Consider the following 71,650-nt stretch of genomic DNA (forward strand, 5'->3'; position numbering starts at 1 on the left):
AGTGGGTGTCTGATGATGAACTCACCCATCACAGTTATTGCTACCTTTCATAGTCTTTGAGTTATTTTGCAACTCTGTTAAGTCAGAGGAAACGGATAGTAATGCAATAATTATTGTATAATTATTGCTAATAGAAATGCAAATATTGTATCTGATGAAATGTAGCTGATTTTGCCCTGAGGATATTGACCAGTTTTGTCAGGTTCGTATCTGTTTGTAAATTTCAACATCCTCCTCCCAACTATCACTGGTAGCACGTCCAACTTTCCAAAGTTCTATTCCCACCCCATAGTATCTGAGTGGTTCCCTCCTTACTTAATGAGTTCAATAAAGTCTTTGATGATGTTCACTTTATCTGTCCTAGAGTGAGGATTTTACCATTTTGGAAAATGATCCTATAATGTTCCATCAAGACACCCTAGGGATCCACCTGCCAGCTGGGTGGACCTCGCTTACAGAAGAGTGCCTCGTGGCTGGTCTAAGTGCAGACACATCTCTTCGTGGCACCTGGAAATAGATCCGAACTAGCGAGAGAACCTTGACTTTCCTAACTCTCTGTTTCTCTCTTCTCTCTCTCCACTAAGTTTTGTGTTTTGTTTCTTGTTTTGGCTCATGTGCAGCCAATGAATTATTCCCCTTTAGTGGCAGCAGTAATGGGGAATTTGATTTTTATGGTCAGAACATTTAGCAATCTCTCTAAGTGGATTAATGGATTGTAAGAGATCTATTCTCTGCTGAGAGAGGCAGAGAATCCAGCTCGTTAGTCTTTTTGTTTGTCTGTTTGAGCTCAAATCAATTAAGACTTTTATGCCTGCCAGGAAGGAAAAGAGCTCTTTGATATCCGGACCAGTGAGTTTTATGTGTTTTTCAGTTTATTCTTGACCCTTGGCTACAGTTGGAGGGCTGAAGTTGGAGGCTTCGTATGTTTGTGTATCTGTAATACAGAAAGACCCTTATCTCTTTTGTAAGTATGTAAAGTTTTCCTATCTTTAGAGGATATTAGTAAATCAGATTATGAAGTCTTCTAAAGTAAAGGAGCTCTTTTCTGAATCTCATAGAGATTTTTAAAAAGTGATTATAGTTCTGAAATATGCATAAAATGAGGAAATTGAATTTCTAACACTTCAATATGTGATAAGAGAAATCTATTATTCTTATAGAAACTCAGAAATCTTTTCAGGATTCAAGTCCATGGATGAAGTAGGGAGGCTGAAGGGGCTCCGTTTTAGAAAGGTTTTGTCTCTGCCGTTTTTCTGCTAGGCCCCATTGACTCACGTTTTGCCTCTAAATAAGCCAAAGAAGCTTTGTTCCCTCTGCAAGTGGGAAGTAAGAAAGTTCATCGTTCTCTGAGTTTTGTCCTAGGCCCCAAACACCTGATAACATCTAAAATGAGCCAGATCCCAAATATGTTCCAGGACATAAACTTCGAACAAACCTCGGCTGACGCTGGCCTCAATACCCCCTACCTTCAGTCATTTATGGAGTAACACCTGTTGTTCACCTCTCACTTGCCTTTGATTGGACCCTACCATGGATTCCTGGAGGACACGTACCTAGACCCATTTCTTATATAAACTCCCAGCCCCAAGCAACGAAGAGACTCATTTTCCTTTCCTTTCTGAGTCTCCCAGACGCTCTGTCTACTATTCTCTACCTGTCACTTACACTAGTCAGTAAACTTCCCACTTTCTCTGGCTTGCCTTTGATTTCTCCCTTCAGGAAGCCAAAGACCCTCTTGGCTGGTCTGGGACCCTCCCCTGGGTTCTTGGACTCAGCCTGCCTGCATCACATATGCAAGATAAACCTTTGGCAAAAAAGGTTAGGGGGCGCCTGGGTGGCTCAGTCGTTAAGCGTCTGCCTTCAGCTCAGGTCATGATCCCAGGGTCCTGGGATCGAGCCCTGCATCGGGCTCTCTGCTCAGCGGGAAGCCTGCTTCTCCCTCTCCCGCTCCCCCTGCTTGTGTTCCCTCTCTCGCTGTGTCTCTCTGTCAAATAAATAAATAAAATCTTAAAAATAAATAAATAAATAAATAAATAAAATCTTTAAAAAAAAAGGTTAGCTTAACAATTTTGCTTTAATAAAAACTATATCTGATTTATCAGTGTGAGTGTAATAGCGTACATTTTTCTACTTGGGTTTGTTTATCCTGAATTTATTCAGGCTTATTGATCAAATAAGCTAACTCATTCATGCATAACATTTACAAAATGAAGAAATGTAAATTTGTATTCAACTAAATTGAATCACTCCGACACACTTTAACGGTGATCATGTCTTACAGTCTGTCACCTACTAGATAATTTCCAAGGTCTTCAGATGACGGAAAACCTTGAACTGATAGTTATTGAGTTAATGGATTGAGTTATTTAATGGATAATCATTGATAGCCAAATAATTTCTTTTTTTTTTTTTAAAGATTTTATTTATTTATTTGAGACAGAGAGAATGAGAGACAGAGAGCATGAGAGGGAGGAGGGTCAGAGGGAGAAGCAGACTCCCTGCCGAGCAGGGAACCTGATGCGGACTCGATCCCGGGACTCCAGGATCATGACCTGAGCCGAAGGCAGTCGCTTAACCAACTGAGCCACCCAGGCGCCCAATAGCCAAATAATTTCTAAGGTACCATAGTGAAACATTGTTTACTAGGCATAATTTTAAATTTATATACTCTTCTTATATGTTTGTTATATAAAGGCTATATTGTGTAATTTTTAAAAATATTATTTATTTTATTTGAGAGAAAGAGAAAGAGAGAATGAGATAGGCAGAGGGAGAGGGAGAAGCAGGCTTCCCGCTGAGCAGGGAGCCCGATGTGGGGCTCGATCCCAGGACCCTGGGATCACGACCTGAGCCAAAGGCAGACGCTTAACGACTGAGCCACCCAGGCGCCCCTGTTTATGTGAATTTTAACTATCAATCTTTACCGTATTGGAATTTGAAACTGGGAAAAATAAAATACTAGGGGTGCTTGGCTAGCTCAGTTGGAAGAGCATGCAACTCTTGATCTTGGGGTCATGAGTTCAAGCCCCATGTGGGATGTAGAGATTACTTAAATAAATAAAGTTTAAAGAAAATAATTAGAAAAATACTTACTGATTCATTCGAAGATAAAACTGATGCACTCATTGCACATTAACATAACATCTTAGTATTAATATGAAAATGGTGGGGCACCTGGGTGGCTCAGTTGTTAAGCGTCTGCCTTTGGCTCAGGTCATGATCCAAGGGTCCTGGGATCAAGCCCCGCATCGGGCTCCTTGCTCAGCGGGGAGCCTGCTTCTCCCTCTCCCACTCCGCCTGCTTGTGTTCCCTCTCGCTGTGTCCGCTGTGTCTCTCTCTGTCAAATAAATAAATAAGATCTTTAAAAAAAAAAAAAAAAAGAAAATGGTTTTGGCCTCATGGACCCCCTGAAAGAGAAATGCTATGCTCAAGTAAAGTTTCAGTATGGTCCAGAATATAAAAGAGGATTTTTTTTTTTAAACATTTTATTTATTTGCCAGCGAGATAGCCAGAGCAGGAACACAAGCAGGGGGAGTTGGAGAGGGAGAAGCAGGCCTCCTGCTGAGCAGGGAGCCTGTTGTAGGGCTCGATCCCAGGACCCTGGGATCATGACCCCAGCCGAAGGTAGACGCCCAACGACTGAGCCACCCAGGTGCCCCCAAAAGAGGATTTATGTAAACATAAATTTTATTTGCTTTGGTTTGTGATACCTGAGTCTGAAAAGAAGCTATGAAATATGTTAAAATCAGGGGCCCCTGGGTGGCTCAGTTGGTGGAGCGTCCAACGCTTGATTTCTGCTCAGGTCATGATCTCAGGGTGGTGAGGTCCAGCCCCAGGTTGGGCTCCGTGCTCAGCAGGGAGTCTGCTTGAGATTCTCTCTCTCCCTCTGTCCCTCCCTGCTCTGCTTGTGCACATGCGCGTGCGCGCGCTCTCTCTCTCCTTCTCTCAAATAAATAAATGTTAAAATTGTAGCAGAGTTCATTCGATTGTGATGGGCTTGCTTCCTTGGTTTACCAATTCATGTTTTCACCTGCCCTATGCAAGGTTATTCTTTACTTTCTGCACAATTGCCTAGTTTGCAAAGACTCCATGTCTTAATCATTTTCTATGATTTACTTTGATTTTATTATATTGTTGATTATTTAACGGGGAGAAAAAAGAACAAAGATTCCTCATTCATGAAAGAGTTAATGTTCTTTGCCATCCTGTTTTCGTCTATGTTTATTTGCAAATGCTTTATTACCACAATTACATGTACTCAGGATCCTAGCTTAACTCAGTGTCCAGTTTCTGATAATGTTTCTAAATTTTTGCCTCCCAGACTGGATCCTAAATATAGAAAAAAGTAAAAGAAAAATTTCAAGATATCCACTACACCTAAAACTATCTTTTTTATATTTCCCATTGGATCCCTGGAAAACCACAGAGATTTGTTCTTTCCGTTTCCAAAAAGCATTCTAAAAATAATTAGATTTGCTTGAAGAGTTGCATGGGAAGAGGTGTCAAATCAGGAAAGATGCTCAGCTTCCTGTATATTAAATTTGTATAGGTAAAGTGTTATTTATATAACTATTTTTAGGGGTGCCTGGGTGGCTCAGTCAGTTGAGCATCTGACTCTTGAACTCAGGGTCATGAGTTCAAGCCCCACCTTGGGCTCTACACTGGCCACGGAGCCTACCAAAAAAAAAGAAAGTATATAAAGATTTTTAAATTGTATGCCTTATGGGAAGTCCCTGGGACAACATCCTTGCTCTCCATAGTAGGAAATCACTCTTATTTTTTTGTTTAAGATTTTATTTATTTATTTGACAGAGAGAGACACAGTGAGAGAGGGACCACAAGCAGGGGGAGTGGGAGAGGGAGAAGCAGGCTTCCCGCTGAGCAGGGAGCCCGATGTGGGGCTCAATTCCAGGACCCTAGGATCATGACCCTGAGCCGAAGGCAGATGCTTAATGACTGAGACGTCCTACTTTTATGGAAATCAGTCTTATTAACTGGTTCTCTTAAGAACTAGAACAATTATGAAATAGCTCTGTTGAGTTTTCCTACATCAGAGTCTTGTCAGTGCTTTGCCTGATGATAAACAGCACAGTGTATCATGAGCTAGGATATTCTTTAAAATGTTTACTTGCTGTAGTCTTCCTTCTTCAGTTTGGATCTAGCATGGTCTAGATCCAGTGGGATGCACCTCAGACTTATCGTGGACTAGAGATCTGTAGACATCTATAAGATTTCTTTCTTTTCTTTTTTTTAAGATTTTTTATTTATTTATTTGACAGAGAGAGACAGAGCGAGAAAGGGAACACAAGCAGGGGGAGTGGGAGAGGGAGAAGCAGGCTTCCCGCGGAGCAGGGACCCCAAGGTGGCGCTCCATCCCAGGACCCTGGGATCATGACCTGAGCTGAAGGCAGACACTTAACCGACTGAGCCACCCAGGCATGGGACATCTATAAGATTTCTAGGCCCTACTCTGGACTTACTGAATCTCTTTAGTTGATATTCTTGGTATAAAAAAAAATTATGTCTCAGGATTATTGTATGTTATCTCTCAAGATGTTTTCCTCTGTACCAATTACATTAATCAATTTTTGTGAATCAGATGTAACATTAGCGGAATTCTTTGAAAATAGACTTAATCATTACCTTCAGAGTATTTTGCCTAAATTTAATTCTTTTTGGGAACGGTTTGATTATCTTTGTTTAGCTTGCCAGAAACAACTCAGTTTCCTTGTCCGTTTCATGGTTCTTATTATGAACCCTCATCAGACCTTTCACATTGAGAAATTATCAGCAGTAAGTTAACCAGAGCCATTTTAAGTCATTGCCATCTACAGTGTCTCTGAGGCTTGCCCAAAGACCCTGCTATAAGCCACAGGGTTTGTGTTTCTATCAAAGAACCCAGTCTTAGAGCTTCGTGGAAAAGGACTATACCAAATTCTTCAAACTATTGGCACTCAAACCTGAGTTGACTCAGCTTAGACAACTTTTAGACAGTACCAGTGGAGTGAGTCAGGATTTCCAGGACTCTATAGTTGAGTAGATGGCTTCATGAGACTCTAACTCAAGAGCCAGCTGAAGAAGAATTAATTTACATAGGACTGAATGAACTGACCAGGGAAATTTTATGGTAGTTATTTGTTTGGAAAATTGTTGATCTTGTAATGTTCTGTTTTCCAGATTCATAAGGAAGCCCTTTGTCTCTCTACTCAAGCCATGTTATCCATAACAACTTAGTTGATTTTGCTTATGTAAACTGAACTAAACCACTTAAAATATCTGATTTTCACTGACCTTACAGAATCCAGAGACTCTTAATGTGTTGTTACTTTTCATAATAGTTATTTGCATAGCTTCAATAAGAACGTGTCCCACTTCTTACCAAGATAAATGGATTGTACATCAAGGCATCAGGTGTCATGTTTGAGAATGATCCTCATCAAATCAGGTATGACAAGACATTTTAAGGAATGAAATTTGGCTCTACTTATGGAGCTGATACCTACAAAACCAGGTCAGGAAAACTGACCTGGTACCTGGTTTACAGGTGCTAAGGTATGATATTTGGAATATTTGGGGGACCCCAAAAAGAGAAGAACTCACCCAAATTTATCTATGACAGGTCAAAGAAATCTGGGTTGGGTTTCTTAACCTAGGAATTACAAATAATAGAGCCTTTTTAAATTCCAGTTGGAGATTCCTTATGAAAATTTCCAGACAAAAGTTAATTGTGTAATTATTTAAAACCGTATGGCTTTAAATTTTGCAAATTTAGGGGGTCCATATGACAAATTAATACACTCACTGCACCTATGTAAACAATCAGACCGAATTTCATGAGACCAGCTTTATTTGGCTATCAAGAATAATTTTTCTTTGAGATTATTATGATCATAAGGGGTTGGTGGAGACCATAAGGACAAGTTGGAAGGACCTTGAGATTCAATGGGCATCCTGACTGGCTTCACCTAACCTCTGTCTTTCATTATCACTGAGCTACTTTACAGCTCAAAGCTGTAGAAAATTGACAGTAATATAATGCAGATGATGCTTATCTATTGAAATGCAAATTGCGTCTGGTGGAGTACAGTTGTCTTGGGGATACTGACCAACCTCGCAAGTTTTGTATTCGTTTATAGATTAATTTTATTGCTCCTTATCTCCCTATAATGGTGGAATACTTTGATTACTAGTTACTAGTCATAATGTCTAACTGGTTCCCTCATTATTTCATAGGTTCCATAAAATCTTTGATACAGGTTCATTTCATATCCTTAGGAGAGTCAAAATTTGAACTTTTTTTTTTAAGTTTTTACTTATTTATTTGACAGAGAGATAGACAGAAGAGCACAAGCAAAGGGAATGGCAGAGGGAGAGGGAGAAGCAGGCTCTGCACTGAGCAGGGAGCCTGATGCGGCACTCGATACCAGGACCCTGGGATGGTGACCTGAGCTGAAGGCAGACGCTTAACCATCTGAGCCACCCAGGTGCCCCAAATTTTAACTTTTTTGAAAATTACCCTTTGAGTTAATGTATGTAGGATGCATAGAACAGTGCCTGGCATCCAGTAGAGGCTCAATAAATGTCAGCTTTTTAAATTTTTTTATTTTATTTTTTTTTAAGATTTTATTTATTTATTTATTTGAGAGAGAGAGAGAGCACAAGAGGGGGGAGCAGGAGAGGGAGAAGCAGACTCCCTGCTGAGCAAGGAGCCCAATGCGGGACTCGATCCCGGGACTCCAGGATCATGACCTGAGCCGAAGGCAGTTGCTTAACCAACTGAGCCACCCAGGCGCCCTGTCAGCTTTTTTTAAGTAAAGGATTCAGATTATCCCTACCTCACAGATGAGGAGAATCAGGTGCAGAGAAGGTAAGCAAACTTGCTTCAATGACACAGCTTGACAGAGGTGGAACAGAACTAGAAGTCAAACCCGTCTGCCTTCAAGCCCCTGTTTTTTGTCCCTGGACCCCCTCCGTCCCCCTGCCCTACCCACAGTCCTCTTTGGCTGTGCTCTGCTGACTCCCACTCATTCTTCAGGTTTCAGAGTTGGAGTCTTTCTGGATCCCTCTGGGCTAGCAGCTCTACCTCCAACCTTGTGTCTTCCCCTCTCAAGCCCATGTCGTAAATATGTTGCAACCATCCATTTCTTCATCCGAAGGATGAGCCCATATGACCAGGGACCGAGACTGTTGCCATCACCATCCAGCCCAGAGCGGGCATGCAGCCAGTGCCCACATGTGAGTGCTAGAAGTGAGCCGTCACGTGGGCATGGCTTTTTCTCCCCCTGACACGGAGAGCTGGGATGCTTTCTGGAAGTGCCTGGAACCCCTCAGCATCTCTGCTCTGCCAACCCAACCCTCCCTAGGCTCCTGTCGGTTGGAGGGAGTATCAAACCTCCTAAAGAGGATGCCCGGAGCCACTAGCCTCTCAGGACTTGAGTTTCTGGTTTGTTTGTTTGTTTTAATGTTGTTGTTGTTTCTCCTTCCAAATCAAATTCCAGAAATCCAGATTTAAAAATAACCAAGAAATGCAACCTTCTCCACCAAGCTTGGCAAAAACAAATCCTCGACAAAGACCAATGTGCAGTCTCACTTCACACTTACTCATTTTCAGACGCCAGCTCAGCTCTGTGTTGGGTGGGGAGGAGGAGGGGAAGCAGGACTCCTTGGGGCTGGAGGGCAAGGGCACAGGAACCAGGCACCAGCTGGGCTGGGTGGTGGGGCGAGCTGGCGGGGCAGGCACATGCCCTTGCCGGAAGACAGCTGCCTGGGCCCACTGTGAAGTCCCGTTTTCCTTGGAGTCCCAGCTTGCTGGTCCCCAGCCCTGGATCGGGCAGAAGATCAAAGCAACCCTGGGAAACGGTCTCCATTAGGGATCCAGAAGTCATTCTCCTTCCCTGGGGAGACATCAGCTTCTGCTCCAGCCTGCCTTTCCCCTCATTACTTAGGGAACTGGCTGGTGGTAATAGGGAGTAGCATTTATACTCCTGTTAACAACAACCTCAAGCTCCCTCCTCTTTTCTACATGGTCTATTTTCTGACCTGTCCTCTTTCTTAATGCCTATTTTGTGGGCGAGAAAAATGTGTGATGGAAGAGAGGAAATTCGGGACCAGGGAAGGCCTGGAAAACTGTCAAATTTCATATTTCCTCCTCCTTTGAATCAGCATTTATGTCCCTCAATGGGGTTTTCCTGCATATGCTTGTATAACTCCCTTTTAAAACAATTTTTGCTGTTTTTTCCTTTCCCTGCCCCTGAGTAAGTTATTCCAACAACTACTTTCCACCTCAAAAGAAAGTAGTGGACAGGAAAAAAGAGGTCGTGTGGTCTGTTGGCTACCACTCCAAGTGGAGCCGGGAGACTTTGGTTCTATTCTGAGCCTTTTTGGGAACAGGATGAAGGAGGAGGACGCGAGCCTTGCCCTCCTACGGGACTTCCCGGCACGCGGTGTCAACAGGAGGAAGTTGCTTACTCCGGATCAGAAGGGGGCCGGAACCAGCATTTATGAAACCTGCAAAGTGCCGGGCTCACTTAGTCCTCGCAAGTGGGTGAGAGAGGTTTTGTGACTTCCATATTGCAGCTGAGGAAGCTGAGGCTCAGAGAGATGCAGTGAGTTGCCCCAGGGGAGCACAGCTTGTCAGCAGGGAACGCAGCTTGGCTCTGATTCTTTGGTTTGAGCTGTTTCACTACAGCGTGCAATCCGCTAACCAGGCTTTAGTCATTGATTTACTCAATTTATTGAGCACCTATTATGTGCCACTCCCCATTCTAGTTGGGAGCAAAGATCCATTTTTTTTATGGAGCTTCTATTCTCGTTGCGGGTGGGGCGGAGGAAGGAGGTAGACAGGAAATAAACACAATAAATAAGTAAATTATGTAACACGCGATGTCTTCCAGGCTGAGGACAAAAGAAAAAATAGAGCAGGTTAAGGGTATTGGGAAGGCTGGAGACACAGTTGTACATTTACACAGGGTAATCAAGAGAGGCCTCCTGGAGGAGGTGACATTTGTATGAAGACTTAAAAGAGAAATGAGAGTTGGGGGTGGTGTTTGAGGGAAATTATTACTGTTGGAAGGAACAGTCAAGGCAGTGCCAAGACCCTGAGCTGGGAGTGTGCCTAGCGCGTTTGACCGACAGCAAGAAGGTGAGGGTGAGCAGAGGGAGCAAGGAGTCCTTACACAGAAAAGGGCCACTCTGCTAGGTTGTGAATAGACCGCAGAGGGGTGGGGAAGGAGCAGGGAGAGCGGGGAAGGGCTGTTGCAGTCCCAGGCGAGAGACCGGGTCGGGAGCCGTGGAGTGGTGGTTGGATTCTGGATTTATTCCGAAAGCAGAGTCAGCGGGATTTCCTGACAGATTAGATGTGCGGTGTGAGAGGGAGAGGCGTCCGGGCACTTTCCAAGGTTTCTGCTGGCAGGAGAAAGGTTTTGAGTGGGGCAGATGTAGGCAGGGAAGGAAGATCAGGACTTTGGTTTTGGACATAATGAGTTCGAGATGTGTAACTTCTCTCCATATGGGGCCAAATCAATATCATCCAAAAGCAAGACCCAAGAGGCCCATTTATGAGGAGCCTCCAAACTAACCAGCCAATTTCAGAGTTTCCCCAACATCATCTTCCTCTTTTTTTTTCAAAAGATTTTATTTATTTACCTGAGAGAGAGAGGGAGAAAGAGCGGGGGGGAAGGGCAGAGGGGGAGGGACAGAGAATCTCAAGCAGACTCTGGGATAACCCGAGCCTGACCTGGGGCTCGAGCCCTGGACCCCAAGATCATGACCTAAGCTGAAGTCAAGAGTTGGACACTTAACCGACTGAGCCACCTGGGAGCCCCGACATCACCTTCCTCTTAACCATCTGTTTTTACCTTGGGGGTCCATGAACTTGGATGGGAAAAAAATTACATCTTTTTTTCCCCCACTAACCTCTTACTAGAATTTTGCATTTCCTTCAATTATGAATCTAGGCAACAAACCCTAGAAGCCTTAGCAAGACCAGCGACTGTTACCAGTAATAATCATAGATATTTTCATTTTACATAATTGGTGCCACAGATTATCCTCCAGTGTCTTTTCATCACTTCTTTGAACTTAATGGTAATTATTAGACGCCACTACATTTTATGATTTCATGCATTAGCAAGCACATATATTACTCTACCATAAATTTGAATTTTTTGATAATGGTATTTTGTCATACTTAGTTTCCGTGGTAATCCTATGCATTTTATTGTTTGTATCTGAAATTATTATTTTGAGGGGCGCCTGGGTGGCTCAGTCGGTTAAGCGACTGCCTTCGGCTCAGGTCATGATCCTGGAGTCCTGGGATCGAGTCCCGCATCGGGCTCCCTGCTCGGCGGGGAGTCTGCTTCTCCCTCCGACCCTCCCCCTTCTCATGCTCTCTCTCTCATTCTTTCTCTCTCAAATAAATAAATAAAATCTTAAAAAAAAAAATCAATAAGCCACTAACATTTCTTGAGCTTTGGTGGGAACCGTGCCAGGAACTTTATAGACATTACCTCATGTAATCCTTCCAGTTGCAAGGTGGATATTCTTATTATTCCCCCTTTACAGTTGAGGAAATTGGGGCTCAGAGACATTAACATCACCCAGCCACTCAGTGAAACACTGGGCATTCAAACTCAGGGCTATTTCTAAAGCCTGTGTTTATGTTACTAAAACAAACTGGATCCTATGCGGAGCCCTACCTGGCCCTCTGAATCAGCACAGGGTCCTAGCGCAATGGCGGGGTGGTATCAGTTAAGAATTGAAGACTGGAGGGGTGCCTGGGGGGTGTGGTCGGTTGTGTCCGACTCTTGATTTTGGCTCGGGTCATGATCTTGGGGTCATGAGATGGAGCCCTGCCTTGGGCTCCATGCTCAGCACGGAGTCTGCTTGAGATTCTCCCTTTCCCTCTTCTCCCTCTCTTTCTCTCTCAAATTAAAAAAAAGAAAGAAAGGAAGAAAGAAAGAATTCGGGACACCTGTGTGCCTCAGTTTGTTAAGCATCTGCCTTCGGCTCAGGTCATGATCCCAGGCTCCTGGGGTTGAGTCCTGCCCTGGGCTCCCTGCTCAGCAGGGAGCCTGCTTCTACCTCTGCCTGCCACTCCCCCTGCTTGTGTACTCTCTCTCTCTCTCTCTCTCACTCTCACTCTCTCTCTGGCAAATTAATAAATAAAATCTAAAAAAATTTTTTTTGAAGACTGGGGCTAGTCTGCCTGGGCTCAAATCCAGCCTGTGCGAATTGTTTATCTGTGACTTTGGCTAAATTACTCAACCTGTCTATGCTTTCTTTCCTGTGTCTATAACATAGGCATGAGGGTGATAAGAACACCACCAGCAGAAATGTGTTGTGTGGGAGTAAGGGGGTGACACCTAGAACAGTGCCCAGCATGTAGAAGGTGCTTGCTTTATAAGGATTTATTTTTATTAAGAGCTTTGGCTCTAGACAGGAACAGATTGGGTTTGAATGTCAGCACAACTTCTTACAAGCTGTGTGACCTTGGGCAACTCACTTAACCTCTCTGAGCTTCGCTTTCCTCATCTGTGAGTGCGGACCTTATGCCTTGTCTCTGAGGTGGCATTCATCCATTCCAGCAAAGATCTCACATCTGGTACAGCCCCTGCGGTTGGTGCTGTTAGTTGGTGGAGTTTACCCTAGTCCACTGTCATCTTCCAAGACCACAATGGCGAGTTCACCCTCCATTGGTGATAAGCACCTTTGGTCTTTTATCATCTTTCTCCAGGGCATGGGTAGCCTCCAGGAATACCATCTGATTCCAGTCTTTGAAACTGTCAAACACCTGATATATTGCACCCATCAGTTCATTCTCTTCCTCTCCTACCCCATTCCAGTTCACCATCAGTGAGAATTTGAACAATGGTGCCATCATTGCATGCGGGAGGCTGCTGGAACTCCACAAACCACTGATGATAGCAACAGGCCAGTGATCCGGCTCTAAAATCCCAATTTAGTTTGCTTCCTAAAACCACTTTCTGTAGCAACTGATATAGGTTGGGCTCTCCGTGAAACAGATGTGGAGTGTGAAATCTGTACGTAAGAAGTTTTAGCGGGGGTGGGATGGGGATGCTCTCAGGAACAAACCGGTGAGCGAGTGAGGGAAGCAGAATCGGGCAGAGGGAGAAGCTGAACAGCGACCAAGTTGCTCCCAAGCCTCAGATAGAACCCTGGGGAGCTCTGGAGCTGAGATGGGTTTTCAGAGTTGTCTTGCCTGCAGCGAGGGGGCTAGGCATTGACTCTCCCTCCTGGACCAGTCATTAGATACAAGGTGCCTTTAGGGAGGGGGCCTGATCTTGGGCAAGGCACCACTCTGTGGCTAAGCTGGGGGAGTGGGTGGCTCAGTTCTGAAATATGGGATCTGAGAGAACACCACAGCATCCTCTACGGAGACTGCCTTTTTCATATCCGAGCACAAGGATTCCATGCACATTTTAAATATTAGATAGTCTGAATATCTTTTTTCAATATGTCATCTGTCTGTTAAGTCTTAGTGTCATTTGTTGAGCAGAATTCCTTCATTATGATGTAACCAAATTAATAGATTTCTCTCCTTAATGATTTGTCCTCATTCCCGAGATCACAAAAAGATTCCCCGACATTATGGTTTTTTTTTTCATTAAGTATATTTTTACCTTTCTTTTTCTTTTTTTTTTTTTAAAGATTTTATTTCTTTATTTGACAGAGAGAGAGAGAGCGAGAGCAGGAACACAAGCAGGGGGAGTGGGAGAGGGAGAAGCAGGCTTCCCACGGAGCAGGGAGCCCGATGCGGGGCTCGATGCGGGGCTCGATGCGGGGCTCGATCCCAGGACCCTGGGATCATGACCTGAGCCGAAGGCAGACGCTTAACGACTGAGCCACCCAGGCGCCCCTATTTTTACCTTTCAAATTTAGGTCTTCAGTCCTCCCAGAGCCCACTTTGAATGTGGGTATTATGGGGGGTATCTCTTTCTTTTTCCTCTGTAATGAACCAGCTTTCCCTATGTGTCTTTGTCTCTCTGCTCTCTGGTTTCTGCTCTCATCACTCTCTTAAGATGCCACGTCTGCAGAGAATCATGAACCTCTCAATACTCTTACTTCAGGGCTTTTAAAAAAATCTCCATTCATCTTGCCCTCTATACAGCACTGGGTGCTTTGGACCATTTCCACTTCTTGCAGCTCTGTGCGCACGACCTTTCTAGACTCATTATTCTTGTTTGCCTTTTCCTCCTTCATCCTTTCCTCCTCTTTCATCCCTAGGGCTTTGTGGATTGACTTTCTCTTGCAGCTCCTAACAATTGGTGTAATTTAAGGCTCGATCCTTGTCTTTATTTTTATCCTATGTAATTCTACCTTCTTTGAGAAATCCCTTCATTTTCAAGGTTTCAATACTTCCAGGTGTGTGACTTCCTGACGGGCAGGTCCAGCCCTGACCTCTCTCGTGAATGCCAAATTTCAAACGGAAAACTGGGCATTTTTTGTATGTGTAGATTTAAATCAATCTTCACCATGCAAGTAATGTTATATGATTCACCTATATTTTATACATTTCCAGATCCTCCAACAATCTGGCACGGTATCTTCTAAAAAGTAGGTGTTCAACATGTATTTATTCAAAGGATGAGAGGATCTCTTATGTTTAGCCATAATAAAAGTCAGAGTCAAATATTTTTATTCATGGTTCAAAAGATCAGAGTCACAAATTTCAGAGGGAAGTTCAGCCATGAGTCAGCTTAGCTTCTTCTTTTTTTAAAAGATTTATTTATTTATTTTCCAGAAAGAGAGAGAGAGAGCATGAGCAGGGGGAGTGGCAGGCAGAGGCAGAGGAAGAAGCAGGCTCCCTGCTGAGCAGGGAACCCGATGCAGGACTCGATCCCAGGACCCTGGGATAATGACCTGAGCTGAAGGCAGACGCTTAACCGACGGAACCACCCAGGCACCCCAGCTTATCTTCCTCCTTTGGGAAGAGAGTGGTCCTCTCCTGGTTGGTCACCTCCTCCAGTCTTGCAGGGTCGCTCTCTCTGAGATAGAGTAGGGCGTGAGGAGAAGAGTTGGCGGCGGCCAGAGCCAAAGTCACTGTGTGGTAGTGGAAAGATCGTAGTTCTGGAGTCAGAGTGACCGGCTTTGAAATTCCACGCCCTCCACTTACAAGGGCCTGCTTTCCTTATCTATCAGAGTGGGTAAGAAGGCTCAGGCCAGATGGCTATTACAGACTAAAACAACACATGGAGAGTGCTTTGCACCCAAAGGATGCTAAAGAGAATTCTGAGGTCCCTTTCCTTCTCTCTCCTTGCATCCCTCTCCTGCATTCAGCTTCCAGATGAAGACAGAAGCATCTGAGCTCTCAGGATAAATGGTCTCTATGTGAGCCTCCTGCAGAGCCAAAGGGGAAAGTCGGACTGCAACTCTCAGTAATCTACACAACCTTCCCCAGGGTAAAGTAGGTTGAGGGAACTTCAACTGTCCCCCATTTACAGATTAAGAATTCGAAGGATCAGGTACCATCCCAAGAGCATCCAAGGAGCACTTTACAGTTTATGACAGCTCAGAATTCAGACTCTCAGGAAGTGAGCTCGCTCTTAACAATGGAGGAGATCATGTCAAAGCGTCCATCCACCCTGATCCTTTCCAGTGACGTACGTGGGCAGCATGTTCAAGCCGGTGCAGGGACGAGATGTAGAGTCACCACAAGCATCCCCAGTTTGTCTCTGGAATCCTTCCAGACCACCTCCTTGTTTTTCCACCCTGCGACTCCTCGTTCATAAGTTTCTTAGTCCTCAACTCGCTTTGTTTTGGCTTCATACTATGAGGTTCCTATCCTCCACCCACCTCTGTGCTGGATGGTCCTCTGGGCTTGACTCACGCTCCTGGCTCTCAACAACCACACTGATCCAAGCCATTGCTTGGTCTTTGTGCTTCGATCTCCCACATTGCTCCCACGGGTAAGAAGCAGCCCATCAGTCAGATCTGCTGGAGGCGCCCCACCCCTCAGCAGGACCACAGGGGGTCATCGTCAGTTTCAAGATGGCAGAATCAGGACATTTCTGCCCCCCCCTCATTAAAAAGCACCCCAAAACAAAGTGCAGGATATGAAAACAAAAGTATTGTTCATTAAACCAGGAGAAAACAGCAGACCCCGATCACACAGGGATCAGGAATGTGGGAAGACAAAGGGCCGAGCACCCCATGTAGACATCGGAGCTTCCTCAGAGAAACACCAGATTAGACTCTGTAAACAGACGGTGTGTCTTATGCATTTCTTTATCCTCAAGGCTTAGCATAGGACTAATCAAGCGTTCAACTAATACTCATTCAACACTTGTTGAATGAATTACATCATTTTATATATATATATCTCATATAATAGTTATCTGCAGATGAAGGCATATTTTACTCAAGGGGAACCGTTAGAAATGTTTCCTACGCTGCTAAGTGAAGCTGCCATTATTTCTCTCAGAGAGAGGGCCCTTCCAAACCCATATGCTGAGGAAGAGAACTCTGAGCAATATCCTTGCCTTGATATTTAGCATTTTATTGCTTCAAATATTTTTAAAAACTCACCAAATCAGCTCTTTCATTAGCTCGGTCTTCGTCTTTCATTATTTCAACGTGAACTTGGTTCCTATGGCAGTCAGGACTTGATAATTACACGCAGCCCTTTGCAATTATTAGTAAGGAACCAGGTAACGGCACTGACATTTAATATTTAATTGTTTTTGATCAGCATTAATTAGTCACAGATGCACACCAGATTCCCATTGAATTAAATTCTCTCGGGAACATATTGCGGGCTCAGGGATTCTAACCACATCAAAAAGTAAATGTTCAACTTTAAAAGTTGGGCCCTAGAGACCCAGGCATCCATGGAGAGGAAATTCCAGATGTCTCGCATTCTCCCTCTTTCGTCAGAAGTCAACCTCCTACTTGCAGCCCCATGGAATCTAAAACCTCAGGGTTCTGCAGGGGACCTTGCAGGCTGCAGTCTCTCCCTTACTCCACCAGTTTAACCCTCTTCCCGGAATCATTCCCATCTGCCTACACACACGAGTAATTTCTCTGACCCTAAAACCCTGCTATGGACTCCACTGCTTCTCAAGCTCCTGCCCCTTCTCTTTGTTCCTCTTTAGAGAAATGCTCCTTGAATGCGCCTTCTGGTCTTTCTCAGACCCACTGTCTTCAGTCTTTGGCTCTGACCCCTCCAAGGAAAATGTCCCTGTCAATGTAACCGAAAGAACCACCTTGGTGAGAAATCCAACGTCCGGGTCTTCATCTCCCTTCGACCAAGTCGGTCATATTCTCTTTCTTGAAACAGTTTTTCATCATTTGGCTTCCAGGAAACCAGTTGTGTTGGATTTCCTCCCACCCACGGTCGTTCCTTCTGATTCTCGGGTGCTGATTTACCCTCTGCTCCCCAGCTGACAGTGCCGTCGGCTCAGCATTTGCTCTTCCTTTTTCCTCTGTCCATACTCATTCATTGCTTAGGTGACCTTAGAGAAGCACCATCTATGCAGTGAACTCCCTATTTTTATCTCCAGCTCTGACCTCTCCTCTGCTTACTCTGCGTGTCCACTTGAATGTTGACTTAGCCTGGGTGCCTTAGACATCAGAGCCTGAGGCCAAGCTCACACTTGGGCATGCTCTATTGGAGGAGTGCAATCCCGGTGGGGTATGGGGGGACAAGGCAGGGAAGGAGGGAAAGCAAACACCAGGGGGTGCATTATCTAGTTAGCCATGTGCTAGGGCTCGGTCACACGGGAACATCTCCAGAGAGAGGCCGTGTGTGTGTGTGTGTCAGGAGGGACCACAGCACCTCAGTGCTGCCTCTCAGGAAGGAGAAGGTTTATTTCTGGCCTGCAGAAGGAAAGAGAATTCGTCTGTTGGCTCCTTCTTATCTCTTATCTCTCAATGATCAAAGTTGAGCCCTGCCCTTCAGGGTTGTGGTCCCTAGCCTTTTTGGACTCCTTAGGATGCCAGTGCTTCCCAGCTCTGGTTTAGAACTTAATCTGGGCTCAGACGAGTTTGAGGAGCCAGAGCCTCAGTGTCTGGACATGTGGGCCTTGTGCAGGGAGCTGGTGAGGGTCCTGGTGCAGTAGGCCAGAGGGAGCTCCCACTAGGAGAGACTGAGGCAGCCAATCTTAGCAGGAGGCCATTCGCTGGGGTGGCTGGACCCTTCTTGGAGTTCACGGTCAAGAGTGGGTGGGGAGGATGGGGGTTGGGGAAATGTGGGGCAGCATATTTCCCAGGCAGCCCCAAACTTAAGCTAGCCAGAACCGAATTCTTGCCTCTGTTCCCCCACACAAACTCCTTTCTCCTATTTTCTTCTTCTTCTTCTTTTTTTAACTCTTTTATTTATCTGTCGGGGAGAGAGAGAGAGATAGTGCGAAAGCACGAGCAGGGAGGAGGGGTAGAGAGAGAGAGGGAGAAGCAGGCTCCCCGCTGAGCAAGGAGTCCGACATGGGACTAGATCCCAGGACCCCGGGATCATGACCTGAGCTGAAGGCAGACGCTTAACCGACTGAGCCACCCAGGTGTCCCTCTTCTGTTTTCTTGTCTCAGCTTCAACTCCTACCTTTCCGTTTGCTCACACCCCAAATCTTAGAACTGTCCTTAAGTCCTCTTTTTTCCTCAAACCCACATCCCAACCAATCAGCAAATCCTATCAGCTCCAAAATATAGCCGGCAGCCAACCTCCTCTCACTGCCTCCTTTCCCATAATTCTCAGATGATTGTAAGGGTCTTTCTGTCGGCTCTCGGCTTCTGCCCTTGCCCCCACATTTTGTTCTCAGCACAAGGGTCAGAGCGATGCTTTTCAAACACAAGTGAGATGGTCACGCCTCCCCTCAGACCTCTAATGTCTTCCTGTCTCACGCAGAGTAAAATCAGGCTTTGCTATAGCCTGCAAGGTTCTGTACCATCTGTTTCTCCCATCCCTCTGATTTGATCTCCTGTTTGCACACTCTGTTCCTGCCACATGGTGCCTATGTAGGGTCAAGCAGACTCCTACCCCAGGGCCTTTGTACTTGCTCTTCTCTGTGCCTACAAGACTCTCTCCCCAATATCTATGTGGTTTGCTTCCTTGTTCCTTCAGAGCCCTTAACCCTGTGTTCCACTGCTTCTCAGCTGGAGACGGCTCCATGGAGAATGGGGCTGAAGGATGGGAAAAACAGGAAATCAGGAGGGAAGAAATGATCCCTTCAGGAGCTTGTTGGAAAGCCCAAAGCAATTGCAGAGATAGTTTGGCCAACAAGGAGACCTTCTGTGTGGGAGAAAGTCCCATGAAAAGAAAGAGTTGAAGGGGGAGTGGAACCTCTTCAAATGGCTTTGAATGCTAAGTAAAGGAGAGAGTTGTTTATTCTATGGACAAAGGCCTCCAACTGGGAATCAAAGTCAGTTCACTTAAGTTTCCATTGAAAAATGTCTTCCAACCGGGAACTCTGAGTCAGAGTTTGCTCTGGTGGTCTAAACATATCCATGAAGGAAGCAAGAGAAACCAGCATTGAGAAGGGAGCAACAAAGCTGAGAAAAATATATGTTCCTGGGAAGAATTTTCCAGGCCCTTTCAGGAAGTTGATAGGAGAAGGTAGTCTTCCCCAGAGCCACTGTTCGAGAGTTTACACATCCCATGATGTGGCAACTGGGGCTTGGAAGTGGGATTTCAAAACCAACCCAACAGAAGAACAGGGAAAGCTTGGTGTTCTCTTCTGGCCTACCAGGCTCCACCACTAGGATCTCTTGACCCCAGTGTTGTTAAGGTCAAGGAGGTCAGCGACTGTGGGCGCCACTGCCCTCTGCTGGAGGGACTGCAGTCCTCCCCAAGGCCTGTATTTGGATCCAGGTCAATGGTTAACCTTCTTTGGATCATGGCTCCCTTTGAGAAGAATATGAAGCAAGCTATGGACCCAAAGAAAAAAGATATGCACTCATACATAAAGACTTGCACAGAGTTTCAAGGATTTGTGGAAAGATCCTCTGAAACCCATCCATCAACCTTCCAGATAAAGGTATAACTTTACTTTTCCTTATTTATGTATTTATTTATTTAGATTTCTTTTAAACTGAAGTATAGTTGAGGCTCACTGTGACATTAGTTTCAGGTGTACAACATAGTGATTTGACAAGTCTATACGTCATGCTGTCTATGCTCCCGGTAAGGGTAGCCGCCATCTGTTGCCACACAATGCTTTTACAACAAACACAGCAACCCTATGCTTGCTTTTTTTATCCCGGTGATTTACTCGTTGCGTAACTGGAAGTCTGCATCTCCTACTCTCCTTTATCCATTTTGCCCATCCCTCCACCAGTTTGTTTTCTGCGTTTATGGGTCTGTTTCTGCTTTTTTCTTTGTTCGTTCATTCGTTTTGGTTTTTCTCGATTCCACCCATAAATGAAATCATATGGTATTTGTCTTTCTCTGACTTATTTCACTTAGTGTAACACCCTCTAGTTCCATCTACGTTGTTGCAAATGACAAGATCGCATTCTTTTTTATGGCTCAGTTAATATTCCATTGTATATAGACACCACATCTTCTTTATCCATTCATCTATGGATGGACACTTGGGCTGCTTCCATGTCTTGGCTATTGTAACTAATGCTGCAATAAACCTGGGGGGTGTATATATATTTTCCAATTAGTGTTTTCATTATCTTTGGGTAAATACCCAGTAGTGAAATTACTGGATCATATGGTAATTCTCTCTTTAATTTTTTGTTTTTCATACTGTTTTCCCTAGTGGCTACACTAACTTACTCCCCTAAAGGTGTAATTTGCAAAGCAGGCAGACCTAAGTGCCAGTTCAGGGCTGAGACACCCACCTATTTGGCTGTGAGACAGAAGAGAAATAAAAATGAGGTTACCCAACCTATTTTCTGCCAAGAATGCCTTTTCGCTTCTTTGGATCCCATATTCAGAAAGAGTTTCCCTACCAAATGAATTGCATTGACTAAGAAATCCCCAATTTTTTGTTAACCAAAAAATTTTGTTAACCCAGCCTGAGTTCATACAATCCAGGCAAAAATCAAACATTAAGTTGGCCAGGGGAGCTGACCTGTGGACAAATACATGGCTTTGGTTGACCTTTGAAATATCAACACTCAAGCTATAATGATTACATGTGCACCAACTCTTACTCTCAAGCTCATATATTTATTTATTTATTTATTTATTTTTAAATATTTTATTTATTTATTTGAGAGAGTGAGAATGAGAGAGAGAGAGAGCATATGAGAGGGAGGAGGGTCAGAGGGAGAAGCAGACTCCCTGCTGAGCAGGAAGCCTGATGCGGGACTCGATCCCGGGACTCCAGGATCATGACCTGAGCCGAAGGCAGTCGCTTAACCAACTGAGCCACCCAGGCGCCCCTCAAGCTCATATATTTATTTATTTTTTTTTAAAGATTTTATTTATTTATTTGACAGAGAGACACAGCGAGAGAGGGAACACAAGCAGGGGGAGTGGGAGAGGGAGAAGCAGGCTCCCCGCAGAGCAGGGAGCCCAATGCGGGACTCGATCCCAGGACCCCGGGATCATGACCTGAGCCAAAGGCAGTCGCTTAACCGACTGAGCCACCCAGGCGCCCTCAAGCTCATATATTTAAATCCAAAGCAGTTCAGTGATGGTATTTGTCTGAAACTCACACTCTCTCACAAATCCGTTTGCATGCCCCTTCAAGGTAGCTTCCAATGCAGGTAAATGCACCTTCCAGTGCATCTTTCCCAGCATTCCCTTAGACTCAAACTCTCTCTGAGGTCAATTCAAACACATAACTGACCCCTGAGCTACACTCAAGTCGGCTCTGGTTTTACTCCTGAGCTGTGTCCCACCCTGGCCTCTGGCCTCCAAGGCAGGGCCAGGTGAGAACATAGAAAAGCAACAGAGCAGCACTTAGTACCTGGCGCGGCCACTGCTAGAGATGTAAAAATGAAGAAAAAAAAACAAGAACAACCCGTCATTCCTGCTCCTCATTCATTCTTTCAAGAAATATTAGTTAGGGGCGCCTGGGTGGCTCAGTTGGTTAAGCGACTGCCTTCGGCTCAGGTCATGATCCTGGAGTCCCTGGATCGAGTCCCGCATCGGGCTCCCCGCTCAGCGAGGAGCCTGCTTCTCCCTCTGACCCTCCCCCCGTCATGTACTCTCTCTCTCTCATTCTCACTCTCTCAAATAAATAATCTTTAAAAAAAAAAAAAAGAAATATTAGTTAAATGCCTTCAATATTCTCAGACACTGTGTGAAGCACTAGGGATATAATGACAGTCAGACACGTGAAGTCCCTGCTTTCGTGGAACTTGAGTTCTGACGGGAGAAACAGGGCATGGGAGGGGTGGGGAGGAGAGGAGAGGAGTAAATAAACTGAGAACGTGATTGCGATTTTTGATACGCACTAGGAAGGAAACAAAGAGGGTGGTGGGCCATAGAGAACAGGGGCAGAGCGAGGATCTGTCGTGGGTTTAGAAGTCAGGGTCCCGGCAGGAAACACGGGGTACACTCAAAGGGGGACATGGGGAGTTGAACACGTTGGACTTAGTAACAGCGGGAGCCATTGCCAGCATCATGTGCACAGTAGAAGGGGAAGAAGCAAACAGGAGAATCTGGAGAGCGGATGTGGGGCCCCATTTGATGGGAGCTGCTACATGTATGTACACAACCACCAATCCGTGGTAGTGTAAACTGAGATCCAGCTCAGGATTTCCGCTCTGGCGTGTTCCCTGTTAGCTGGCTTTCCCAGGGTTGCTGTAACAAAGTACCCCAACCTGGGTGGCTTAAAGCAACAGAGCATTATTCTCAGTGCTGGAGGCTGCTAGAAGTCCAAAATCAAGGTGTCTGCAGGGTTGGTTTCTTCTTGGAGGCTCAGAGGGAGAATGTGTTCCATGCTTCTCTCCTAGTTTCTGGTGATCGCCAGGAGTCCTTGGCATCCCTTGGCTTGTCACCACGTATCTCTGGCCTCTGCCTTCATTATCCCCCAGCCACCTTCCCCTGCATCTGCCTGCCTCCGTATTTCTTCTTCTCTTACAAGGACACCGGTCATTTTGGATTTAGGGTTCCCCTTATTCCAGTATGATCTAATCTTAACTAATACCATCTGCCATGACCCTCTTTCCAAATAAGGTCACATGCTGAGGTTCCATTTGAATCCCCTACTCCTGCTGTATAATGGATTCAGAACATATGATTGAGTAGTATAAACACTTGAAGAAGCGAGGATTATCTTAATGAGATGCCATGACACATCGATCAGATTGGCAACAATTTTAGAGTGTAATTAAAAATCAACTGTTGGGGAGGATGTGGAGTAACAAGAATGTATGAACACTGCTGGTGAGGATGTAAACTGGTACAATCACTTTAGGATAAAGTTGTCAGTATCTAGTGAAGCTGAAGGTGAGCATGTCCTGTTGCCCTTCTTGGTTACATATGCTATAAAAATGTATGCCAACATGCATCAGGATACGTGTAAAAGAATGAGAAGCCTTGTTGGTAATAATCCCCAAATGGAAACAACTCAAATATCCATGGACAGTAGAATAAGTAAACACATTATGGGTAGAATATAATGGAGTACTGTATAGCAATGAAACCAGGATGAATTATACATACAACGCGAGTGACTCTTAAAGCATAATAATGAACAAAAGAAGCCAAATACCATAAATAGAAACTGTACGATTCCATTTATATAAAGTTCAAAACTAGGCAAAATTTTTTTTTATTCTTATGTTAATCCCCATACATTACATTATTAGTTTTAGATGTAGTGTTCCATGATTCATTGTTTGTGCATAACACCCAGTGCTCCATGCAGAATGTGCCCTCCTCAATACCCACCACCAGGCTAACCCAACCTCCCACCCCCCTCCCCTCTAGAACCCTCAGTTTGTTTTTCAGAGTCCACCGTCTCTCATGGTTCGTCTACCCCTCCGATTCCCCAAAACTAGGCAAAATTAAACCATGTTATTTAAGGATGTGTGATCAGGTAACAATGCTTAAAGAAAAGCAAGGAAATGAGTAACACGAAGCTCAGGATAGTGGTTATACTTGCAGGGAGGGAAAGGATGTGATTGGGCAAAGGACTCACCCAGGCGTGGGCTTCTGAGACGCTAGTAATGCTCATTTCATAACAATTTATTTGTTACGCTGTACTTAGACTTTTAGCACTTTTCTGTGGGCTTATTACATTTCACATATACACATGTAAAATATGGGGGGAGGAGCACCTGGGCTTTAGAACCAGACAAAGAAGCTACTTAGTAGCTGTTTGACTCTGGACTCACTGCTAAAGGGGTGAAACCAGCTAAGACCCTCTGGGGAAAGGAGATATGAAACAAAAAAATGTATATCTCCTTTTAAGAAAGGAATTCACTTTTAATTGAAGGGAAATTGAAAAAAAAAAAAACCTCCTGGAATCTAAAAGACCTTTATTTATGCAGGTGCTGTGCTATAAAATATTCTAATCTGTGTTGTTAATGAAGCTGGATTTACAACCTAGTAAACTAAACAAAGAGCTTATGTTTAGCTGAGTAACCGGTTGAGGGTGACATCTAGACTACTTAAGTGACAGTTTTCACTCTTTCATTTTTCTTCTATTCAGTGTAAAAAGATGCTAGCTCTCTTGCTGTGAAATTGCTTTATTACAAGATTCTGTCTTTACCCATTTGAAGTGCAAACTTCATCTTTGTGAAACTTGTTCCATACAGTTGGAAGAAGTCCCAGCCGTAATAACAGTGACTTACACAAAGAGTTCCAATTAGGAACCAAGCACTACTTTAGGCAGTTTGGAGTCATACATTTTGACATGACATTGTTAACCTTTGAAGACTTCCTTACTTTGTGTTTGTGACACAAGAACACATTCGTCTTGGGGCGCCTGGGTGGCTTAGTCGTTAAGCATCTGCCTTTGGCTCAGGTCATGGTCCCAGGGTCCTGGGATCGAGCCCCGCATCGGGCTCCCTGCTCCGCGGGAAGCCTGCTTCTCCCTCTCCCACTCCCCCTGCTTGTGTTCCCTCTCTCGCTGTGTCTCTCTCTGTCAAATAAATAAATAAAATCTATAAAAAAAAAAAAAAGAACACATTCATCTTGTATTTTCACTGCTCCAGCCCTGGAGTCTCGGTCATGTTTCTAAGGAGTCCTGGTATTTAGAAGCCAAGAGCCAGGCTTGCTTATTGCTACTGATGTGTAGTTGCTTTTATTTATTTATTTGTTTATTTATTTATTTATTTATTTGTAGGTTCCACGCCCAGTGTGGAGCCCAACATGGGGCTTGAACTCAGAACCCTGAGATCAAGACCTGGACTGAGATCAAGAGTTGGACACTTAACCGACTGAGCCCCTAGGTGCCCGGTGTCATTGTTGTAGACCCTCTCCTCAGATAGGATCAGGAAATACACACGCATATATTTATATTTATCTCTATTAAATACCATGAGTTCATACCAATACTTTCTAGCAGTGGGGATACAGCAGTGAACAAAACCTTGTGTTGGGAAAGGAACCACAGAAAGAGAGAAAAATAGATACAAGGCTAGGAAATGGCAAAGCTGGGATCTAAACCCAGACAGCCTGGCTCCAGAATTCATGCTATACCATCTGCCTCTGATTGCTTTTGTAAGTTGCTCTCTGCCTTCTGCAAAAGTTTACAACTCTCTTGAATCCAATAAAAATGCCTCTGTCAGTTTCTAAATCTACACAATGCAGAGCCTTGTGCATCTTCCATGCAACTTCTCGGAGACTCGGTTTCCAAATTTGTGAAAGTGAAGATACTAATTTCAACCTGCTGTGAGGATAAATGGAATTATATGAGATGCCTGGTGCTATTTGTGACACATCATAGGTATTTAGTGAAGTTAGTTTTGTTTTTTTTTTTCTCACACAAATGCTCTACCTCTAGAACAGTGGTTTTAGTTTTAGTTTTTTTTAAGTCGGCTCCACACCCAGCACGGGGCTTGAACTCATGACCCTGAGATCAAGAGTCCCAGGCTTTACTGACTGAGCCAGCCAGGTGCTCTGAGAGAATTTTTTTCTCTAATTCATTCAATCAATCATTCATTTATACATTCATTCATTCTTACATCCATTCAAAAAGCATTTATTGAGAATCCAATATAGACCAGGCTCTCTGCTAGTCACTGGGGACACAAAAATGGCACAGTCCTCGTTCTCAAAGAGCTCCCAGTCACATCCAAGAGATACACAAAGAATTACAATACAATCTGATATGTAGCTCAGATGAGAGCTAGAAGAAGGGTGGTCATGGAAGGAAGCCTTCCTGAAGGAAGGGGCTCTGACATGGCAAGGACCGGTATAGCAGTTCTACTGTTAAAGTTGCCAAGAATAAATGAATAAATTAATGGTGAATGAATTCAATTCAGTTCAACAAGCACTTCATAGAAGATCTTACTGTCCAAGGCATTGCACTCTGAACAGGGAGTGTGCAGATGAACAAGGGGCAGCTCAGGCCCATAATGAGCTTCTAGTTTTACTGGCAGATACAAACATCTATAAAGAGATGTTCTAGGGGCACCTGGGTGGTTCAGTCTTTAAGCGCCTGCCTTCGGCTCAGGGCATGATCCCAGGGTCCTGGGATCGAGCCCCACATCGGCTCCCAGCTCTGTGGGAAGCCTGCTTCTCCCTCTCCCACTCCCCCTGCTTCTGTTCCCTTTCTCGCCGTGTCTCTCTCTGTCAAATAAATAAATAAAAAATCTTAAAAAGAGAGACGTTCTAATAGAATGTAGAGAATTCTATGGGGTACCCAAGCTACTTGGACAATAAGAAGATAGAGGGGGCTCTGCCCTCTATTAGTGGATGAAGGGGGGCTCTAAGGTCTATTAGTGTAGGCTTCCTAGAATGAACTCCTTGAGTCTTGGATATATATTCCACAAGTGGATGGAAGTCATTGACAGCTTTTTTTTTTTTTTAAAGATTTTATTTATTCATTTGACAGAGAGAGAGAACACAAGTAGGCAGAGTGGCAGGCAGCGGGAGAGGGAGAAGCAGGCTCTCCGCCGAGCAGGGAGCCAGAGGTGGGGCTCGATCCCAAGACCCCAGGATCATGACCCGAGCCAAAGGCAGCCGCCCAACCGACTGAGCCACCCAGGCGCCCCTCATTGACAGCTTCTAATCAGGATTAATATGGTCAAATTTGTATCTGTTGGTAGAATGGGGGATGCAAATGGGGAAGGAAGGCTAAAATCAACGCCACCACTAAGGAGGCTGAATTATGAACAGGAGGCTTGAGGTAGACGTTTGAGCTGGAGATAGAAATTGAAAGTGGTTGCAATTACTCAGGGAGAGTATGTAGAGGGAAAAGGGGATTGGTGGACTCCTTGGAACCCACAATCTTTAAGTAGCTGGCAGAGAAAAAGCAACCCTGGAAGGACACCTAAAGATTAGAGTCGGGAGCAGAACTAGGAAAGGCTGTGTCCCGGGAGTCGGATGAATAAAGAGAAGGAGGAGACAAGGAGGACCAGGAAGGAGGACCTAGTTGTGTCCAGCGCTGTGTAGAGGTTCCAAAGCATCCCTTTGATCTGGCCTAGGTGACCTTTGCCAGAGCAGTTTCCGTGGTAGTGGTGCAGGCGGGAGTGAATGAGGGAGTAGAAACAGTGAAGTGAGTACATGAATGAATAAATCAAGAGCTGTGCCCTCACTTGCCCTGGGAATTTCCAGGGCCAACGTCGGGAGCCGGTGCGGAGGCAGGGCCCTCCCGACAGAGTTCTGGGTGCCGCCCGGGAAGCCTGTCAGCCTCGCAGCACTCAGGTAGGCGTGGCTCCAAGGTCAGGGTCACCTCGGGCCTTCAGGCAACCCGTCAGGCTGACGACCAACTGGAAAAAAAAAAACCAAAAACGGAAAGGGCGGAAGCATTCAGATCATCTCGCGATATCTGGCAGGCCGGGGCCGGCCTTCCGGGCCTGGAACCCGCGGCCGGCTCTCGCGAGACTTGCCTGGAGTCGGAGCGGGGGGGCCCGACCTTAAGAAAAGCGGGAGCTGCGGGTGGGGAACATGTCGGATTCAGAGCTCGGCAGGAAGTGGGACCGGTGCATGGCGGATACGGTCGTGAAGATAGGTAAGGGGCTTCTCGCCCCTGGCAGGCCCCGGCGGGAGCCGAGCGGCCGGCTCCAGACCCCGCTGACCAGGCGGGCGGAAGGGAAGCTCCGGGGGAGGTCAGGCCGACCGCCCTGATCCAGCCCCTCGGGCCAGGGCGAGCTGCCCGAACCGGGCGGGAGGTCCCTTGGGCGGCGGCGGCGGGGGCGGGGGCACGGGGCCGGCGGAGCCTGGGCCCCTGCGCGAGGTGGGAGGGGAGGAGTCGCAGTTCCGGGGGCGGGGGGGGGGGTTGGGCTGGCAGGTGGCAGGAGAGGTGCAGAGCTCCTCGAGTAGAAAGCGGTCTGCAGGGCACAACCTCGTGCCAGAGGCTGGTCATTCTCTTCCCCGGTGCCACATTGCCCGCAGGGGGCGTGGAGCCCGGTCAGGGGTCACAGTGCTCGCCAGCTGAAACGACTGCCTTCTAAAGAAGGTCATGGGGAGCGTTTTGTAGACACTGCCAGGCTCTAACGAGCGTCTCTGTCATTCCCGAGTCGTAACCCGATTTATTGGCATCAGAGTAGTTTGCGGCCTGAAATTGGAGACATAGTGATCTGGAATGAGAATTGGCCTGAGAAGTAAGAGACTGGAGACTTTCTGGTCCTTGGTGTAACTCCGCGGAGCCTTTTAACACGTGCTCAGTGACGACACAGATTATGAAGTCACTGCACGGAGGGGAGGGGAAAGATGGAAGCTCATTTATTGAGCGTATACTAAGTGCCAGACACTGTGCTAGGTGTGCAACTCAATACATTATCTCATACAGGTCGTGAAATTGAGAGTCAGGTGAACGGATTTGTCCAGGGTCGAATAAGTGACAAAGTTGCTCATAAATGGCAAAGTTGGAAATATAACTCAGGTTTTCTGGCTTCGAGTCCCATGCTTTTTCTTTGATACTAATTCTTTTTTAAGATTTTTTTTTTTAATTTATTTAACAGAGATAGAGAGCATAAGTAGGCAGAGCGGCAGACAGAGGGAGAGGGAGAAGCAGGCTTCCCACCGAGCAGGGAGCCCGATGCGGGGCTCGATCCCAGGACCCCGGGACCACGACCTGAGCCGAAGGCAGCTGCTTAACCAACTGAGCCACCCAGGCGCCCCTTTGATACTAATTCTTACCAAATTTGGTATTTTTGTATGGAAAATGAGTATTTAAGAGGATTTAGGATTGTGCCCATTGAATGACGGTGTTGGAAAGGAATGAAGATTGTAAGCACCGTGAGAGCAGAGATACCTTCTGGTGACACTGCTGTATCCCCAAGCCCTGTCTCGGTTTTCTTGTGCTTAATAAAAATTGTTCAGAAGGAGTTAATAAGAGGAGTACTTACTTGATCACAGCTGTCCCTTCACCCTTGAATTCATTTACCAGCTGTGTGATTTGGGGCAAGTTGTTGAACCCCTCCCTCTGTTTCCTCATTTGTAAATTGACAATAGTAATTATTATCTCACAGAGTTGTTAAGATTACGAGTTAGTTTAAGTAAAGGCTTGGGTATGAATCACTTATTAAGAATGGGTTATTCTGTAAATGAGCCAAGGAATACAGTTTTTCTTATTGTAAACAGCTCACATTTAGGAGAGAAGATTGAACATGTCGGTATTAGTAAGTACTAAGCAACACGATGGCAGTAGTTAAGAGTGGGAGGCAGACTGCTGAGTTTGAAGTCATCACTCTTGCTCTTCACCCCTGTCCTCACTAGCTTTGTAGCTTTGGGTAGGCTCTCTTCCGTCACTGTGAAATGGGGATAGAAAGACAGATTTACCTAAAAGGATTAGGAAGATTGAAGGATAGTAAAATACATAGGAAACTGAGCACAGTGCTTGGCACTTACATAGTCAGCAAATGGTGGTCATAATAATTGTTGATATTAATACTGTGCCACTGAGGATCACCTGAGGGAGTAGCGTGGCTGTCATTTGTGAGTGGGACATTGGTAGGGGAGGGGTATACACAGGGGAAATAATTAAATGAGGCACAGCGATACATGATTACAGATAAAAGTTGAAGTGAGTGATTCAGGCTTCTTCTCTTGTAGAGCTGTTATAAATCCAGTCAGTGTGGTGATGGGCTGAGGTCATCCAGTGAGAGTTTGCAAGGAAAATGGGCCTTCATCTGACCTTTGGGGAATGACTTGGACTTGGATAGTCAGGGAGGGTTGGGAAAACTGGAACAGAGGCCCAGCTGAACTTTTGTAGGGCAGGAGATTGAAGCATGGAGAGGTTAAGAAGCTAGACATGGGGGAGCAGGGGTTAGAACCCAGGCATTCTAAATCCAGTGCCCTTACTCCCTGAAGAAGGCTGGTTTGGGTGGGGTCAGAATTGTAAAATGTCTTAGAGAAATTCCACTTTATCTTCATGGCTCTTGAGTTGCCTTTGGCTTTTTCAGATTCATGGTGGGTATTCAACATGGCTGTCCTTTTTTAACAATTTTTTTTTTTTTTAAGATTTTATTTATTTGCGAGAGAGAGAGAATGAGAGACAGAGAGCATGAGAGGGAAGAGGGTCAGAGGGAGAAGCAGACTCCCTGCTGAGCAGGGAGCCCGATGTGGGACTCGATCCCAGGACTCCAGGATCATGACCTGAGCCGAAGGCAGTCGCTTAACCAACTGAGCCACCCAGGCGCCCCATCAACATGGCTGTCCTAAACACCTATCACTTTCTGCTTCTCGGGCTCATTAGGTCTGAGCTGGTGGGGAATCATGGGATTTTTTTTTTTTTTTTAATATTTTATTTATTTGACAGACACAGCGAGAGAGGGAACACAAGCAGGGGGAGTGGGAGAGGGAGAAGTAGGCTTCCAGCTGAGCAGGGAGCCCGATGTGGGGCTTGATCCCAGGACCCCGAGATCATGACCCGAGCCGAAGGCAGACGCCTAACGACTGAGCCACCCAGACGCCCCTCATGGCATGGTTTTAAGCAACAGATATTTATTGAATTGTGGGCCAGTCCGTGGGCAGATAGAGAAGCAGAAGGCATTTCACTTCCCTCAACAGGGAATTGATGTGATATAAATGGAATTTTGGTATGATTGTTCTGGCAGTGTTTTATACAGAACAGGTCAGGAGTCGAGAAGGCCAGTGTTGCTGTGAATGTGAAGTGATGAAAGCCTGCTCTGTTAGACCAGAGAGGAATGGGTGTATTTGAGAAACATCCAACTTTGGGCCCCGTTTATAAAATGGAGATAGTAATTCCCACCTCCTAGGCTAGAACAGTGCCAAGTTCATAGTAGGAACTCAATAAATGCTATTTTCTTCATCTTTCTCTCCATCTGGTTAACTTTGCATCATTCCGTTTCTTACAAAGATGACTCCAAGGTTAGAATGTGGTTAAGGGGTGATTCAGTGAAGGGAACTTGGACATAAAACTGGAGGGGGGTATGTGCACCTCATTTACACGAAGTAAGGAAAGACTAGAAACTGATCATGGGGGATGGCAGGAGGAAGACCAATGAGAACAGTGATCATGATTTTGGTTGCTCTTCTGCTTACATGATTGAATGGTTTGAGAGTGATAATGAAGTTGAGTAGGGAGTTTTAATTTTGTGGGACAAGCTGAGTTCAGATTTGGAGGGCGTTGTCCCTTTAGTAGTGGACTTAGAGAAGGGCATAAGAGCATTGAAGCACAGAAGAGTTACTCGGGGAGCCTGTAGTCTTAGAGGTCTTTGAGACGGTGAAGGGGAGCACACTCTGTAGTGAGCGTATTGGCAGTGAGGTTATGGGACTCTTCAAACCTCCTGGGCTGCTTGCTGCCTGGTCTTTGAGAATGGAGGTGGAGACTCAGAGTGGCTGCCCGCCAGAAGATAGATGGAGGTTTTGTAGGAGATGTAGGCGGGGAAGAGGGGCCAACGCAGGCTTTCAGCTCTGTATTGGTAATTTCATGCTCTGGCTTGACAGAGACTGAAGGGAAGCCAAGGTGGATGGACAGCTCCCTTTGTGAGCGCTTCTCTGTGGTTGGCTGCCTTAAACCTGAAGGTTTTTTTGTTTTTTTTTTTTAAAGATTTTATTTATTTATTTGACAGAGAGAGACAGCGAGAGAGGGAACACTAGCAGGGGGAGTGGGAGAGGGAGAAGTAGGCTTCCCGCAGAGCAGGGAGCCCGATGCGGGGCTCGATCCCAGGACCCTGGGATCATGACCTGAGCTGAAGGCAGGCGCTTAACCAACTGAGCCACCCAGGCGCCCCAAACCTGAAGGGTTTTTGTTCTTTTCACAATGGGTTGCTGAAAAATGACTATTTTCATTGCTCATGTTTAACCTAGATGTAGTACAGCCGAGTTAAAGAGCATATAAGCTTGTACTCAGACAGTAGTTCTTTAAAAAAACTGCTGTTCACGGATCTCTTGCTTGCTTGCTCTGAAGCTTGAGCAATGTCTCAACAGAAAATTCTGTGGTTTTATCCTGTAGAAAGAACTACATTTATTCATAAGTACCTTTTCCCTGCCCTTCACTGTCATAAGAAAAGCGTTTGTATTTCCCTCATTAATTTTGGTTTTAAAATATCTATTTATTTTGTGTGTAATAGGAGCATGGTAGGATAGGTGGTTTCTAATACGGTTTGACCTAATATATCGACCCCATGAATCAAACAAAACAAAACAAAACACATGCCTCCCTGTAATAGACACAATAGGCCATTGTTCTTACACATCTGTTTCTCTCTTTCAGCTCCTGTGCCTTTCCTTTCCTTTCCCCCGTCACACTTTTACCCTTCTCTTTGGCCTGTGTTCTTATTCCTGCTACTCATATGCATTGCCTAGTTCCTCCATAAAGTTTGAGCTTAATGTATCTTTTTTTAAAATAAACTTGTTAGCATTGAATAAGTTCCTAGGTGTTCTGTTTATTCTCCATCACATCACTAATTTTTTTTTTTTTAAGATTTTATTTATTTGACAGAGAGATAAGCGAGAGAGGGAACACAAGCAGGGGGAGTGGAAGAGGGAGAAGCAGGCTTCCCGTGGAGCAGGGAGCCCGATACGGGGCTCGATCCCAGGACCCTGGGATCATGACCTGAGCCGAAGGCAGACGCTTAACGACTGAGCCACCCAGGCGCCCCACATCACTAATTTTTAATAGCACATGGCACCCTCTGAAATTTGTGATTTCTTTCCTTTTTTTTTTAGATTATTTATTTATTTATTCATTCGTAAGAGTCTGAGAGAGAGAGAGGCAGAGGCAGAGGGAGAAACAGGCTCCCTGCTGAGCAGGGAGCCCGATGCGGGACTCGATCCCAGGACCCCAGGATCATGACCTGAGCCGAAGGCAGACGCTTAACCATCTGAGCCACCCAGGCGCCCTGCAGTTTCTTTACTTGATTGTCCGTCCTCGCTAGAATGTGAACTCACGAGACCCAGAGACTTTTTTTGTTCACTGTTGATCCCCTAACCCCTGGCATAGAGGCGGCATACCATAATTGCTGTTAAATGAATGACATGTATTGCTAAGAATTTTGCAGACTACGTTCTCTGCCCGTATTTGCTCTTCAGTGTGTATTTAAAGATTTTATTTATTTATTTGAGACAGAGAGAATGAGATACAGAGAGCATGAGAGGGAGGAGGGTCAGAGGGAGAAGCAGACTCCCTGCCGAGCAGGGAGCCCGATGCGGGACTCGATCCAGGGACTCCAGGATCATGACCTGAGCCGAAGGCAGTCGCTTAACCAACTGAGCCACCCAGGCGCCCTTCAGTGTGTATTTATTAACTGAATGAACTAGCATTTAAATTAAAAAGTCAAGTCAGGTAGATTTCATGTGAATTTCTGCCAGTTCACATGTTTGGTCATGTGTCCCTGTAATCTTGGGGCTTGTACCAACTTTTTATTTCATCTGGGGATGTAAGTTATTGTCAGTAGATCTTCATAATAAAGTAGTATTAGAAATGTTTGGGAGTAGTCAGCTAAGAAACATGAACCAGAGAGCACTTTTGTATTTAAACAAGTAGAGGGTGATGTTGGTTTAAGTGGTAGTGCCAAAGCCTTATTGCAGGAAATGAAAAAGGAGTGAAGAATATTACATTTTATGAATGGCATGTTCCGTTAGTTTTTATGTGAATGCGTCATTAATGGTTTTTTGCTAATTTTATGGGTGTATTTTTAAGTTTTATCAGATTTATTGAATGCTCTGGTTTTCTTTCTGCACTCAGTTCACGGCCTGTGCCGTTCATTTTCCTTGTACATACGGAGTAATTTGTCTTGTGTGTACCCACAGGAATAAATTACACCCTCTTGTTAATGAGAATAGAAGGCAAGGTGTCTTGCCAAAATAGAGGGCTTAAAAGCTCTGGGACAGAACTGGTGCCCTCAGCTTGTGCTTGTCACTCTGGACTGGATGGGCGGTTATATCTGTTTTCTGTTTCCCTGGAAAATAAGATTCCAGGAGATGAGGAAAACCCACTATGAGACTTCGGGAGGTGCTTCCCTGTGATTTGAGAATTTCTAAGCCCTGCAAGTGTGGGTCATGGAAGCACAGCCATTGTCCTCAGAGCCTTGTTATAACTCCCTCTTGAATGCTGGATGTCCATGCTGGCCGGCTGTGACCTCATGACCAACTCAATGTCTGTATGACATTGGCCAGGGCCTCAGGGTTGCAGATTTGCCCGAGGAGGCTTGGAGGAAAATCTGATCCCAGTACTTCCTGGATTCATACAGAGGTCCTGGGATCCCTAAGTGACTTGCAAAGTTGTACAATGGACTGTGTCCCTTTCCCCTGCATTTCGCTCCCACTGGGAGGCCAGAGTCCAGAATATCTGGTCTTACTAACTTGTGAATTGGCCAGAAAATCCAAAAGAGGGGAAGGAGATGTCATGGTTGGGGCAGGGTTTGCCCAAGGCTGTGGTGCTTTCCTGAAAAAGGCTGTCTCTTCAAGCCAGGTATATTCAGCACAGCAGGGTTTTTCATTTTCTTGGTAACAAGGAAAAGTGCAAGGTGTGAGCATTGGGAAGCCGCCCTAGAGTGTGATGCATTCAGTGGACTCTGGGACATTCACGGTCCTTTCCTTTTCTTTTCCCTGGCTCAGTTGGTAGAGTGTGCGACTCTTCATCTCGGGGTCCTGAGTTTGAGCCCCACATGGGGCGTAGAGTTTACTTGAATGAATGAATGAATGAATGAATGAATGAAAAAGAAAGGAAGAAAGAAAGAAGCACCTCTCTGTGCCTCAGTTTCCTCATTTATAGAATGGTAGTATATTCCTTAGGGGGTTGTTACAAGTAAGGATAAAATGAGATATTCTCTATAGAGCAATTAGGATATTACCTATACTTGATAAATATTAGCTGCAGGCATGTGAATGAAAGATAGCAGTCATAAGTTAAAATAATTACCACATTTGCTTTTATCTTGCTGCTGTGGGTAGTATGGAAGCCAGATGATCAGTATTCCAGTTTATATATGTAATAGTAATCATTAATGTATGCTCCCCCCCCCCCAAATTTAATGCCAGGCATTGTGGAAAGTCTGGGGGGTGCAGTGTACAGATAATCGGCACCAGCCTTACCCTGGAGGGGCTTACCTTCTGGAGGAATGTGCAAAGAAGGTGGTGACATTGGAGTTCCACCTTGGAGAATATGTAGGCATTTAGTAGGTGGACCAGGTAGAGGACTGCATTCTAGGCCTTGGAAACTGTCCAGGTGGTGTCCCAGAGGACAGAGAGGCTTTGGCTTCTGCAGGGAATGCTGATAGTGGCTGCCATTTATCGAGCACTTAGTGTGTGCTCCCAGATACTGGCATTTTCCATTTTATATACATTATCACATTTAAGCCTTATAGCCTTATGGGGTATTTCCCCCTTTTTTCCCCAATTTTTTTTGTGATAAAATACACATAACAGAATTTACCATCTGAACTTGTAAAACTGAAACTCTGTACCCATTTAACACTAACTTCCCATTCCTGGCCCCCTCCCCTCCCCCAGCCACTGGCAACCTCTGATCTACTTTCTGTCTCTCTGATTTTGACTTCTCTAAGTACCTCCTGGAAGTAGAATCCTACAGTCCTTGTCTTTTTGAAACTGACTTATTTCACTTTGGGTAATGCCCTCAAGGTTCATAAGTGTGTAGCATATATCAGAATTTCCTCCTTTTTAAATCTGAATAAGATTCCATTGTGTGTGTATGTGTGTTTGTAACACATTTTGCTTATTCATTCACCTGTGGGTGGATGGACACTATTGTGAATAATGCTGCTATGAACATGGGTAGACACCGGTCTTTTGGAGACCTTGCCTCCAGTTCTTTTGGATACATACCCAGAAGTGGCATTGTTGGATCATACTGTAAATCTACTTTTAACGTTTTGAGGCTCTGCCACACTGTTTTCCGCAGCAGCTGGACCATTTTACATTCCCACCTGGAGTGCACCAGAGTCGTCACCAACAATTGTTACTTCCTTCATGCCTTTTTTTTGATAGTAGCCATCCTAATGGGTATAAGCTAGTATCTCATTGTAGTTTCGATTTGCATTTCCCTAATGATTAGTGATGTTGAACATCTTTTCATGTGCTCACTGGCGATTTGTCTATCTTCTTTGGAGAAATGTTTGTTCAAGTCCTTTGTCCATTTTTGACTTGGTTTATTGTTGTGTTTTAGGAGTTCTCTCTATATTCTGGATATTAACGCCTTATCAGATACATGTTTCATTTATTTGAGAGAGAGAGAGAGCAAGGGGAGAGGCAGAGGGAGAGGGAGAGAGAGAATTCCAAGTAGACCTAGGGAGCCCAATGCTGGATTTGATCCTATGATGCTGAGATCATGACCTGAGCTGAAACCAAGAGTCGGACACCTAACCAACTGAGCCACCCAGGCCCCCTATCGTGGGATTTTGGTAAGGATTGCACTGAATTTGTAGATTGTTTTGGGTAGTATTGACATGTATTAACAAATAGAATACTATTTATTAGTTTTTAATGCTATTTATATTAATGATTTATATTAATACTGTTAGTATCAATACCATTTATTCTGTTACCGTAGAATACTATGATATGGGTATACCACATTTTGTTTATCCATTTACTAGTTGATGGACATTTAGGTTGTTTGTAGTGTTCTTTTTTTTTTTTTTTTTAAGATTTTATTTATTTTGGGGCGCCTGGGTGGCTCAGTTGTTAAGCGTCTGCCTTCGGCTCAGGTCATGATCCCAGGGTCCTGGGATCGAGCCCCGCATCGGGCTCCCTGCTCTGCGGGAAGCCTGCTTCTCCCTCTGCCCCTTCCCCTGCTTGTGTTTGCTCTCTCGCTGTGTCTCTCTCTGTCAGATAAATAAATAAAATCTTAAAAAAAAAATATTTATTTTTGTGAGAGAGAGCATGAGCGGGGGGGGGGGGGGGGGGCAGATCCCAGGACCCTAGGATCATGACCTGAGCCGAAGGCAGATGCGTAACCAACTGAGTCACCCAGGCACCCAGTTGTTTGTACTTTTTGGCTATTACGAATAATGCTGCTGTGATCAAATATACAAGTTTTTATGTGGAGGCCTGTTTTCATTTCTCTTGGGTATGTATGTATCTAGGGGTGGAATTGCTGGGTTGTGTGGCAACTCTTTGGGTAGCATTGAGAAAAACCATGGGATGTGAAGGTGAAGAGTGACATGGTTGGATTTCTGACTTCAGAAAGATCACTGAATGAGCACGAGGAGAATGAATCAGAAAGGACCAAGATGGAGGCAGGGAGATTGATAGTATGTGACTGCAAATTCATGCTGAAGATGAGGTGATCTGATTAGAGGAAACCAAAACTAAGATGGGGACAGAGGAGTGGAATGGAGAGATACGTCATGGCGCTCGCTGTGCAGCGGTCCTACTTACGGAACTTGAAATGCTCACAAGCGGGAGGAGTGGGGATGATGCCACATCGATATGAGTGGAGAATGGTGTTGCCCTTGACAAACAGGAGAGGCAGGAGGGGAGCCCAAGGAACGTTTTGCAGTTTATTAATTTCTGGTACGTCTTGGGATAGGTCACTGGATATATGCAGCTCATTCAACTGAGATGAAATTGCTTTGCCATGCGTTCATTTTCATGAAAAGAAAGGGTTTGCCTTGTTTCTTCCTTGTTAAGAAAGTAGGACAGTAAATGACTTAGCAGGTGACCTGCCTTAGAATTAACCAGCAGATTTTGTGTATTCATCCAATAATCAATTAAGGGTAGTTAAATTGATTGTGAAGGCCATTTTCGTGTCAAAAAAAAATACTATACGAGAAGAGGCCATTGAATAAGGTCATGGAAAAAGAAAGCAAATTATTGTTTGTCTTTAAATTTCAGTTCATCTGATAAATGTGGGTTACCACAAAGTATTGGTGGCTCACCAGAAATTGCCTTTTGGTAGCCTGAGTTTGCAAACTGATCTGTCTCCATTTCATAGAGTGATATCACTTAGGCTAAACTAAAATACTTCAAAGGTTTTTGGCTGTTTATAGGTTTCAGGTTTCAAATTAGTACGTTAATTGTTGAATTAGTAGCCATATTTTGTTTGTTATATGTATTTCTAAACAGTTTCTGAGACCAAAAATACTCTTTCCATTTGCGGCAGCAATATGAATAAGGGAACATTGTGATCTTGCTAGAGGAGAATTTTGTGTTAGTATTATAGAATAATGTAATTAGGCACAATATGGAACTTGCAAACATATTTAAATTTTTGTTCTGGCTGTGGTTTCATGCTTTCCTGAAATGTGGCCTGAAACAGTTTATTAGCAAATATGCTGAATTGCTTTCTCTGGCAAGTGCATTTCAGTATTGAATCCAAGTGAAAATACAAATATTTACTTATAAAAGTCTTTTTAGTGTGGTAATATTTTTACTGTGGCCATTGACCCACTAGTAAAATGTGAGGGCATTGCTAGATTGGATCTTGTTTACTTAAAGACCAAGAGAGGGAAAGAGAGAGGAAGCTAACTTTAAGTGAATGCCTGGTATCTGCCACCACCGTACTTGGTACACTAACATATTATCCCCTTTTACCCTCCTAGCAACTTAGTGAGGAAGTTTATATTCTCTCTCTTTTTCTAGCAAGAAAAATAATGCTCAGGGATATTTATAGAAATTGAGAAGCTGCTTTTTATTTTTATTTTTTAAGATTTTATTAATCTGACAAGAGAGAGACAGAGAGGGAACACAAGCAGGGGGAGTGGGAGAAGCAGGCTTCCCGCCGAGCAGGAAGCCCGATGAGGGGCTCGATCCCAGGACCCTGAGATCATGACCTGAGCCGAAGGCAGACGCTTAACCAACTGAGCCACCCAGGCGTCCCGAGAAGCTGCTTTTTAAATCTGTATTCAAATGTAAACAATCCAAAGTCACCAGAGCAGTTTTTAAAATGAAAAATAAAGTTGGAAAAGTAACATTACCTGACATCAAGACTTACTGTAAAGCTACAGTAAATGAGACAGTGGTATTGGAGAAGGGAGACACATCTAGATTGGTGTCCAGAAATAGTCAATAGTCAGTCAAAAATGCCAAGGCAGTTTAACGGGGAATGGAAAATCTTTCCAACAAACTGTGCTAGAATAGCTGGGTATCCATATAGAGAAAAAAAAGTGAGCTTCATTATCGTGCATAAAAATTAACTCAAAAGAATTACAGACCTAAATGTAAAAGCTAAAACTGTAAAACTCCAGAAGAAAACATAGGAGAAAAATCTCTGTGACCTTGAGTTCAGAAAAGATTTCTTAGGTCACAACAAAAGTCACAAAGAAAAAAATTGATACACGGGATTTGATCAAAATCTAAAACTTCTGCTCTTTGAGAGACACCATTAAAAGCACAAAAAGGCAAGCCACAGAATGGGAGAAAATATTTGCAGTACATATATCTGACAAAGGACTTGTTCCATAATAAATAAGGAACTCTTGGGGCACCTGGGTGGCTCAGTCGGTTGAGCATCTGCCTTGCGCTCAGGTCGTGATCCCAGGATCCTGGGATCAAGCCCTGCGTCAGGCTCCCTGCTCAGCGGGGAGTCTCATTCTTCCTCTGCTTCTGCCCTTCCCCCCACCCCTCAACCCCCTTGTGCTCTCTCATGCATGCTCTCTCTTTCTCTCTCAAATAAATAAATAAAATCTTATAAAAAAAATAAAGAACTCTTAAATTTAATGATAAGAAGACAAACCACCCATTTGAGAAAATGGGTAAGGGCACCTGGGTGGCTCAGTGGGTTAAGCATTTGCCTTCAGCTCAGGTCATGATCCCAATATCCTGGGATGGAGCCCGAGTCTGGCTCCCTGCTCAGCGAGGAGTCTGCTTCTCCCTCTCCTTCTACCCCTTCTCCCTGCTCATGTTCTCTCTCTCAGATAAATAAAATCTTAAAAAAAAAAAAAGAAAGAAAATGGGTAAAATGTTTGATAAGATTCTTCACAGAAGAAATTATACTAATGGCAAAGAAGCACATGAAAGGATGTTCAGTATCATTGGTCATTAGGGAAATGCAAAATTCAGTCATCATGCGAATACCCCTCCACACCCATTAAATAGTTAAAAAGACTGGCCACGCTAAAGTCTGACTAGGATGTGGAGCAGCTGGAGTCCTGGGGAGCTGTTGGTGGGGTTGTAGAATAGTACAACCACTTGTAAAACTGTTCGGTAGTTTTTTATAAATATACCATCTAGTCATTCTCGTAGGTATTTACCCCCCAAGAGAAACGAAAACATTTGTTCACATCAAGTCTTATATATGAATATTCATAGCAGCTTTGCTCATAATGCCCCCAAACTGGGAAGAACCCCGAAGTCCATCAACAGGTGAATGGATAAACAAAATTAGACTGTCCATAAAGTGGGCTATTCATTAATAAAAGGAGCAAATACTAATACATACAACAATATCTATACATTTCACAATCATTATGTTGAGTAACGAGCTAGACATATAAGAGTGTATACTGTATTTCATTAAAAAAAGTTTGTTTTTTTTTTTTTAAGTAGGCTCAACGCCCAATGTGGGGCTTGAACTCACAACCCTGAAATTAAGAGTCGCGTGCTCTACCAACGGAGTCAGCCAGGCGCCCCTACTGTATTCCATTTATATGATGCCATTTGTATGTAAAATTCTAGAAAATGCAAACCAATCTGTAATGACAAAGTAGAGAAGTGGTTGCCTGGGGCAAAGGGTGGAGGGAAGCGTGGACTGCAAAGGGACATAAGGAAAGTTCTAGAGCTGACAGCCGTGTTCTGTCTCACGATTGGAGTGGTGGTGTCACAGGTATATACGCTTGTCAACACTGCAAGTGGCTGCAGTTTATTCCACAGAAATTATACCTCCAAGAGTTATTTAAAACTGGAAAGATGAAAAATACCCCGTGCTGGTGAGGATAAAGGCAACCAGAAGCCTCAGACTGCCTATGGGAGTATTAATCGGTGAACTACTTTGGAAAACTGGCAGTATCTACTAAAGCTAACCGTAGGTATATACCTTGTGACACAACGATTTCATGCCTAGGTATCTACCCAGCAGACGCGCACCCATGTGTTCACCAGGTGACTCTCATTGAAATGTTCATAGAACACTGTTCAGAATAGCCCCGACTGGAAACTACCCAAATGCCTATCAGCAGAGAATGGATAAGTAAATTGTGGTACACTGATGTGACAGAGTACTCTTTGGCAGTGATAATGAACGACCTACAACTGTTCACAGTGTTAGACTAACATACTCACTGTGTGATTCCGTTTATAGAAGTTTAGAAACAGGCAAAACTATACTTATAGAAGTCAGAATATGATTGCCCTCGGATGGAGAGCTTTGAATAAGGGAGCCCAAGACAGGCTTCTGAGGATGTTGGTAATCTTCCGTGCCTTACTCTGGGTGCTGGTATCTTGGGTGTTTTTAGTCTGAAAATACATCCTGTGGTACACCTGATTGTGCAGCTTTCTACCTATATGTTGTATTTCAGTAAAAAGCTTTTGAAAGACATGTGCTGTCGGGGCGCCTGGGTGGCTCAGTTGGTTAAGTGTCCGCCTCTTGATTTCGGCTTAGGTCATGGTCTCACGGTCATGGGATCAATCCCTTGTAGGGCTCCGCACGCAGTGGGGAATCTGCTTGGGATTCTCCCTCTCTCTTTCTCTTTCCCTCTGCTCCTGCTCATGTTCTCTCTCGCGTGCACACACTCTCTCTCTCTCAAATAATAAATAAGTAAATCTTAGAAAAAAAGATGTACTGTTACAGAATGGTGTCCTTGATAATTATAAAGTGAGAAAAGCAAGTTGTAAAACATCATGCATGGGGGCGCCTGGGTGGCTCAGTTGGTAAAGCGACTGCCTTCGGCTCAGGTCATGATCCTGGAGTCCCTGGATCGAGTCCCACATCGGGCTCCCTGCTCAGCAGGGGGTCTGCTTCTCCCTCTGACCCTCTTCCCTCTCGTGCTCTCTGTCTCTTATTCTCTCTCTCTCAAATAAATAAATAAAATCTTAAAAAAAAAAAACACAAAAACATGATGCATGATGTGTGATCCCATTTATATAAATGGAATGATAAACTTAATCCAAATTATCTCTTGGGAGTGATGGTGATGCTAGGTGGAGAGGATCATTAACTTTGCTAGTTTTATAATGTAAGCACATAAACACATAAGAACAGTTTCTGTTTTAAAAAAAAACATTATTTAGGGGTGCCTGGCTGCTCAGTTGGTGGAGCATGAGACTCTTGATCTCGGGGTTGTAAGTTTGAGCCCCATGTTGGGTGTAGAGGTTACTTAAAAAGAAAATCTTAAAAAAATTTTTTTTAAGTTATTTATGGAGTCCATTTGGTTCTTGTAGTTGAGGATTATGAATAATCTTCAAATGAGTATATTAGGTCTAGTTTTGTTATTTAACAGGTTAGCACTTTAAAGTGAAAATCTTTGAAGCTTTTTGCCAACTTTGAAATTATATTTGTGTCTGTTCATGGAGTTTCTCATTGGGTGACCTGTTAATGGGTTTGCTTTTGGTGGATGTGATGGCCCATTGTTGCCTTGGAAGACCCCAGTCGAATAACCCCCATGAATTCATAAACTTAAGAGTGAGGAAGCTGAGGGCCTTTAGCTGGAGAAGCAGTGTGGGCTAGTGAAAAGCCAAATGGGCTTGGGACAGTTACTGGCTCTCTCTGAGCCTCAATTTCCTAGTCTGTAGGAAATTGGTTGCCTTTTTTTTTTTTTTTTAAAGTAAGCTCCATGCCCAATGTGGGGCTCCAAACTCAGGACCCTGAGGTCAAGAGTCATATGCTCTACCTACTGACCCAGCCAGATGCCCCTCTTCATCTGTACACTTGGGGTGCTAGTTCCTACATGGTTTTGATGAGGTTTAGGATAAGATAATAATCTAAGTGGATGTGAAAGCACTTTATAAATTGTAAACCCCTAGACGGGTGGTTCTCCACTGGGAGGGGTTTACCACTACCTCCTACCCCTGGGGACGTTTGGCAATGTCTGGCGACTTGTGTGGTTGCCATATAGGGGATAGGGGAGTGGGAGCGCTACTGATATCTGGTAAGTAGGGGACAGGGATGCTGTCAAACACTCTACAATGCGCAGAACAGCACCAAAGAATTGTACACCCTAAATGTCAGTAATCGAGGTTGAGAAACCTTGCCCCAGGCTTATGTAACTTCCCTAAACTTCTTACTCTCTATGGCTCCCCTGCCACAGCCTTTCAGACTAATACTCACACAACACGGTTCATATATTCATATACCTGTATGTACATACTTTTTCAGCAACTGAAATCGAGGGGGGAAATGAATTAAGAAAAGGAATAAACAGAATAATTAGAATGATTTTAAGGAAAGCATAGCCCATTATTTCTAGGGCCTTTAAAAAAAAAAAACACCACATGTATGCATATGAGAAGGATATGGGATATGAGAATATGAGTCAATATTAACAAATGATGACAGGGAGCCAAGTAGCAAAATGGTGTGAGGCACAGCTGGGAGAGCGGGCAGATCGTGGTGCTTTTTTTAAAGAACTATACAGACTTTCTAGGGGCGCCTTGGTGGCTCAGTCGTTAAGCGTCTGCCTTCGGCTCAGGTCATGATCCCAGGGTCCTGGGATCAAGCCCCGCATTGGGCTCCCTGCTCTGCGGGAAGTCTGCTTCTCCCTCTTCTACTCCCCCTGCTTGTGTTCCCTCTCTCGCTGTCTCTCTCTCTCTCTGTCAAATAAATAAATAAAATCATTAAAAAAAATAAATTAAAAAAAATAAAAAACTATACAGACTTTCCAAAGTCGTTTCAGTTGGATATCTTCAGGTAGAATTTAGAACTATTTGATTAATAGTTAATAGTGTATATGGGGAGGAATTGAAATCCAGTGTGTTTATGTCAAGTTTCTTTATCCAACCTAAAGCTGCATTAGAATGCTTAGGATAATTTATAATTACTGTAACACTCTGACATAATTGTTGACAAATTTCTAGACTTACTTCGACAAATGTTTGAGTCAGAACAAATGTTTCTGATTGTCAGAACCTGCACATGTAAACCACTCGAAATTTCTGTCTGATAGATTTTAAATGATTAACTAAAGCGAATGATTTAAGCAACATAATTCACCTTTTACTAGGAAGCAGTCCTAAGAAGGCTGCTACTTTCTTGGCATCATCTCAAATGATTAAACTGAAATCCATTAGTTGGAGATTTTTTTTTTTGACCATTTTGGTACAGGCCTATATGTGACAAACCCTGAACTCGTGAGCTCATAAATATCCCATTCTGACTAGAAGCAAAAATAGAGTATTTTATTTATTCCTGCTCTAGTCATACATCGTCTTAACATTAGACTATGTGCTACCAGTCTTACGAATTCCCAGAAAAGATTGGCTGTGACCATCAAAAACGCACACTTATTTTTTTCTTGTTCCCACTACAACTTGAAATTCATTTTATTTCAGCTCATAGCTTCTGTTTTAGAAGACTTTTTTTTCTTTACTCTGTTTATGAAAATTGAAATCTTGGTTTCTTTTCTTTTTTTTTTATTTGAGGAGAGAGAGAGAGAGGGAGGGAGGCAGCTAGAGAGGGAACATGAGCAGGGGGAGTGGGAGAGGGAGAAGTAGGCTTCCCGCCGAGCAGGGAGCCCAGTGTGGGGCTCGATCCCAGGACCCTGGGATCATGACCTGAGCCGAAGGCAGATGCTTAATAACTGAGCCACCCAGGCGCCCTGAATTCTTGGTTTCTTTATGTGTACAAGTCCAGTGATTTGGAGAGTTTTATTTATGGGGCTTTGTAGAATAATGATGCCTTTTAAGAAAGACTGTGGACTACTACCGGAATATAAAGTCAGCTAGGTGCTGTTGGCTGTCTTGGGCCCCTTATTAGAGCCAGATTTGAGTAGCAGAGAAAAAGTTGCTTGCTCACAGAAGGCCCTGAAATTCAGGTGAATCCTTCCAACACCTTTGCAAATGCTGATTTGGGATATCCCCCATTTGCTCCAATAATACCTTAAATGCAGAACCATTGGTATATTTTGCAAATATTTGAGCCCCTTTTCCATCTCTGTTTACCTTTGTCCATGACTGTGTCTTAAGGATCCCTTATGTATTAAGAGTCATGACTGAGTGTGGTCACTCCCACTGCTCAGAAGTTCCTCAGCCCTGACCAGAGTCCTGCTGTAACCTGTCCTGTTCACCTCCAGTACCGTCCCTTTCAGTTCTGCCTAGCAGGGGGGACAGGGGAGGCAAAGGCCACAGTATGTAAGATACCATTTTCCAGTCAGATGGGCAGAGGAGAGTCTGTGGTCGGACCTGGCTCCCACTTGGGCTGCTGTGATGGCTTTCTCCTCGCAGTACCCCCATCTCTGATGGGGGCCTCTTCACATCTGTCCCCATTGCTGCAGAGCAGGCCTGTTGTCAAGTGCTCATTGGATATGTTGTTTCCCCTGCTTAATTCTCTTTATTGCTTCCCTCCCGCTTACAGTAGAGGCCGAGGGGCCTTAGTGTGGCATGAAAGACTTGCTCCGTCGACCTCACACCGGATGATTTGGCAACAAGGAGCTCCCTTACCCCTTCTCTGCCCCCCAGAATGGCTTGGGTGTCCTCCTCAGTGCTTTTTGTGCGTTGTACCTGCTTCTGTCGTTGTACCCTGCACCTCGAGTTTCTAATTACAGTTGGCTCCAGCACTGGACCGTGCGTGAGCTTACCGATCGCAGGGCCTGGCGTGGCAGCCAGCACACAGTAGGTGCTCAGTTTGTATGATTAAGGAAATGCTCACACATAGTGTTGGCCAGGACGAATTTGGAAAGCGATTTCATTTACTTTAGGGAGTCAAAATTATGATAATAGCTTTGTGTATCTGTGAGGGGGCAGTCAAGGACCAGGCCTCTGGAGTCAGGCTGCCTGGGTTCAGATCCCAGATGTGTGACCTGGGGCAAGTTACTTACCCTTTCTGTGTCTCCGTTTCTTGGCCTGTAAGATGGGGCTAATAAAAGAAGTTTATCGTGAGGATTTTTTTTTAAAGATTTTATTTATTTATTTGAGAGAGAGAGCAGGAGAGAGAGTAAACATGGGGAGGGGCAGAGGGAGAGGGAGAAGCAGGCTCCCCGCTGAGCAGGGAGCCCAACATGGGGCTCGATCCGAGCCAAAGGCAGATGCTTAACCAACTGAGCCACCCAGGTGCCCCTATCATGAGGATTAAATGAGATAATGGGCTCCTGAGGCTGAAGTGCTTAGTGAATGCTTTTAATGTTATATAGTGTTCCCGAAAACATTATAGATGTTCCTTTTTTTTTTTTTTAAGGATTTTATTTATTTGTTTTAGACAGCTTGAGTGGGGTGGGGAGCAGAGGGAGAGGGACAAGCAGAGTCCATACTGAGGGCAGAGCCCAACATTGGGCTCAATTCCACGACCCCGAGATCATGACCTGAGCCGAAATCAGAGTTTGACGCTCAACTGATGGAGCCACCCAGGCGCCCCTAGATGTTGCAGTTTTATAAACCCAGTTATATTTTAGATAAAGGGCATTTGGTATTTAAAAGGTTATTTGATGAATGTTATAAATGGTACCCCTGTTTTTCTAGTTATCCAGATAGCAGTTCTCGGCATTTTCTTACAGCCTGCCCCACCGCAGCCCCCAAACCCCAGACCCACATACACACACTTAATCAGTTGTTAAGCCTGTAAATTCTGCCAGCAAAATGTCTCTTCCTTTCCAAGTGATCCTACACACCTCAGTTAGATGAGTCTTACTAAAGCACAGCTTCAGTCATGTTACATATTTTAAAAAACTCTTTAGTCAGCCTCTTGCCCGCTAGATTAAGTGCCGTGATGTTTTGGGGCCCTCAGAATGGCCCTGATCCTTTTCTAGCCTTACCTGCTGCTCTCCAGGACAGGCCTCAGGCTTCAGGCAAGCCGCCCCCGCCCCCCGCCGCCCCAGTTTCCCTGTGCAGCCTTGGGTGGAGCACGTGCCCCTCTGTACGAACTCGGCTGTTAAATGTCTACTACTTAAGACAACTCAAATGAGGGGCGCCTGGGTGGCTCAGTTGGTTGGGTGACTGCCTTCGGCTCAGGTCATGATCCTGGAGTCCCGGGATCGAGTCCCGCATTGGGCTCCCTGCTCGGCGAGGAGCCTGCTTCTCTCTCTGACCCTCCCCCCTCTCATGTACTCTCTCTCATTCTCGCTCTCTCAAATAAATAAATAAAATCTTTAAAAAAAAAAAAAAAAAAGACAACTCAAATGACACCTCTTTCTTGAGTATTTAAAAAAATCTTCCCAGCTAAGTGTGTTCCTCCCACCCTCTTCCTCTGGACCAGCAGAACATGGTCCCTCCCAGTTTTCTGGATACCGGACTCACTCTCCTTCCCTGATCACAAGCTCCCCAGGGAAGAGACTCTGTCTTACTTATTTCTGACCCGTGTCCTTCAGCACTCAGTAAGTATTTGAACTTTTGCTTTGTTCTTGAACAATCTTACCACCTTCTCCCCGCTCCCTTCTCTAACCCGCCAGGATGGTTTGGCTGGTTGGGAAGGAAGGGAATGACAGTTAACTGTGTGTGGTGAGCTGTTGTTCCAGGCTTTTTACACATACTCTGCTGTGTCATCCTCACCATTCCCCAGTTGGGGACAGGTACTGTTAGTATTCCTGATTTCTGTATGAGGAAACGGATGCTGGGAGAAGTTCTATCATTTGCCCAAGGACTGAGACACACAACTAGTAAGTGACCTAACCTGTATTCTCCTTCGTGTTTAACCTGTCTTACCCCCAAGTCCACACAACCTTATCACTGAAGTAGACCTCCATGTAACAATTCCCACCTTCAAAAAAGAAACACCTGTGCCTTCTACTTAATACACGCTCATAAATGTAGCTCAAGTAGATGTGTAAGGAAAATAAATTATTGGTTTTTGTTTCTCCATTGAATTTTTCATTTGAATCAGGAGTAGATGATAACATAATCTCTGTAATGGTCCATGTCGGGTATCCTGAATCCCCGATTCTTACATTTCCTTTCCCAAAGGTAAGAATCCAGTTACTGTATTGATGGGGATGGGCGAGAGGGATGGGGGTTTTGGGAGGGAAGGGACTCACTGGAGGATACCCTTTTTTTTTTTTTTTAATTAAAGATTTTATTTATTTATTTGAGAGAGAGAATGAGAGAGAGAGAGCAGGAGAGGGGGGAGGGTCAGAGGGAGAAGCAGACTCCCTGCAGAGCAGGGAGCCCGATGCGGGACTCGATCCCAGGACTCCAGGATCATGACCTGAGCCGAAGGCAGTCGCTTAACCAACTGAGCCACCCAGGCGCCCTGGAAGATACCCTTTTGAGCAGTTTGGATGAATTTGGATTCATCTGATCTCCAGCCGGTGCACAGAGGGCAGTACTTCCCCGCTTGAGTTGTCGACTCTCTTTCTCACTGATTCTGAGTATTGCAGGTTTTTGTTACCACTCCTAAAAAGTCAAACATCTGTGGTTTCTGTTGTTTTCTTGAGGGACCGAAGAGTCACATAGTCAGAAACTACCTGTCACAATGCAGAAAACACTTGGCTGTTAATGTAACGTTAGACCAGCTGCCCTGCTGTTCTGCTCAACCTTCCATGAAGTTTACCCCTGTGTATAGGAAAGAGCCATGACTTTGTGGAGTCAGACAGCCTGGCTTTGAATTCTCCTTTTTTAGTTGTGTGTACTTGGGTAAGTCAGTTCCAGTAAACTGTTTCCTCTTCTGGGAGACAGGATCATAGTACATCTTACAAGGTGGTTCTGTGGATCAAATGAAATAATACATAGAAACAATATCAGTGCCTGACACTCTGTAAGTGTTAGTACCTCCAAAGCACCCTCCCCCCAAATAAGTGTAATGCATTGCGTCTTTTACTGTGTTTATTGAAACTTAGTAATTCTGCATTTTTTTCAGTCTCCCTTAAATTAGTCTTCAGAGCATTTTCTCATTTTCCTGCATGCTATGCCCACATGTGAATTTATTAGCTAATTATATGTTAGTAAAATGTGTACCAAACCTGTTTCTTCCTTTGTGCATTCTTGGAAAGTTGTATGGCTGTCAGAATTCCGAAGTTGGATCATGTGCCACACGCACTCATTTAAAAGGACCCTTTTAGTGAGTTTGGCTTTACTTGAAGCAGAGCACCCCAGTAATGACTTCCACATTTACCTTCCCTATCTTTACTGCTTTCTGCTGACTGGCTTGCTTGTTCTGATCAGGATCCCGGGAATTGATGTCCACCCGAGAAATTCCTGCCGATGTTCCAGCCTCCGTCTAGTCTGGATAGCTACAGAAGGTGGAGGTCTTGTACAAAAGCCACCTTCTTAGTCTCCTTCCTATCTACCCTGCAGCGATGTTGACTTTTGAGAGGCTGGTTAACACAGACTGAATTTACCATCTCTGGGTCTTTGGTCCGGCCCACTTTCTTGGTTAATTCACACGACTTGGCATTTACACGTGGACACCTGGGACAGTGTGTCTTTGCCTCAGAGCATTAAGTAACACAGTTTGGAGCTGACTTAAAACTTTTTTTTTTCCCTCATAAATTGGGCCCTGAGCATCTTTCATAAATCAGGAATGTTTCTTGGAAATGTAATTCTCACTAAACTCAGTCCCAAGGGTACTTCTCTATAAAAGCACATTCTTGTTTGGTCTGTCATAACAAATGCATTTGATGATTGTAATAACATTGATCGAAACATGATTGAACAGGAAAGCGTGCCCATCATAAATAGATCAGTTTGATACTAATCCATGTTCAAAGCATAACTGGAGCTTTATGAAACACCAGATAGCTCTAGGAAAATTTTTATCATATTTTAAGCAAAATGTTCTAGTTAGCCATGAGTCTGAAGGAATCCCCTTTTTTTTTTTTTAAATGTCTGTCAAAACCTGAGGTGTTCCTATAAAAAATTGCCGATACCCATGCAGAGTTGGGGTGGGGGAAGGTTGTGACTTTCAGCCGTGGCTCACCCACAGTGTGATCCTAGGCAAGCCAGTGGGTTGTATTTTAATAGAGGATTAACTCTTACATGACACTTTTGATCTGTGTTGAGTTTTATTAGAGAAGTAACAGAACTTACTACCACTTGTTGAGTTCTGTCCCGGATGCTGCCAGATACCTTATATTTCCCGGAAACAGCAACCCTGTGAGATTGTTTTTACTCTGTAGCGCAGTAGGTTGGGGCCAGGTGATGTTAGTATAGGACGTGAGGTTAGGGAGCTAGCTGCTGAACAGTGGTTGACGTAGGCCCATCTCGTGATGGCACTAGTCCTCTTGCCGTGCCACTCAGCAGGAGACCAAAGCCCTCCTTGCTTTGGAACCTTTGTGTTTTCTTTCAGACATTTATGAATACAGTTGCTTGGCACGTGGCTTCTAGGGATCTGAAAAACTTGCTTGGAATTACTGAAGCTTCTCATACTCACTAAACTGCCAGTTGCAATGATACTTAAGTTTTTGCTCCTACATTTTGAAATAAGTTATAGAAATTAAAATGGAGTTGCTTTGCAGGTTTACTTAGTTTTTAGATACAGGTCAGATTTTAGCATTGATAACTATACATTAGGCTTATGAATTTAGGAGCTTCGTTTAACATGTGAAATGTAAGTCTGCTTCTCATGATGAGCACTGAGGAATGTAGAAAATTGTCGAATCACTATATTGTGCACCTGAAACTAATATAACCCTGTCAACTATAGTGGAATTAAAATTAAAAACAATAAAAATGAGAAATCAAAAATAAATAAAAATAAAATGTTAAATGTAAACTGGAAGGAGAGCTTAATTATTGTATAATAAGTTTTTTTTTTTTTTAAGATTTTATTTATTTATTTTGAGAGAGAGAATGAGATAGAGCATGAGAGGGGGGAGGGTCAGAGGGAGAAGCAGACTCCCCGCTGAGCAGGGAGCCCGACGTGGGACTCGATCCTGGGACTCCAGGATCATGACCTGAGCCGAAGGCAGTCGCTCAACCAACTGAGCCACCCAGGCGCCCCGTATAATAAGTTATTGATAAATAAAATGGGCCCATGGTCTCCCCCCCCCCGGGTCTTTCCTAGACATGTTTTCTGAGTGACTTAATGAGGATTTTTTTTTTTTTTTCTTGTGCCCCTCCCAACAATGAGTCCCTCCTCCTGGCCTTAAGTCTGTTGGCAAGTGCAACTTTTTACCAAGTCGGTTCTGCGGGAGCATGGGTTGCTCCAGCTTGTTCTGTAGGGGCTCACATCCAAAGTACACTTCTACCCCAAGACTGCAATCCAATTGTGTAGCCTGCTTGTTACTTCTTGCTGATTATGCTTGCTTCTTAGTGATTTGCAGTGAAGTGAAGCTTTATGCTAGGTGGCATGGTGAGAGCAAAGATTTTTCTAAATAAAGTTGGGACCAGAAGTTGTCCACATGTCACAGTAATGGCTGTCAACATATATCTATGTCCTCCCCTTCTTACACAGAACGTGGCTTCAGGCATACACGGGTGTACTGCTCTGGGTTGTTATCCTTTTAAATCTGCTAAAAATCCGCTTGGGCATAAGATACAGCAATATTTTATATGTATTTTACATGTTGTTAGTGGGAGTGAGTTCTTTCTTGTTTTGTTATTAAAATAGTATCAGATGAACTGCTAAGGAATTGGTCCTTCCTAAAAATTTGTGTTTCTCTACTAGCAAGCTTTATGATGTCCATTTGGGCACTAAACATGCACTGAAGTGCAGGGCTAGATTGATTTGGAGTAATTTCTTTTTGAAAGAATTTGTGCCAATTCTTTTCTGGTTTTGGAGCATGGGCTCCTTGCCTAATGTCAATTCCATAAGGCTCCTTTGTGTGTGTGTGTGTGTGTGTGTGTGTGTGTTTGCCTTGCCCCCCTCCTTCCCCTCATAACTGGACTTTGCCACAAGGAAGATGTGTACCTATTATAATCAGGCATTTCTTTCCTTCGGAGGGTGATTTGTCATTCCAGACAGCACGGAGCAAAAGAACAGACTTGAGTGGGGGGAAGGCGAAGTTATATAAACTTTATTCATAGTTAAATATTTGCTTCCAGGGAAGGTGAAAAATGCTTTGTACTTTTTCCTTTGGCTTCTTTCCTCTAAGAGAGCTTGTCATGCAACAACAGAAAAAAGTGGCCAAAGGCAGAAAAAACTCTTCTCTTTTCCATGTTGTTTGTTTTTATTGTAAGACGAACCTTTCATGTTTTATTGTTATGAAGTTTAAACGTGGCCTAGAGGTGCCAATCTTTAGTGGAAACAGCTGCAGAGTGGGTGTCCCCGGATCAGGTGGGACTTCTTTGAAGCACCATGTTGCCTTTTAAAAGAAATCCAGCATGTGAGAACTTGAGCCTGTAAAACTCATCAGCGGCCCCACCGTTGCTAATCTCTCAAGTAACCGAGATAGCTAAGTTTAAATCAGACATTGGCATTGAAAAAATCAGTTTCTGTATTATTTTTTTCTGAAGAGACCGGTCTTGTTATTTTGTGTCTTAAAAATACAGAGACCGGCGGGGGTGGGGGGTGGGCGGGGGGAGTCACTCTTAAGAATGGAAGAGGTAGCAGCCCAATTGGAGACCATCTTTTGCTTAGTCCGAACTGGGATTTTGGTCTCAGACTTGCAGATAGGTGCCTTTGCTGGGAGCAGAACTAGGTGTTGGGCATATCCCTGAGCTTAAGTGTCTAGGGTAAAGATTTCCTGTGCTGTATTGATTGATGTTGAGACGTTTCTCATCTCTGTGGTGAGTGATGCTGGTAGCGGTGGGTTACCATCATTCTTGGTCTACTATTTGGAAAAGTTGAGCATCTGAGAGCTTTCTTTCCTTGGGGAAAAATAGGAGAGACAGGCATGGAGTCAGAGGGACAAGAAAAATGCTGAAATATTTTCCTTTTGGGCTTTTGATTTGTTTGCCAAAAAATTGCCTTCCAGATGGAGAAGACCAAAAGCTCTGATTGTAAGCCATTATGTTTTTACTGGCCTACCTCCCCATCCCATTGCCTGGTTTGAAATCTGTAAGCCAGTCCAAATCCTTTACCTCATTTTCTAGTACCAATTTACTGTCTTACTCATCTTCCAGCTGCAAGGGGGTGAGGCAAGTTGCTTTGAAATTGAACCCGGTGCCATTTTATAAACCGGGCAACAGCAGATTCTCACCAAGGAGTATCAGTCGCGATAGCTCGCATTTCTCTGAAGCTCTTGAATCTCACCTACCAGGTGGACTTGTGTCTGTGACATGTGCGGTAGGATCAGTCTGGGAATGAATCTGAACAAGCCCTTTTGGCCTTGTGCAGACTTGTTACTGGCCTGGTTGCCGAGCGTTCTGGGCTGTTGCGTGGGAAGCACAATTTGGTTTTTGGCTGTATCTTCACTGGCAGTAGAAATCTTGACACTCCAACTTTCCCTCGGGAGGTAGTGATTGTGTCGGGGTTGAAATTGTAGGGGACTCCAGTGTCAAGACATAGTGGGTCGAGTGGCTTTGGAGTCTGGCAGACCTGGGCCCCGTTCACTGCTCTACCACTAACTAAACAGAGTACCCTTGAGCAAACTATTTTCTGCATCTGAAAAATGGGGGATAATACCGGATCAGGTTGTCGTTTGGTTTGAAAGAGAATTTGGGGGCGGGGAGGGGGAGAAAATGGTGGGTACTCATGAGAAATACCAAAATGTTAGTTCCTTTTCCTTCAGATGATGTTAGCTTTCAACAGGTTTAACTAGTGTGGTCTGTAAGCCGCCTAGCTTTCCACCATATTATAAATTGTATGGACATTAGGGTGACATGAGTGATTTTCAGATACTGCATTTTAGGGGCGCCTGGGTGGCTCAGTCGTTAAGTGTCTGCCTTCGGCTCAGGTCATGATCCCGGGGTCCTGGGATCGAGTCCCACATCGGGCTCCCTTCTCCGTGGGAAGCCTGCTTCTCCCTCTCCCACTCCCCCTGCTTGTGTTCCCTCTCTCGCTGTGTCTCTCTCTGTCAAATAAATAAATAAAATATATAAAAAAAAAAAGATACTGCATTTTAAAGTTGATCACTAAACCTAATGCAGGGTCTGTTGGACAGGGGGCAAAGTCATGGTTTGTAATGAAAATTGTATAGGGTGCAGTCATATGAGAGGAACCTACACCATGGCCGCATGTATGTGGCACGAGAGAATGATAAGAAATCATTCTGAGTAAGTGGCATAAATACTTTCTTCACGCCACCATCAGCTGAGTGGTTGCATGGGTGGGTGAAAACTGATGTGAATTAGTTTGCTTAGTTGTGCCGAAGTTCTGTGTTTAGAGCAGAGACGTCAGGCTGGTGACCAGGGAAGTACTTTTTGAGTGTTTACACTGCAGTAGCCTAAAATCATGGTTAGACAGAGAAGAATCTCTTAGAATTCCAACAGCCAAAATTGGAAAACTATTAAGGCAAAGTGAGAATCGGGACTTTTTTGTGGTGTTTAATTGTAAGGAGGTTGGTTGGGGGCTCAGTTGGACTCTGGAGTAGACACTTTGTACAGAGCCTCAGAATACTCTGAAAGGTCTGAAAACAATTGTCAAGTCTGAAAAACAAATATAAAATCAGAGCTTGGCACTCTTCCTTGGTGTGTATAACTTTTTTGATAATGGAAAAATGAGTTTACTTCAATATTTGGGACGTGTATTATTATAGTATGGGGGGTGATTCCCCCCCCTAAAATGGTACCACAGACAAAAAAAAAAATTTCTTTTAATGGTTCTACATTCATTTTAACACATTTTTTTTAAATGTGTTTGATTTATTTATTCATGAGAAGAGACACAGGGAGAGAGAGGCAGAGGGAGAAGCAGGCTCCCCGAGTAGCAGGGAGCCTAGTGCGGGACTCCACTCCAGGACCCTGGGATCATGACTTGAGCCCAAGGCAGACGCTTAACGACTGAGCCACCCAGGCGCTCCTCATTTTAACACATCTTATGAGAAAGATAAAACTAGCACTCAAAGCTATGATTACACCAGTATTATTTAAGTTCAGGCCAAATTCATTTAACTAAATACGTGCATTGATTTTCTTAACTTTTCTTTTTTTTTTTAAACAAGTAATTGTGAAGGTAATGTAGATTTAGCAAAAATTATGATGGCAGCACTAGAATGACCAAGGTTTGAGAAATACTGGTAAAAATGAGGATCTGGTCTTCTGGTCTTTTTCCCCCCACAAGCTTAGATTCCTGTGAGGTTTGATTGAAAATTAGGTATTTAATTTTTTTTTTCTTCCAGACCATTAAAATAAGCTTGCCTTTGTTCTTTTATTTTGAAAGATAGTGGTTGAAAATGCCCCATGAGTGAAAACAAGAGAAGGGGACTAATCTTCACATTCGGGGCTTTTGAGGAGACACTTTCCCTCTGTCTGAGGTCTCTGACTTGTGTCTGACATGTGACAGCCTTTGGGAATGTTCTGGATCACTCCTTTCCCTATTCCTCAAAAAGTAGCCATCACTCAAAATGCTAAAATGACAAGGGGAGCTTCCAGTTGACATTGTCTACAGTCTGATGTTCTGGCTCAGGCAACCCTATGGAAGAGGACTAGGAGCGCCCAAGGTGCCAGACGTTGTTTGCAAGTGGGGCCCAGAGCGTCTGCTCAAGAACTGTCTCTTGGCTCACTCCCCTACCCCGCCAGACTTGTCTAGACAGAATTGGGAATAAAGTTTCTCTCCCCCGTTGTAGGCAGAAGGACCAAAGGCATCTGTAAAGCCTCTGACGATAAGGTTAGAAATGGGAAAGTCACCTCGGTACCAAATTATTTAAGAAAAAATTTGTTTTATAGATGTTTACATTTATGAAATGTTCATTTTGTTTTTGTTAAGTTACTGTTACAAGATTTAACGTGTTTTTCCTCCCCTCTTTGTAGGTACTGGTTTTGGATTAGGACTTGTTTTCTCACTTACCTTCTTTAAAAGTAAGTGTGACTTTTACTATTACCTTTTGAACATAATGTCCTTGTGCGCGTTTTCTGTCTCTCTCTCACACACACACACGCACACACAGCAGGCACACTTCTGGAGGGCACAGCTACGTGGTTGCCACCCCATCCGTTTATGGGTGTAGGTAGGCCACTGTCAAAGGTGCTAGACAGAGAATGTGGACTCAGAAGAGGTCCGAGTGGGTTGGGCGCCTCCAGAGTTCTCCGTGGGCGTTGAGTCAGGGTGCCTGATATCTTCAATATGATATCATCTGAAAAGCCTGTACTTTATGCCAGTGAGTCACTTGGCCAAATCTGCATGCTCAAATATTTCTAATTAATTATAATTTTTTCTAAAGGAACTTGAAAATGAGTCTTGCTGGTCACAAAAACAAGTGGACCAAAAATACACATGCCTTTTGGCCAGAAATTCTCCTAAGCAAAGGGCAGACAATATCCCTTTCATTCTGTGGAAGAAATTCTGAAATTTGGTTATTGAATAGAAGCCAAAGGGGTCACTTTGACCGCTTTCCGTGAAGAATGTGTGGGGAATACATTACCAGGGAATCGTAATACACAGTGCTGATGCAAAATCATCACTTCCTGGTATTGGCATAAATAAGCTTTATGACTTCAATCAAAATTCACTGATTCCATTTAAAATTCAAAGGTGGTATTTCTGTTAAGGTTAAGAAATTAGTTAAAATGAGCAAATGATTAGAACGTATATATAAAATTAAAAGGTTCGACTGTCCACTGTTTCCATATTGCACCACTTGTTAAGACCTTGAACCCTAGGGGCATAGGTACTTAATAAATATTTGCTGAATTGATAAATTCAGTAATAGACTCCCTTTCCTGGTTTTTAACCGTTGATTAAACATTGATAGAAACGTGTGGCATGTTGCAGTCATCAATAAGATGCATGTTGAATATTTATTGAACCCTAAGCAAATAAACGTATTGAAGCCGGAGAAAAAGCTTTATCTTCTCTTAATGGTTCCTTATTGGGATTTTCCTTTTTCTGCTCACTAGGAAGAATGTGGCCATTAGCCTTTGGTTCTGGCATGGGATTGGGAATGGCCTACTCCAACTGTCAGCATGATTTCCAGGCTCCATATCTTCTACACGGAAAATACGTCAAAGTATGTATAGAACTGATATTTCTCTTTCTTTTAAAAACAATTTCTGCAGAGTCCCTGAAGAGTTCTTTGGAGCACATATAATTAATAAACGGTGTGTGTCATTGTGGCACCACTGAGCTCCTAATTTGCTCTTCGGCCTTTAGTGATGTTGACACCGCTTTGGTGCCTAAAGTCTGTCCTTTCCACTGTGGCTTGAGATACACCTGTGCATCTTGAGATACAACTGTGCATTCACGTATATAAGCTTATGTGAGCGAGTAGAATGGATGAACCTGCCTGGAAAAGTTTATCATCGCGGTACAGTAGATTTGTCTTAAATTATCTGTAAGTAGCACTTATGTTCAGGATCTCAGAGTGCCCTGTCAACATCTCACACGTGCTCCAGCCAAACCTAAAGACAGCTGGGACTCAGCATGCTTTCACTTTTTGTTGAAGAGGGGAGGTTCTCCACTCTAAGTCCCATGTGATTCTGCTGAACTCCTTGTCTACAGGTGGATTTTTAATAATGGGGACAGGATGAAAACCTGTGGCCTGCACCTCAGGAGGGAGAAGGTGGCACGTCTCCTGAGGTTCTTCCCATTGCCTTACTTTAGATGATTGGTTACTGTGGGGTTTGGGGGGAAAGGATCATGGGAGGCTGGGTGCTCAAGGACAGGGGTGGTATTTAGTTTTGTATCCCCAGGGCCTGGAACAAAGTAGACACTCAGATAAATAGGAAATGACTGAGTGAAGTAAACTGCATCTCCTATTAGATGTGTTTGTGGCCTCGGGCTTACTAAGGCACAGTCTTTGTAGCAACACCAGCTTCAGTGCAGAGTGTCCTGTTGCCTGGATGTGTAGATTCCTCTCCCTTCTGGGTTGCCCGTGAGCTAGAGTCGCTATGATCTGGGCAGCAGCAGGGGACAAGGGGGAAGAGCCCAGAAGCCAGGAGACCGGGGTGTGGGTCCTGGACCACCCACCGCTTGCTTCCTCTGTGATCTTGAGTTTTCACTTCTGTCTATAAAATGAGGGTAATAATTTCTACCTACATGGTTGCTGTGAGAATTCAGTGTGAAAATGATTTTAAGCTGTGAGGTGCTGTATCAATAGGAATGTTGGCGGTAATAGTCGAGGCCGGTCCCGAAAGGGTGATTGACTTACCCCTTGTTCCTCCGAAATAACAAGTAGAGCAGAAGAGGTGGTACCGTCGAGTGTCCCGGTTCTGGTCAAAAGCTGGAGCCACAAGGGTCACCAAAGCTCAAAGGACAGTCCCCACCACAGCTCAGTAGCCTCTGTCTTAGAACCCGTTCAGACCACCCACTGCCTGCCGGGCCCCCAGCCCGCGCGTGCTCAGCCAGAGAACTGGGAGCAGTGCGAGCTGTCTGGCCAGGGAGCCTGGCCACCCTCCGCCGCCCTCCAGGTTAGTGTCCTGTTCCTGCACCAGAGCCCGGGGGAGATCCTCGCAGGGACGAGAAGAAGCGCAGCTGCGTGGTACCAAAGCTGGCGACAGGCAGTTTCCACCACTCCCTGACCCTTTGCTTTCTTGGCACCACAGCTGGATTTGGGGGAGAACAGAAAGGAGCCGGAGAGGAGCTTCAGGTCTTTTAATTGTTCAGAATGTTTTCGTGTTCCAGACCCAGTTGTCATGGATAGTGGCTCAGGGGTGATTATATGCGTATTATACATTTCATGGCTAGGAGCTACTATGGAAAATATTGTTCCTTTTTAACAGCCTTGTGTGTACTGCTCCAAAATGGCCTTGTAACTGTATCTGGACTTGAGTCTGTGCCTCTGGGTGGTCACCCTCCATTCTCTGCAGAGGCGGGCACAGCGCAGGGCTCTTTCAAGGTAGTCACCTCACGGTCGGGGCCTGTTGAGGGCCCCTCCTGGATGCCTCGCCTTTCTGTTCTTTCTTGAGACCTCCCTCCCAGTAGGTTAGTGGGAGAGGTTTTCCTTGCCTTCCTTCAGCAGATGAGGAACTGTAGTCTTACTGTGGTTAAGAAAGTTGCCCGAGGTCCCATCGGTAGTCAGCTGTTCGATTCCAGAGCCGCGCTGCGTCCGCCCACCTCTGATGCAGCCCTCTGATGAGTGTGAGGAACAGCTGTGCGGGTACTGACTCTGGTCCCCCTGCCCCCGTCCTCCCACCAAGATTAGGGAGCCGCTCTTGAGGCCCCGGGAGGGGTGTTAGTTCTCTTGGGAGACCGTTTTGTAAAGCAAACCGGGTGTCAAGGCTTGGGGGCCCATTGGTCCCTTGGGTCGGAGATGGTTGTCCAAATGCTGTCTGCACACTTCTAATCAGAGTGTCCTTATTTTCTAGGAGCAGGAGCAGTGACTTGCACCTGAGAACATCCCAGTGGGAGGAAAAGAGAAATCATGTTTATTCCTCAGGAATACTGAAGTGCCCTGGAGTAAGCTGACATTCTTCTGTAACAATGTTATCAGTAACGCTTTAAACTCCAGCACACTGTTTATGTATTTGAAACGAAGTCTGTTTCTTGTTTTGTATTTTCTCTCTGGAAATTGCAAGGAGATGGTCTTAAAAGAAATAAATTAAAAATAGGCAGCCCAGTGCATCGCCTGCGTTTCTTTGCCTGTGGTCTTTGAGCCTCGGGCCGACTGTATTTGTGCTGCCAGCCGCTGTAACCTCCTGGTCCCCGCCACGCAGAGCCTTCCCGAAACCACAGCCGTTGTGCGTCCCACCCCCCTCGTCCCCTTATGGGTAGTGTTCGGAACTGCATCCACCTCACTCGGTGCTTGGAGCGTCTGCTGACGATGACAGACGTCTTGAGGAGCCTCGCCTTTGCCGTAGCAGCTCCTTAGGATCCGTGTGTCCTTCTCACCAGTAGGCCCGGCGGGGCACGTTTCAGCCGCACCTGCTGCACGAGGGCAGGGCTTCTGTGGGGAAGGGTATGCATGCGGGTGGCGTCCACGGCTCCCTCCATCCATGGCACGGTGTCTTGCAGCTTCGGGGGGCGGGGAGGTGTGTGCTTCGCCCTGGGGGGTGGGGCGAGCTCATGGTGTACCCACCCGGCTCGAAGGCCACGTTTGGAGGTGATTTTATCTTCACACAGCAGCTGAAGGTTGAGGACAGAGGGGCTGCTTCTCATGCCCCTCAGTGAGTTTATTCCTTTGGTTTCACTTGAACCAGGGAGGCTGGACGCAGAAGTAGTATTGCGGCAATTTCTTCTAAAAATGTATAGAAACCCGGAGGGAGCTCCGTCTTTCCTATTGTGTTTCTCTCTCTACAATAAAATGAAGATGCACAGCACTTGATCCCACTGGTCCCTTTATCCTGTATATGTTTGGTGTTTTTTTTTTTTTTTTTTTTTTAAGATTTTTTAGTTTATTTATTTGACAGAGAGAGACAGCGAGAGAGGGAACACAAGCAAGGGGAGTGGGAGAGGGAGAAGCAGGCTTCCCGCAGAGCAGGGAGCCCGATGTGGGGCTCGATCCTAGGACCCCAGGATCATGACCTGAGCCGAAGGCAGACGCTTAACGACTGAGCCACCCAGGTGCCCCTATCCTGTATATGTTGATTGAGCATCTTGTGTGAGCCAGGCACTGTTCCAGGCCGCAGAGATAGATGGAAAGGGAAGACATAAGATGCTTCGAGTGTGCTGGAAGGCTGGGCCTGCAGATTCTTGACCCTAAAGCGGAGGGGTGTAGGAGAAGTGCAGTGAGAACCAAGGAGAAGGAACAGCTAAGTGTCCTTCAGATGGCCTGGCGGAGGAGGGATACTGTGGGCCGGTACTTGAAGTGGACGTGGACATTCGAGCCAGAAGAGGAAGAGCAGGAGGGTGGCTTATGTGAAGGCGCGGAGTTACGCAGTGCATATGGTTGTTGGGGAATGACACGGAGGTCCGCAGGGGCCCGGAGAGGTGTGGAGGGTGAGGCCAGGCACCGGGGTAGAACTGGTGTCTGACGCCAGTTCTGGAACACTGGTTAGACGGTTCTTGCAAGTATCGCAATGAGTAGATTCAGGGTAGAAATACCCTCTCTTTTTTCCCTCCGTCATCCTTCACCCCACCCCCCTTTCCAGAAAGGGGTGCTAAGCTCTGGACCAGAACAGGAAGCAGTGGCTCTCTGCCCTGCAAACTGTCCAGACTCCTCTGCTCTCTGGGCCTTTTTGTTGATTTGAATCACTTAAAGCCCAAAGGGGGCCTGAGCCCAGGACTAGAAGTCATGGCCATGGCTAACCATAGCCGTTCTGCTGTTTTTCACTCTGCTCCTTTCATTCCATGATCAAAATAACCCATGTCACTAAAAGAAAAATGCCTTTGCAACCTGTTTCATTCCTTACTCTTGTCTTCATATTTCCTTTAAAAGTTCTTTCCCTCTAATTTTTCTGTCTTTATTCAGGCAGAGAGAAGAGTAACAGGTCCCTTTTCAAAAAAGAAGAAAACACAAATCACAGCATGCCCACTGGTTCTCTGGATATTCAGAAGCATATGGAGTGGAAATGGACACTGGAAGCAGGCTTTCCTATCTTGCTTAAGTTATTGGCTTGGGCATGATATTTGGAGGGTCCCTTTGCCCAGCATCTTTGAAACGCCACTTCTGTGTTTGAGAAACTGGCCAGCTCTGTGAGGGAATGATTCCGGGCAAAGGTCGGCCAAAGGAAGCATTGGCTGTTTGCTTTAATTCCAGAGCACTTCGTATTCCTGCTTTGGAGCTCTTAGCAGAGACTGGCCCGAAGCACAGTGCTCAATTTTGTCCCCACTCCCTGCCCCCATCTCAAATCAACCTTCAGAAAGTTCCAGCTCGTTGGCAAAGGCACACATTCTGTTCTACTTTAAGTTTCATTAGAAATTCAAGTCCTCTGGGGCTCTTTTCCCTTGTGGGGCTATGAAACTTTGACTTTGCTTCTTGTCTGCCCTTCTGGAACCAAATACAAGGAAATTCATGGGTTTGGGGAGAGAGTGATGGGAACCCAACTGGGCACAGGATACTGGGATAAGGCTGTGGCGCCCCGAAAGTGGCCTGCTCTGCCAACATATATAAATTCATACAGTCTGAGCTTGACACTGTATAATTTGGCCCAGAACAATATGTATTTTGAACTAATTTAGGTGAATGACTTTGGCATTCCAAGTACCCACTGGGGGAGCCTTTATCAGGCTGCATTTGCCTTATGCAGCAGTAGGCCTTTGTTCTGAGACATGGCCTCAGAACACACTCTTGTTGAGCTGTCTCCTTAAGCGAGTGTCATCCTCTCATCCATTTCAAAAGATTCCAGGACGAAGTCTTGAAATCGTGCTTGTAGGAAATGCCAAGACTGGGAACAGAGGAGAGATCTATGTAGATTTGCTTTTAGTTTTCCCAAGCCTCACTGTTTACATTTTTTTTTCTTTTCTTTTCTTTTTTTTTTTTTTATGTAACCAAGCCATAATTACATTTTACTTGTCGTGGTTCAATCTGATTGTATTGTTGAAGGACTATTTTTGAACCTGTCCAAATAAACTCTGCAAAGTATTTCCACAAGGATGTACTCCATGGGGCTGGAGCAGCCTTCCTCCTGAGTGGTCTGGAGACACAAACAAGTTTCCTGTTGCATGCTTTCTAATTACATAAACGCGAAGGGGTGGAAGAGAGAAAGTGGAAATTCTAAGTACCAAAAGGAATGTTAAGTTTAGAATAACAAGCTCATCTGGAAGCTATCACCACTTTTTTCTCTTAAGTGTGCTGCAAGCACCCCTTCGCCTCGGACACCAAAGGATGAGGTCGGTTGGGGTGAACACTGACCTGGGCAGGAGCAGGGCGGAGGTTCCCGTGTTCACTGAGCAGCGTCTGTTTGGAGCCAGGGTGAGAGTCAGTGATCGCCGTTAAAGCCGGAAAGATGTGGAGTCCGAGGAGCTGGGTCCAAGCTCCCATTCCATCACTTACTCGCCGAGTGACTCCCTTCGCTGTAAAGGGAGCAAAAAGAATTCCTACCTTATAGGCTTGGAGAGAGAAATACATGTGCTAACACGAGCATTAAAAAGAGGTTGTTGCTCTTTGAATCAGAATGGAGTACGGGGTATTACTAAGGGTGGGTAGGGGACTGTTCCCGAACAGAAAGGGCATAATCCTTGGGCTCAAGGAGTCCGGTTCTTAGAGTCGTAAACGAGCAAGATCTAAGAGAGAATGGATGTCTCAAATGAGTTTCTCGTAATAAAGTAGTTAGAAAACACTGCATCTTCGTAAGTATTAAATGTCATGTTTTCACTCTGTTCCATTGAGATACACATGAGTACAGCCACTGTGGCGTCTCTTCTTCCGACATGACCCGAGCTAAAATTCAGTTACTGGCTCAGCACGCGGTACGCTAGCGGGGGCAGGCAGACGGGACACTAAGGAAGTGGAATGGGAACCTGAGACCTCCTCACGGAGCTTCGGGCATGGTAGGAAACAGCACCTCGAGTGAACATTTGTATTCAGGATAATTGGCTTCCATTGTGCGATCCTCACTTTGGAGCTCGGAGCCAGCCAGATGTAAGTGGGGGAAGGCAATGTCAAGAATTCTTGGAGGAATTTGGGAGTGGGCAGAAGAGGAGTCTTTAATAGGGAAGAAACTGGGACTAGAAAAAGGATCTCATTATCAACTGTCAGCCAAGTCATCTTTCCCTCTTCCTGGTCCAGCCGGTCTGAGCCAGGTAGAACTTAATTTTTTTTTTTTTTTTTTTTTTAAAGATTTTATTTATTTATTTGAGAGAGAGAATGAGAGATAGAGACCATGAGAGGGGAGAGGGTCAGAGGGAGAAGCAGACCCCCCGCTGAGCAGGGAGCCCGACGTGGGACTCGATCCCGGGACTCCAGGATCATGACCCGAGCCGAAGGCAGTCGCTTAACCAACTGAGCCACCCAGGCGCCCAGAACTTAATTTGATCACTTCGAGTGAATAGTATTTATGGGGCACGTGCTTGGTGCCGGTTGCTCTTCTCAGGCTTTACATACATCACGATGCTTCATTTTTATAACTCTCTATGAGAAAAGTACTTTTACCTCATTTTATAGATGAAGAAGCAGATTTGGAAAGGATAAATTAACGTGCCCAAGGACTAACAGCTAAGAAGTGATACAGACAGGGTTTTTACCTGATTCCAGAACCCAAGCTCTTAACTACACAGTTGAAAACAGTTGAAACTGGGAAGGGTCATTCAAAGGGGCTTGATCCAGTTTAAGTCCAATTTGAGACACTTGAACTAGTTGAAATCGATCAGTTTCATTGAGTTTAAACTGGTAAGAACAAGTTGATTCAATTTCAAATCAGCTGTATTTATTTAAAAAACAATCCCTATGCTTATTAATCAGAAACATAATGGTCAATCAGAGCTTCAGGTCAGTGTTACTGATGAGTTTTGCTAAATCCTTGCAAATGTGATAAAGCATCATGACATTTTATTGACCTATGCATCTTAAAAACTACATTTTTCAATTAGTTTTTTTTTTTAAAGACATAATTTACAAATGGTAAAATGCACCCATTACCTGGTTCAAAAATGAAAACCTTTTTATAATGTATAGCTTTATATTTTACTTTTAAGAGGCTAAATATTGTTGTAACTTGATTTGATAGAATTTTACATTTACAGAAAAGTGAAAATAAGGGGCTCCTTCGTACCCTTTACCCATGCTCACCAATTATTCACACTTTCCCTCGTCTGCTTTACCCTCTGTATCTGGGTGTGTGTATAGTATTTTTTGAGCCATATGAGAGTAAGATGAAGACATCATGTCCGTTGACACACAAATACTTCAGTGTATGTTTTCGAAGAATAAGGAAATTCTTAGATAACCACAGTACAATTGTGTAAATCAGAGAATTGATGGGCGCCTGGCTGGCTCAGTCAGTAGCGCATGGGATTTGATCTCGGAGTCGTGAGTTTGGGCCCCATATTGGTTGTAGAGATGATTTAAAAATAAAATCTTTAAAAACAATAAGGGGCACCAGTGTGGCTCAGTCAGTTAAGCATCCAACTCTTGATTTCAGCTCAGGTTATGATCTCAGAGTTGTGAGATAGAGCTCTATTTGGGGCTCCTGCTGAGCATGGAGTCTGCTTAAGATTCTCTCCCTCTCCAAAAAAAAAAAAAAATTCTCTCCTTCTCTCCCTCTGTTCCACTTGAGCAGGCACTCTCACTCTCTCAAATAAATGAATACAATCTTTAATAAAAACAATAAATCAGGGAATTAACATTGATAAAATAGTATCATCTAATCCATAGTACATGTTGAAATTTTGTAAATTGTTGGAACAATAACACTGTCCCGCTCTTTGCCCAATCCAAGATCATGCAGGGTATTTATTTAGTTGTCAAGTCACTTTCTTTAATCCAGAACCGTGCATCAGCCTTTCTTCTTGCTTTTGACATCTTTGAAGAGTAGAAGCCAGTTATTTTGTAGAGTGTTTCTCAGTTTGGGTTTGTCTGGTGTGTTTACTCATGATTAGATTCAGGTTTTGCAGTTTGGGCAGAGGTGTATCTTTTTCAGTGACCAGGATGTCCATGTGTCTTAATAGTGGTGTGAACTTTGGTTACTTGGTGTTAGTGCTGCCTGCCTGGTTTCTCCAGTGCACGTTGATTATTTTTCTTTCTAATTAATAAATTGTGGGGCGATACTTTTGAGACCGTAAATATCCTGTTCCATATCAAGCCATTGTGAGTTTTAGCATCCAGTGGCAATTTTCAGAATTCATTATTCCTTACGACCTGGAGTCACTATGAGGAAGAACTTTCCCTTCCTCCCAATTTATTTGTTCATTTATTTCTATCATTATGGACTCATGGATTCTCATTTTATTAAATTGATTATAATCCGTGATTGTCAATATTTATCACTCAGATTGTCCAGATATGCCTGTTAGGAGCTCTTCCGAGCCGGCGCCTGGTTACCTTTAGACTCACCCACTCCATTCTTTGAGGACAAGATAGTCCAGACCCTTCCAGTATTTTCTTTACCCCAGCCTTGGAATCCCTACTTCCTTTTAGAGAAGAATGGTAGTCTGAAACCGAGATCCACAGGTGCACGCATTGCTGTCCATGTGTCATTGTTCAGCAAAGCTAGGGAATAGGTAGGGGTGTGTGTGTGTGTGTGTGTGTGTGTGTGTGTGTGTGTGTGTGTGTGCGTGTGTGTGTGTGCGCGCGCGCGCGCGCGCGCGCCTGTAACCTTGAGTTACTGATAACCAAAGTCCAAAACCTAGGGTTTTGTCTGGCCTTAGCCCATCCCAGTTTGTTAACTCCCTTATCTAACAGTGAGAAACCTGGCTTTGGGGATTTAATTTCTAGAAAGTAGTATTATCAGTGATAGCTGAGTGGAAATATGCTGGGATTCTTCGACAGGGAGTCAGTGTGGGTGCCCTCTGGCCTCTTGGCGTGTCTTCCAGTTCCGCTTTCCCTACCTTCTACCTCTTCTGCTGTCTACACCTCTGGATGCCATCAAGGCCCAGGGCACATTTTTCTTGTCGTGGTGTTTATGAAACAGTTTTGTCCTTACTAGCTTTCAGGTAGGCAGTTGAGTTTAAGGTTTCGTATATTTTCAAAACTCCTAAATTAACTTGCTTTTTTAAGTGGGTGGCCCTCACTGATCATTTGTATGGGTCAGTGACTTTCAATGGGAAGAAAGGCTTCCCCAAATTCCAACTATAGGGCATCCTCTGTTCTCTTCTGAGCTGCTTCCCTGGGTCACTGTGTCATCATGAGAAAGTCACTCGATCTCTCTGGGCCTCATTGTAAGACGGTGGTAATGATCCCTTCCTGGCACACTGTACAAATGTGAGGTCACGCACCCTGTTATTTTGGAGAAAAGTGGAACAGCCAGCTGAATATTATGATATAATCAACTGTGCAACAAATTATGATCAAATGAATCACTTTCCCATTTAAAACGAGGGCCTATCAATTGTGACATCACACGACAGACTCTTTTATAAGCACAGAAAGAAAGGCCTACCCCTATTGCAGACTTCACTTCCTCTTCCCTCTGTGGGGTCTTCATGCATAAAACTCAAAGTTCCACTTGTTTTACCAGGAAAAGTCCTCCTGTCAAGGAATATAAGGTAATTACAGACCTTCCCTTGATCCCTTTAGATACCCTTCTTAAAGACCAGGAGGTAGAGCCGTTGAAGGTGCATGTTAGAACGAGGCAGTCGGTATCCACATCCCTCCAGGTTTCTTGACTCCTCACCCTGGGCCCCAGAAACCAGCCATAAAGCTGCTTTTTTGGCCCAAACCTGTGATCTGTAGAGCCTTGTTCAGTCAAGGCAGGGGAGTCTTGGGGATTTCTTTTACCTCACCAGAATCTCTGTAAGACTTCCAGTGGCCTCTCAGCCTCCAGCCTCACCCCCCTCCCCCAGCTCTTTAGTTTTTTTTTTTTAAGATTTTATTTTTAAGTAATCTCTACACCCAACATGGGGTTCAAACTTACAACCCGGAGGAGGTGCCTGGCTGGCTCAGTTGGAAGAGCACGCCACTCTTGACCTCAGGGCTGTGAGTTCAAGCCCCATGTTGGGTGTAGAGATTACTTAAAAATAGAACCTTAAAACAACAAACAAAAACTTAACAACCCCGAGATCAAGAGTCGCACGCTCCACAGATGAAGCCAGCCAGGCGCCCCCTGCTTCTCCACCAGTTTTAACACTTTTATGCCTGTTCATAAACTTCCAGTGGTTCCCCACTCATGCACAGAACTCAGTCCAAATTTCTTAGCTTAGCATTCAAGGCTGTCCACCAACCAGCTCCTACCTCGGCCTCCTACTCTGCCCATTGCTCTCTCCACAGAGTAAGTTAAAGGCTAAGAGCAGGAGCTCTGGAGCCACGCTTTCGGGGGGCGGGAGGTTGAATTCCAGTTCTGACACTTACTTGCTATGGGGTCCTCCTGGAAGTTACGCTGTCCGTGCCTTGCTTCCCTCGTCTGTAAATGGGAATGATGATGATTCCTTCAAAAGGCTATTATGAGAATAAATTCATCCACATATGTCTTCATTGCTATAAAAGCAGCCTTTTGCACGGTGCCTTGACCTATAGTAACGTTGGATTATATTATTATTCCCCCCTTTATTCTCCACACGGCAGCCAGTGTTAAAACATAAATTGGATTATGTCAGTCATCTGCTCAAAACCTTCCAGTGGCCTTTCATCCCATTTGGAGAAAAAACCAAAGTCAATCCGGTGCACTCCAAAGACCTTGCAAGTTCTGGCCCTCCCGGTACCTGTCTGCCGTTGACTCTTCCCACCCTCTCCCTGCTCCTCTACTCCAGTCCTTCTGTCCTTCTGTGCCTGAACACTCTGGTGCACTCCCACCCTGGGGCCTTGAGACTAGCTGTCCTCGGCTTGTGGTCTCTGCCCTCGCCTCGCCCAGGTACCCCCAAAGCTCATGCTCTTGTCTCCTTCCAGCCTCTACTCAATGTCTCGTGCTCAGTGAGATCTTCCCTGACCACTCCGGTCTTTCTAACCCTACACACACCCTAACCACAGCCCCCTCCTGCCTCAGCTCTGCTGGATTTTTCTCTCTGGCCTTTCCCCGAATCTTGACACAGTCTGTATCTTTACCTACATCATCTGTTGGTTGGTTGTCTGTCTCCTCTCACTAGAATGTAAGCTCCCTGAAGGCAGGGACTGGCGTTTGTTTTACTGCTGTATCCTTAGCACTGGAACAGGGCTGGCACGTGGTGGGTACTCAATAACTATTTGCTGAGTAAGTGAACAGTAGTCCATTAACTCTGTTTCAATCAAACTAGTTATTTATTCCTAAGACACATTTTCCTATGGGTGGTACATTCATTCAACCAAGTTTCATCTCACAAGCCAAATGTATCCATTTGGTGGTGACTTGTAGAGGAACTGTGTTAAGAAGGATTCTGGGGCTGTGTCTGGGCCCATCCAGGTGTGTTATGTTACTGTTGTCCGCTGGAGCACTGTGGAGGCCTGCGGGCCACGTGTTGGTCAAATACAAACCCCTTTCCCTGGCTCGCTCTTCCTTCCTTCCTTCCTTCCTTCCTTTCTTCCTTCCTTCCTTCCTTCCTTCCTTCCTTCCCTCCCTCCCTCCCTCCCTCCCTCCCTCCCTCCCTCCCTCCTTCCTTTTACTTTTTACTTATTTCACAGAGAGAGACACAGCGAGAGAGGGAACACAGGCAGGGGGAGTGGGAGAGGGAGAAGCAGGCTTCCCGAGGAGCAGGGAGCCCGATGTGGGGCTCGACCCCAGGACCCTGGGACCATGACCTGAGCCGAAGGCAGCCGCTTAACGACTGAGCCACCCAGGCGCTCCCCTGGCTTTTTCTTTCTTAGTATGAACTACTTTCCTGACTTGCTCAAGCCCCTGTTCAAATCCTGTCTCCTCCAGCGAGCCTTTCATCCAGCCTTTCCTCGTGAGCCCCCTGGGACTTTGCTACTTCTCATTGTCTGTGTGTCTGCCCTTTTCCCGTACGGGGCAGGCTTTCTGCCTTATTTTGTCCCTAGTACCTGCCACTGTGCTGGACACTTAGGAAGTGCTCACAGAAAGACATTATTTCTATCAGAATTTTGGGGGAGGTAAATGATAAACTTCTGCAAATTAGCTTAAGATTGTAAGACACTTGAGAAATGCAGAGATTCCAAGGACAGGTGAATGTCAAGGATGTACGAGAACCAAGCCCTTGTCGGCTTCTTCAGGAGCCCAGAGTTCTCTAGAATCCCACTCTGACTGGGATTCAGCTGCCCAGCACAGCCCCTGGGCCTTACAGTTCAGATTCCTCGGAGAGCATCTGATTGGCATAGCCTGGGTCAGCTGTCCACTCTGGTCCCACTGCTCTGGCCAGGAAGGGCAGGTTCAAGGAGAACCACTCACCGCGAGTAGTCAGTGGTCAGTAGTTGGAGGCCGTCACCCTAGTAGAGGACAGACACCCAGATGATATTCTTTTGTGCCTTCTTTTTCTCCCCCAATCCCCATGTTCCTAAAAGGGGGATTTTTCTTTTCTTTTCTTTTCTTTTTTTTTATTATTTATTTGAGAGAGAGAGAGAGCACAAGAGGGGGAGAGGGAGAAGTAGGCTCCCCGCTGAGCAGGGAGCCTGACGCAGGGCTCGATCCCAGCACCCTGGGATCATGACCTGAGCTGAAGGCAGACATTTAACTGACTGAGCCACCCAGGTGCCCCTTTTAAGGGGATTTTTCAACAAATTTATCTGGAGCACCAAAACCTTAAGAAAAAAAGCTGTTCTGTAGGATATTAAATATGCATCAACTCTTGAGGAGGGAGAAAAGCTCTGTTCTCTGTAGATTTGCGTGGCCGCTGGCAGCTGAAACACTGTAAGAGAACAGTGGACAAGTGACATTGTCAAGGAGTTGACGTGCCTGGTGTGGCCCCCCCCCACGGCAACCTTGTTTAGTGTTTACCACGAGCAGCAGGGTGAGACATGCATGCCCCTTTCTGGACAGCCCAGCTCTGGTGTGGCCACATGGAGGTGGCGGTTTGGGGAGGGGGGTGAAGGGAGGGAGAAAGCAAACAAATGAGGGGTAAAGGGGTGGTTGGGGACAGCCCCTGGCACCCCATCCCTGGCAACATCAGGGTGTTCAGCTGTTACAGCCATGACCACCATGCTAGGCTGCCCCTCTGGAGTGGAAAGGGACAACCACTGACAGAGAGATAGACAGCGAGAGAGGGAACACAAGCAGGGGGAGTGGGAGAGGGAGAAGCGGGCTCCCTGCTCACTGGCTGGGCAAACTGAGGCAAATCCTTTCCTCCATGGGAGAGGATAATACACGAGCATCTCCCACTTCCTGAGAGGGGAGCATGTTTCAGGCTCTGCACTTCGTGTGCACGGCTTTCGGTGAGCCTGTAGTTGGGCACTGTTAGAATTCCTATTTCACAGATGAAGAAACTGAGGCTCAGGAAGTGTATTAGTTGTGTTCAAGCCTAGGTGTGGCCCAGGGACACCGACCCCCGCCTTCCCTCTGCTATGTACGAAGCTTCCTAAGATAGCTTTCAGTTTCTGGAGCACGTGCTGGTTTCCAGAAACTGTGCCGAGCACTTTGCATCCATTTATCTCGAGTCCTGGCTCCTCGTCACAACTTTCCCTTAAACGTCACCTCCGAGCCGTCTTCCGCGCCCTTCTCTCCTCCCCTCACCCCCTCTGGCTCACTTCGTTCCCTCAGAGCACTTAATGATGAGAAACCCATTCATCTGTTCCCTCGGACTCCGCTCCCTGTCCCAGAACACACGCGTCTCAAGGGCCGGGACCTTATTGGTCTGGTCCGCTGCTGTGGCCT

General features: G+C 44.9%; 1 protein-coding gene across 1 annotated transcript; it reads left to right on the plus strand.

Moving 5' to 3' along the window:
- Nucleotides 1-27,832: 27,832 nt before the first annotated feature.
- Nucleotides 27,833-60,550, plus strand: MICOS10 (mitochondrial contact site and cristae organizing system subunit 10). The gene is made up of 4 exons (XM_021683510.1): nucleotides 27,833-28,037; nucleotides 56,261-56,308; nucleotides 57,347-57,456; nucleotides 59,753-60,550. The coding sequence occupies exons 1-4, from the start codon at nucleotides 27,974-27,976 to the stop codon at nucleotides 59,765-59,767; spliced, it is 237 nt and encodes a 78-aa protein (XP_021539185.1). The 5' UTR covers nucleotides 27,833-27,973; the 3' UTR covers nucleotides 59,768-60,550.
- Nucleotides 60,551-71,650: the final 11,100 nt, after the last annotated feature.

The sequence above is a fragment of the Neomonachus schauinslandi genome, chromosome 4 (assembly GCF_002201575.2).
Source record: "Neomonachus schauinslandi chromosome 4, ASM220157v2, whole genome shotgun sequence".
Classification (NCBI taxonomy): domain Eukaryota; kingdom Metazoa; phylum Chordata; class Mammalia; order Carnivora; family Phocidae; genus Neomonachus; species Neomonachus schauinslandi.

Coding starts and splice junctions, on each gene's coding strand:
- MICOS10 (XM_021683510.1), top strand. CDS start 27,974: ATGTCGGATTCAGAGCTCGGCAGGAAGTGGGACCGGTGCATGGCGGAT. Junction 28,038..56,260: donor GGATACGGTCGTGAAGATAG/GTAAGGGGCTTC, acceptor CCCTCTTTGTAG/GTACTGGTTTTGGATTAGGA. Junction 56,309..57,346: donor CTCACTTACCTTCTTTAAAA/GTAAGTGTGACT, acceptor TCTGCTCACTAG/GAAGAATGTGGCCATTAGCC.